The 72,089-nt window shown below is 39.6% G+C and overlaps 1 long non-coding RNA gene and 1 pseudogene across 1 annotated transcript; one reads left to right on the top strand and one right to left on the bottom strand.

The window, feature by feature from the left end:
* Window positions 1-20,565: 20,565 nt before the first annotated feature.
* Window positions 20,566-20,945, bottom strand: LOC100477045 (annotated as a pseudogene).
* A 3,250-nt stretch (window positions 20,946-24,195) lies between these two features.
* On the top strand, window positions 24,196-64,767 carry LOC117803128. The gene is made up of 3 exons (XR_004626806.1): window positions 24,196-38,088; window positions 61,797-62,298; window positions 63,038-64,767. It is a non-coding gene; the product is annotated as an uncharacterized LOC117803128 (long non-coding RNA).
* The last annotated feature ends 7,322 nt before the right edge of the window (window positions 64,768-72,089 follow it).

Here is a 72,089-nt window from a genome sequence, read left to right as displayed (position 1 = left end):
AGACTAAGGAGAATGAGAAAAGAAAGACACAGGTGAAAAACCGATTTGCACAACCTTGGGAGCCATCTGATACTGGCAAAGTCACTCTCTCTGCAGCGCTGCTGCGCGTCCTCGGGGACAAACACCGAGTGTCAAGTGACAGGCTCATGCTTTCACCTGTTTCTCTTCCTCTAATTCCCAGATCGATGCCTAATTGCCTCAAGTTCAGGAATCAGAAAAAGATATTCAGCGCCGGTGACTCAAAAATCTTTGGGACTTAACATATGCCATCGATGTATAATAGTGAATTTCATAACTAGTTATGCAGAAAAGCGATAGTGCAAGTCCACCCAAAATGAAGAAAAATAAGTTAATTTCCTTAAACAGTAAAGAAAAAACAGCATATCCACCGACCTTCCCTTTTCTTCTTTTGCTGTGTTATATACTGATAACACTGGCAAATTACCGAAGGCCCAAAGTGAGACGAACAGATTTGTAACTCTGTTTTTGCAAAATCCGCTGCAGGTTTTAGGCGCTATATTGTCCAGCCCAGGGTCGGATTCTGCAGGGTTATGATGCACCCCTCTGTAGTTGTGATTCTATTCTCCAAGCGTGTCCATTTTTCCCCCAATGAGAAACATTCAGAGTGTTGTGGAGAAATGTACGTCTAAATTCAATCCAATGGAACCATTTCTCATGATTCTATTGTTCCAAGCTGGTGCATGATTCCATCCAAGGGCAGTTTATTTAACACATAATCTGAGAAGTCGTTGGTCACACGAGCCAATTCTGTAGGAGTAGGAAGACACGGGAGAGTGTCCATGAGCTCGTCAGGAGGACGTGGTGAAGAAGTCAGCTACCAATCAAAGCACAGAGTGATTATGTCGCACAGAAAGGCTTCAAATTCAGAGGGAAAAAATCTTTGTGTCCACTGATTCTTAAACATTGACTTCCAGTTACTGTCACGGTGTAGCTACTGTTGACTGAGCACTTAGCATGAACCGGGCTCTTCGCGTGTATTATTCCGTTTGTGGCTTTCTGCAGTTCATCCCCATGCTATCCTCATTTTACAGATGAGAACACTGAGGCCCCGAGAGCTCTGTGACTGTTGGAAGCTGGCCAGCATATCAGTGGCGATCCACGCTGCCCCTCTGGCCTGCCCCCAGGGGGGTCTGTCCTCTCCACCCACCCCAGATCCCTGTAGAGGTGGCTTTGTGGCCAGGGGACTTGGGCAAGCACTTCAGAAGTTCCATGTGATCCTCTGGTTTTCCTTATCCTTCTAAGTTGGTAATATTTTTTTTGGACAATATCCAGTGCTCCAGATCCCTTACAGGAAGATACAGTCACTCTGGTGATTTGCTAGAGCGATGGCACCCCACGTATCGTGGTCTGTCTGGGGCATCTGGGTGTCTGGTAATCACATGCAGGTGGCTGCTTTGCTTTGCGGATTTTTCCATTTTGTTTAATACAGACTTTTGAGAATTGAGGTAATTTTTCCCTAACGGTACAAACCAAATAAATGTTTCTAAAGTACGTAGATAATTTGAATGTTATTCAAGTCTCTAGATAATTTAAATGTTATGAAAATATCTGGACAACAGAACTATTATTAAAAACATCTAGATAATCAAGACAACGTATTTCCGTATAGGACTAAAGTGTCTGTATTTTTACTAAAAGCACTGTTTTCTCAAACAGTCTGGAAGGTTTAGGGCGCCTGAGGTGAGGGATCAGGTACTCATCTCAGCTCCGGCCCTGACTCGCTGGGGTCTCCACGGACGTGTTGCTGGTTCTGACAGATGCACAGGTGAGGGTCACCTTGAGAACTCCTGTGGACGGTTGATAAGATAACGTAGAAGAAAGGGCTTGAGGACGTCCAAGCACCTTGCAAGTATCAGTCCCCAACAACCCACTTCATGGAGCTGTTACGTTTTATGCGCTATGGTATTGTCCCCTCCTAAACCATGTCCACCGGGTGACACGTTCCTGACGGGTGATCCCGACTGCACTGATTACCTCGGACGTCTCATGAATCAGATCCTTGGGTCTGCCAGCCCTTTTGCGCGCGCTACCTTCAGCATCCAGATTTCTGGTAACATGCCAATCTTAATGAAGTTGTCTTGTTGTTTTCTAAATACCTCTGGACACCTAAGGGCATAATGACTGAGCTAGGGTGTATGATAATGATAAAATGTGGCAGGGGCTGAATGGGCTGAGGCTTGAGTGAAGTTGGACATGACCTGCTGAGATCTCTTCACGTAGGATCTGCTCCTTTTAGAAAGGAGGGGGCAAGGGGAGACCGCGGGTCCTTTGGCATTAACTCCTAAGAATTCTAAGTCTACGAGACAACATTAATTTGTATTGCATGACTCACACTGAATCAGAACAAGTTTGTATTCAAGAATCGTGCATTCCCAGTTAATTAATCGCCCTTGTAAATGTTGGGGTGGATTATTGGTTAGTCACACACAGTTTTTGTTTCCAGAATGGAGACAGGTGTGCCCCTCTGGTTTACTGTATAATTTTTCATGCCTGAATCGGCCTGAGCACTTTCTGCTGTTTCCTACACCCTCTTCATTAAGCCGCGTAAACACTTAACTGTCCAAGTGTGTTATTATAAAGCAAGATTATCCACAAGTATTTCAAACCTGATTTAGGTAGTGTCTCTGCATTTCATGGCTTGAAAAGGACCTAATGCAATTTTCTTTGTCTTGCAGACGGGAGAGCAATTGAGAGACTGTGGAAGTCACCTATGGCCGGAGCTTGTGGTAATTCATGAGAAGGCCCTGTGGACAAGAAAGGACAGGTTGATGCCTTTTATCTACATACTATAAGCCCACATTTATAAGAAGCCAAGTTCCAATTCTTGAGGGAAGTAATTTTCATGATATTTGTTGAACAATTAATATAGGTGCAAATGGGTATCTTACCAAATGTTACTCGACTTCATGTCCAAAACGACTCAGAAATTTACCTCCAAGTTTTAGAATTCATTCAGAAATACCCTCTTATTTATCTTTAAAAATAATTGGTACATTAAAGTTATCCAAAGTCACCTAATGCCCCTTCCAACAATAAAATAATTTATCATTATGCCATTTTCAGAACTGGCAATTTTTCTGCTTTACATACATCACTAAAAGAGTTTTTTAAGATAGACAGCTGAAGCAAAGAGCAGAATCAAATCTAGAATTTTTCAGGGTAAAAATATCAAAGGCCTGGATCATTTACTTTCTAATATATAGTCAGATATTTATTCCTACAGAAGGATATTTCTGGCACCCATGAGTCTGAAGCACGGTTTGGGTACCTTCTGGTGTTTCCAATTATTTGAAAGAAAAGGCATCATCAAAACAATTTATTAAATGAAATTCAACTTAATTCTATTTTACCTAAGAGAATGAGTGCCTCGCTCACAGACCCTGTGGAATGACGGGGGGATCGCTAGCAGTAGCCCAGAGGGACTCTCACTTCCAAAGAGGCTAGGAGGTATTTATTATTTAAAAAAATGGTTTTAAAATACATTTTGAGAGTACCTCATTGGTGCCCAAAACATCACTCAACATATGTCAAGCCATCCACTTTCAGGCAATCCACATTAGTTTATGGTACGTTGTTAAAGGAGAGAGCATGTGGAGCCTGCCAATCAGAGGGCAGGCTGTTATGGGCTGAATTGTGTCCCCCCCCAAAAAGCTACAGAGAACTCCTGGCCCCCAGTACCTGTGAAAATAACCTTATTCTGAAATAGGGTCTCTGCAGATATAATCACGGTGAGAGTAAAGTGGGTGCTAATCCAATATGGTAGGTGTCTTTATAAGAAGAGCTGAAGAGACACAGACACACAGGGGGAGAGCCAGGTCATGATGGACGCAGACGCTGGAGTGGTAAAGTTGCCAGTCAAGGAATGTCAGGGCTTCAAGGCCACCACTGCAAGTAAGGAAGAGGCAAACGAAGATCTTACCGAGAGTCTCAGAGGGACCGTGGCTCTGCTGATACCTGATTTTAAACTAGCCTCCAGAGTTGAAAGAGCACATTTCCATTGCTTTAATCCACCCCATTCATGGTAGTTTGTTACAGTAACCCTACGAAACTAGTACAGATGTTGACGGATTGCTTTTAGATACAGAATATGTTGGCCATTTCGGAATGCACAGGAAAAAAGACATAAACTTATAACAATGGCAACATAATTGTAAATCTACTTGAAGCCCTTGCATCTCAGAATTCTTAATACTATGATCAATTTTTACAGCGTTGCTCTTTTTTTTGAAATTATTTGCTTATTTCTCCATCTATAACCTTCAGATTAATTTTAAGCTTCAACGCATCAAGGTTTCTGATTGGAAATGTCTACCTTCACCATGTCACTCCTAAAAGGGGTCATCTGTCTCCATTCATTGTTTTAAGTATTAAACACTCAATACTTCCGGTTTACAGGATAGTTGTCTCTTCTGTAGATATTTGCTAATGTGATGTCCTATTTTTCTCCCTGAACCAATTTAAAGAGAACTGTGACATCACCATTACATATTGTTACGGGTTGAATTTGTGCCTCATAGGGACATATCAAAGTAGTGACCCGTAACACTGCAGAATGTGATCTTGTTAGGAAATAGGGTGTTTGCATATGTAATGAAGATAAAAATGAGATCATTTAGGTGGACCCTAATCCAATATGACTTGTATACTTATACGAAGAGAAGCAGACAGATACAGGAAGGACACCGTGTGACAATGGAGGCAGAGAACACGGTGGTAGAGTTACAGCCAAGGAACCTCAAGGATTGCTGGCAACCACCAGAAGCAAGGAGAAAGGCGTGGAACAGATTCTCCCCTAGAACCTTCCAGAGGACATGGCTCTGCCAACCCCTTGATTTCAGACTTCTGGCCTTTAGATCTGTGAGGAAATATATTTCTGCTAAGACACCCAATTAATGGCACTTTGAATGGTAGCCTTATAAAACTAATACACATTTAAAGTATAAGAAGTCTTTGACTGTAACTATTTTATAAGGAATATGAGAAGTAAATTATGAAAGTCCTTGACCTTTCTATTTCCAAAAGCATAATCTTAAACATTAATTTTCTAAGAGATCCAAAAAATGCCATTTTTGAGTGGTGAGTGCATAGAAAGTTAAACCATAATCATTGACTTATCTGTGCAGTGAAACTGAAGAAATGGAAGTTTGGCAATTCTATGGGGCACAGATGAGAGGCGAGGTTATAGCATTGGTCCTGTATGTGCATGCAAAAAAATCACCAAAATATTCACTAGTTTTCTGCTCATTGTTTTAATAAGACACTTTGAACAATTCATTTAGATACAACAGTTATGAACATGGAAAGCAAAGTCACTTTTTCCAAAATAAGTCAATATTATTCTTAAAGAGAAACATTAAATAACTTGGGCCATTGGCCATGTCCCTGTACTGCTGCAGTGTTTGCTACAGCCCATGTCTCACCGCCAGAGTAAGCTCCCTCCTGCAGACCTCTATCCTGGTACAGTGGCCAGTATCTCCCGGACATGCCTCCCTACACCCTAGAGCCTGCCTTTTTGGTTCAAGGCATAGATAACCTGTCATTTGAATAGTCCATCTGAAGACACCCAAAGAATTCTGAACTTAGGATTTTTTTCCAAGTTACTAGAGTCTTCCCATTCATTAAAAAAAAAAAAAGTAACTATACTTACTGCTTCCTTTAGGTTGTGAGTTCAATTAAGGAGAATGGGACATTTTTGTTTTGCCTCCAGTGCTCAGGACTCCCCTGGACACATGGGTGATAGTGAGATCAGAGATTGATGGAATGAACGTATCCACGGGAATATCTACAGGTAAGTGAGGGGATGCTGGGAGATTTTTTTAAAAGGGTATTTTTTCTTTCTTTCCTTCCTTCCTTCCCCTCCCTCTTTTTTCTTTCTTTCTTTCTTTCTTTCTTTCTTTCTTTCTTTCTTTCTTTCTTTCTTTCTTCTTTCTTTCTTTCTTTCTTCTTCTTTCTTTCTTTTTCTTTCTTTCATTCTCTTTCCTTTTTCTTTCTTTCTTCTTTCTTTTCTTTTCTTTTCTTTTCTTTTCTTTTCTTTTCTTTTCTTTTCTTTGTTTTTCTTTTCTTTTCTTTCAGTCACCATGGCCACAGTATTTACTGAACACCAAGGATTAGCATTATTGACTGAATTTTGGTCTATTGACTTAAAAAAAAAAAAAGAACTTGGTTATGGGTACTTTCTCAAATCTGCACAGAAAATTTGATCATGACTTGTATATTAAAAACTAGCAGCAATTTGCATCAACAAGCTTGGATAGACTTAGAAACATCCCCAAACTTCTCATTCACATGGATTATAGCAAAGTGAAAGCCTCTGCCTGTTTTATAAAATAAATCAGGAAGATGTTGGGTAACACCAAACAATGGTGATATTTTATTATTATTTTCTCAATAAAAATACTTGTTAATTTACTGTTAATTTGTTTTTATTGTTTTTTTTTCCTTCACGAAAAGGTGTGTTGTTTAAAAAATAAGCAATTAGATGACATTTAATGCTCAGAGAATAGGCACAAATTGGCCATTATTTGTCAGAAGAAACAGTAATTGGATCTTTTCCAAGTCTTTCAAAAAATTCTAATATCTTGGTTTTGCTACATGAAGTGTAAGGAAATTACCTTAAGAAGTTGTCCTAAAAAGACAAAATAATGCATCTTTATAAATAGTTAAAAACACATATCCCAAAATGTCAAGAGGAAGATAGTCATTGAAGAATGAATAGTGCTCTGTGAAGAAGATTAAAGATGGGGGTGAAAGAAAATTCTTTCTCTGTTTTTCTTTTAACTTTCTTTTTGAAGTGTGTTAGCATTTTAGGTGCTGACTCGCTCTCTCTCCCCCCTCTCTCACTCTCTGAGATTTTGTTTTCATTCTGTGACCCTTCTAGGTATGCTACCAACATCTGAGTCCTGTGTGCCAAAAACAAAACATCATAAAAACTCCCCCTAAAATTTATATGACTTGAGCATAATAACCTTTGAAAGATCAGAGAGATTAAAAATGACTGTGTTTATATGTACATTTATATAATACGCCAACAGTTGAGTTCAACATGAGGACAAAGGAGAGTAAGAAAAAAAAATGGAAGATGACCCAGAAGCACTTTGGAAAACTAACAAATCAGTAAGTCAACAGGGTGGTTAGAAGTGAGATGAAAAGAGGCTTTACCTGTTTGGAACTTTGATTGCTTGGTGATGATTACGCATCAAGAGAAGGGAGACCGAGGAGCCGGGTGTCCGCTCAGCTCAGAGCAATAAGGTGCAGGGATGCACCAGCGGTTGGCCGTTGAGGAGCATGTTAGAGTTCATACGTTTCCTGACGTTCATGGCCCGACGTTAGCGTGAAATTGACGAACGTGGTACACATTGTGCCCGGGAATATACAGGTGCAGAAGGTCCAGAGAATATGAGCTCAGCTTGAGTTACTAATCCTGACGAGGTCCTGTTCAAAGGGACTCAGTGTGGGCTTAAGCAACCCCACTGCTACTGTAGGTAAACTTGATACCAAGACGAGAGCATAGGATTTATACTTTAAGGAAAGGTAGATGGAGAAAGAAAATCACCTTTATTAAGGGACTTCTGTGTATGGGGCAGACATTTAGGCCAGGCGCTCTAGGTTCCTAAATTACTCACCTTTCAAAACAAAGTGGATATGTTTTCTCTGCAGGTGAAGGTACTGAGGCTCTGTGAGGTCAAGGAATTTCCAGTGTCATACACCAGTCTAACTCGATAAAACTCCTGAGCCATTCTTTCTTCTGGACTATTCTTAACTTTTTTTGTTTTTATTTCCTCTCGCATGGCATTTTGCAGATGACCGTCCGTGTCTGTGCGTGGCTGTCTCGTAGAAGTATCTGGAAGTGAGGTGGAAATTGTACCTGGAGCCCCACCTCTCTCACATCCACTCAAGGAAGCATATTTGAACCTATGTAGGTCCTGCCATTTCAAAGAGGTAATCTTGATTGTGTTTTAACAAAAATGCCAGCTACCTTTTGTTGAGTTTTTTCTCTGGCCCAGGCAAGTAACTGTCTTTAATTTTCACACCAGGACAGTAAGGGAGCAAAACTAGGCTTAGGAGCTAAGAAGAGGCAAAAGTGAATTTTAACTCCATATTTCTAATTCCAGAGTCCCACTATTGCTCAATACTGCAGAATATACTGCATATATATAATATATATTGATATATATATAACAGTGGCCAGGAGATTCCTATATAAGTAATAAATATTTGCTGTATACATGAAAAAACAAGTGAAAAAAATCACACAAAATATAAGCCACTCTCAACCTTTGATACTGTAGCTGTTAATAAAATATTTGCAGGAGTTCTGGTAAGTAACGCCAATGCATGTTTTTGTCCCAAAACTGGAGGTGAGACATTTTCCCTTGGTCGGTTTGCCTTCTTTCTAGGGTAAGTGCCTGTAATTTGCTGGCAGAGAAGAAGAAAGCTGGGGCCCAAGACAGCAGTTGAGATGGTGTCACCGGGAATTACGGTCTTACCCACTCAGGTTATGTTTAAGAACATGTACACTTCTGGCTGGGCTTCAAAGTAATGGCACAAATGGCATGTGGTTCTTTGCTTTGAGAAAACTTATTTTCCAGGATGAAAGAGGAGGACAAATAAGCAAAAGGTTTTATTGTGTTTTGTCAAGGGTTCTTTTTTTAAAATTCAATTTAATTTTATTTAAATGCAATGAATTAACATACAGTGTATTATGAGTTTCAGAGGAAGAGATTAGTGATTCATCAGTTGTATAGAACACCGGCGCTCACTCCATCATGCACCTTCCTAATACCAGCACCCAGTTACCTCATCCCCCATCCCCCTCCCCGCCAACAACCCTGTTTGTTCCTACTGTGTTTTGTCAAGGGTTCTTAACAGAGTGTGCAGGGCCACCATGGAGAGGAGGCACAGTGACACAAAGTGGCAATTAGAACAGGGAGCAAGGTGCAAACTTGACTTATGAAGAGGATTTGCCAGGTTTAGCAAATAAAAATTACATGATGCCGAGTAAAATTTGAATGTCACAAAAACAAAGACTTTTTTTTTTGGTATAAGTATATCCCAAACATTGTATGAGACCTACTTAACCTAAAAAACAACCCGTTGTTTATCTGAAATGCAAATTTAAGTGGCATCCCGTGTTGTATGTGTCAACCCTACTTACGGGTAGACTAGAAGCCAGTTAAATTGATTTATAGGGCTGATAGTGATTTCCATATCCAATTTACATGCTGAGGTCCTCACCTTTATTAAATTTTTTTTTAAATCACTATATGCACTATTTTAGCAAGCGTCTGGTTTAAGTTTCTAGAAATGCGTATCGTCTCAAATGAGAAGTCTTACTTGAGATATTGAAAGTAATCCTAATACTTTTCCTCAGCCGAAAGCGAAAGATCTCATTTACAAAGATACTATTGCATATTGAACCATTGGGGAAAGTTACAACCCAGTGAATTCCAAATCCTTTTCCAGCCCAGAGATTGATACATCGAAACAAAAAAGCAGTTGGAGACACAGTTTCTTACTCACCTTTGAGAACATTGCCCAAATGCTTCTTCGCATAGACGTAGGTTCATAATTTTCTCTTTGAAGTTTTATATTGCCTCGTGTTTCACTAAGCCTTCTTTTATAGATGGAATAATTAAGGAGGTAATAATGGTTAAGTGACTTGTCTGAGATCACACCTTGAGTCACCGGCTGGGAGAAGAACAGAGCTCACAGTTTTGAGTTTGCCGTCCCCTCCACCCCCGGCTCCTAGGGCTCCTGCCATCTGGTTTCCTCCAGTTTAAAAGGCAGGCAACTGACAACCAAAGACACCGGCGTCACCCATCCTTGAAGAGACACAGAAAGCCTGAGCCTTGAATGCTGTAGGTGGGATGTGAATCAGGTCTGAGTTTAAGCATCAGGCCGCACTGAAATGTACCTGCAGCCTCCTTGGGACTCAGTTGCCCTGGAAAGACACAAATTCCCTCGTCCACAGGAGAGGACACCAATACCTAGAGTCAAAATTAAGGAAAAAGTTGCTCCCATTTTGGGCGTTTCAGTAATACTCTACTTGAAGATAAATGTTTACTTGGAAAATTGACCTTTTTAGTATCCACTTGTCTATAAACCCTACTTTAAAGAGAAACTCTAAGTTGGATGGGCTAATAGGGATGAACTTTAAAAGTAAACACACGCTTTTGTGTGGTTTTCAGTTTGCTTGCTAAGCCCGTACGTTTTCCGTCGCCCCACAGCTTGTGCGGGTACCGCACATGATAATACTAAGTGTGTGCAAATCAGGATATCTCTCTTTTAAACGTGTGTGCCCTCATTTTCTTCCCCGGGAAATTGCACAATACTGCCAATAATTGCTTTTATTTATTTATTTTTGTATTTTTTAAAGATTTTATTTATTTATGTGACAGAGACAGCCAGTGAGAGAGGGAACACAAGCAGGGGGAGTGGGAGAGGAAGAAGCAGGCTCATAGCGGAAGAGTCCGATGTGGGACTCGATCCCGGAACACCGGGATCACACCCTGAGCCAAAGGCAGATGCTTAACGACTGCGCTACCCAGGCGCCCCCAATAATTGCTTTTAAATAATTTTTGAAGAACAGTTTCTGGTATCTTGTTCTACATGGCTACCTCCAATGTATAATTTGCTAATCTTTTTTTCCCCCTGTAGTAAGAAGGTTGCCATTGTCCCCAAATGTACTTGTCTCTTTCATAGCTTCGGAAAAGAACCCTCTCCAGGCCATGGAAATAGATCACTTACCTATTTAACTCATCTCTATGTGGGATCACTCATGTTGAGGGAACAAACTGGCCACTGTTTTAAAGGCCTCCCGAGATCACACACAGTAACCTTGTAAGAGTCAGCGTGCAGTGGGCTAGCCATGCAAGGGAACAGGCAGGTGTTAGTGTTAATTAAAAGAAGAAGGAAAATAAAACAGTACAGTACGTTCCTTGCCAAATGTCACCTGGATTTTTCTCTGCAGTTATTGGCTTTTCTAATACACTATGAAAAAAGATGTATAAAAGTTTTAACATAGAAAAAGAAAAAAAAAAAAGGTCTGATGTTTGCTGCGGAAGTGCGAACTGACGTTTGTGAAGTGCATTGAGCAGTGGAGGGTATCTGGAGAGAGTGGAAGCAATGCCCACACAGATGAAAGCCTTCCGGGTCAAATGCTTCTTGAAGATTCCCAGTGACAGCAGGGAACAGAGACCTTGCCTACAGACATGACCTTAAATATTCCGTGCCAGCCAGATTCCCTTAATTCTCTTTCCCTTCCTGGAGCTCATTGGGTTGAGACTCCAGTCCAGCATAGGCGTGGTCCCCACAAGCAGGAGGGAAATGGTAAAAGCAAAACCGTCAGCCAAGGCGAAGTTGGCCATGTCTAGAAGCAGTAGCTTCTGCCCCCAGTCAGGACAACGGAAAGTAATCTAGTGAAGGGAAAAGGGTCTCCTCTCGTCTTTGTGTCCTGTATTCACAGGTAAATCAGTCGGGCTGGTCAGTGATATAAACACAAGCCATCTGGGTCCTCAGGAACTTTTCCACGCCTTTTGGTGCTCATAGTTTATTGTTTTTCTCTAGGAACTCATAAGAAAGCAGGTGATATAGGCACCTGGGGGCACTTTAATCTAAGAGGCAGGTGGAGAAAGATTTCTGAGCCTTCTATGTCATTTTTCCCGACTGTGGAGATTGGATTTACCCCCAGGCTTTGAGAGGACAGCTGCCATGTGGTCACTTCTGCTCAATGCCTGACTGGGGACGTTCTCAAGCCATGTTCTCTCTGGCTTCACAGAACCTCATTGTTTCCACTTGGCACTTTTGACTCAGAGAATGCTGGAGAAGAATTTTGATCTCTTAAAATGTACCCTTTCTTCCATGCACGGTTTTTTTCTTTCTGTCCCTTTATACTCTTTTTATCCTCTATACTATAAAGCTGTGGAGAGTGCTTTGAGACAGAGATGCACCTTGTTGATAAACCTTTTTTTAAGAGAGAGAGAGAGGAGAGAGAGTGGGCAGGTGAGCTTGGGGGGAGGGGCAGTGGGAGAGAATCTCAAGCAGATTCCATGCTGAGCCAGGAGCTGGACCTGGGGCTCAATCCCACAATCCTGAGATCGTGACCTCAGCTGAAATCAAGAGCTTTTCGCTAAACTGACTGAGCCTCCCAGGCGCCCCTTGTTGGTCAACATTTCTAATGGGACATTCCATTGGTGGTTCAAAGGAGCTGTGCCTGGAATTATGTACATATATTATACACACTTTTGATACATATGTAATATATTCGTTTTTGCTCTCTATAAAACAAGTATATACTTTTGCTAATTAATAATTAATATGTTATATATAAAGTATTTCAGAATTTCTTTCTTTTTTTTTTTTAAGATTTTATTTATTTATTCGACAGAGATAGAGACAGCCAGCGAGAGAGGGAACACAAGCAGGGGGAGTGGGAGAGGAAGAAGCAGGCTCATAGCAGAGGAGCCTGATGTGGGGCTCGATCCCACAACGCCGGGATCACGCCCTGAGCCGAAGGCAGACGCTTAACCGCTGTGCCACCCAGGCGCCCCCAGAATTTATTTCTATGTCATGAACAATCTGACTCTTTCTTTCAAACTCAACCTCAATTCAGATATGGGTTAATTTTAGAAAATATGTTTTGTCTGTAATTAGATATTTCTACCTTTACCTTTACATTCACATTAGGAGATTTGGAGGGGAAAAAATAAAAAAATATAAAGCAGTTCCATAATGAAATCTCAGCATTGATATTTTTTTTAACTTTTTTGTTATGAAAGTGATATAAAAATTCTGGAAAAATTTAAAATATGGAAAAGCATAAATAAGAAAATAAAAATGTCATTATCCTACTGCCTAAGGGAAAATGTATATACATATGTGAATATGTACGCACACACACACACACACACACACGCACACACACACACACACACAGAAACACAGAGGTCAAGTTTAGGTCCTTGGCAGACCTTGGTGAACAAGTATACTAAAACTGTTTGACTCTTATATTCCTTTTTTGGATAAATCCAGACTACATGTCCTAGTGAGGCCCAGGATTCAAGTTTGGGCTAACAAAACGAGAGTGGAAATAATAGAAGCCACTTCCAGGACTGGCCCATTACACAGAGCTCTGTGATCCTCTCCTCTCTCTTCCCTCTGTTGCTGGCTGGGTACTGTTGTCCAGAGTGACCATAGAAATGTAGCCTGTTGAAGATGGCAGAATTCCTATCAAAATGGGTCCCTAAATGACTGTATGAGGGAAAGCTTCCTAACAATGTGACTTTACATGTTAAGAAATAATTCTCTATTTTTTGAAAGTCTGGAAACATCAAGACTTATTTATTAGAGCAAGCAAGCTATCTTTAATCTAGGTCATAATTAATCATTGTTCATTTCTCTATGGCTTCTTTCACATAAAAATGTATCATGAATATTCTTCCACGTCACCATTTGTTTCTTGCCTGTTGAAAGTATTCAGTGTCTGCCTGATCTTAGATCCTGCATATTCAGCTGAACTCCTGCTGTTGATACTTTGTATTGTTTCAGCTTTTCGCTGTTGTCCTTGTTTGTTGAAATCTATTTGTACACATCTCTGGTCATTTCTGTAGGAAACAGTCTTAGGTTTGTAATTGTTGCACCCAAGGCTTGAGGCTTTTTGTAGCTTTTATGTATTTTCCCCTTATTAAGCTTCACAAAAGTTATGCCTATTTCACTCTGAGAAACCATACTTGCTAAGGCTAGTTGGTGTTTTTATTCCTTTGGGGGTTTGTCGGCTGAATTCCAAGGGCTGGGGTCACCAAACCACTATCTGATTAATTTCTCCTACAATTGGTAACATTTGTACAGTAACATTTGGACATACATAGAAAAGGGGACCTCAAAGTCGTTTACTGGAAGATTTTTTGGGAATTTAAAGTTCAGTACCTCCTCTGAAGAAAAATAGCCACTAAATAGCTTCAGCTAGAATTTGTTTGCTGTGACTGGATTCAACATAGGTCCTTGTTCCCCTTCCTCTCCTGCTCCCATTAATTCCCCTACCACCCCTAGTCCTCCAGGGAAGTGGTGATAAGACTCTCTTACACTGGAAAGTACCTCATTTTCTCCACTGTGTCCTAGTTATTTTAACATTTTTTTTTTTTTTACTAAGAAAAAATTTTATGTCCTACAATTATCACTACTTGTGTTAAGTATTAAAATATGCTGAATAGCAATAACATCTTTAAGAAACATGATCTCCCAACCCACACGGTACGTCTTAGGTCTCTCTGGGACTCTAACTCTCTCTGCTTTATCACAATAAAGAGGCCTGTATATTAGAGTTTTATAATTTCTAACTTTTAAGCTATGAGTATTAATGGAGAAAAAAATATAAAGTTCTATTTTTTCTACTCAATGAAATAGGTGTCTTATTTTTGTCACTGGGAAACAAAAATAAGACTATATAATAAGAAGAAAATATAGTAAGAAAACAAAAGAATAATAGGAACATAATAATAAAGAATAAGAAGAAAATAAAATAATAGATGCCCACTGAGATATCCTTTATTTCTTTTTCCCTTTTTAAGAGGTGTTGCTCTCAGATTACATAACGATAAAACATATAATGAAGTACTTTAGCTTCTTATATTTTTAATAATTGAGGGCCCAACCAAATTAGGAAGAATTCCCAAAGAATCCATAAGTTCCTAAAGCACTTGATAATCATTGGTGTTAAACTTTTTATATTAATATTTAGAAACATGGTGCTAAATGTTCTGTGTCGTATTAACATTTAAATGAGTCAAGGGGTTCTTTTTTTTGTAAATTTCATCAAGTATCATTTTATCTTAAGTCTCCCAAATAATCCTCTATACTTCCTTAAGAACCAATTCACATATTGTGTTTTTATTCAAAAAGCCTTTACATTGCAGTTAGGACTTTGGATCGATTTTGCCCAGAGCTATATGTCAAAGATCAACCCTTTTATTAGTCTGATGTGAATAACGGTTATAATTATAATCTAATGTGACTGATTTATGTGTATGACTTTTCATAATTTATAATAGTCTTATTATCCCCTTGGATTTCATGTAACATGTTCAGTCTAATTTTGAAATATAAGAGGAGTTTGTTGAAAGATGTCAGATGAAATGATATTCTTTTCTCAAACACATCTATACCTTTTGGGGTTCTGAAAAACAATGAGTCTGTCCAGGACAGTGAATAACAAAAATGTTAAAATTTCGGCATTCACTCCACCAAAGTTGTATACAAAAATCACCCAGTAAAGTCCAGTCTGCTTGCTTCTGTGAAAGACGGGATCTATTTCCAATGTAAAGCTATAATACGTAAAAAATAAAACTAAAAATGAGTACATTAAAGCAATTGCATTTCATTAGCATGCATTACATTAAAATGAAAATAACATGGAGTCAAGTAATAGAGAGTAAGAGAAGAAAATAATCAGAATAAAAAAACTTCAGCTTTGTAAGGCAACTACAATTAATCTCAAGCTTCTCTCAGAGCTCCCTGGCATCCGGGAGAAATATGGAAAATCAGAGTTTTTATGGCTCCCCTCTTCTCGTAAAAGGAAGTATATTAATTAGTCAGGAGAGGCAACGTTGTGTCTAATCTGAGTTTTCCCACATGTCTTTTATAAGGAATACTGAGTGTCATGGTAAAGCCTATCTTCAAAAGCAGTTTTACNTTTAAAAAAAAAAAAAAAAAAAAAAAGCAATGATATTCCACCTATGTCTATATGTTCTGGCTATCTTATATAAAAGCTGCTAGCGTACAGCGTTTGGCTTCATGAAGGAGTGAAGGTACTTTATCTGCCAAACTGTCGGCACTGAAAAGAGTGATTGGCATCCTTAAGCACCTGCCAAGCGCAGCCTCTAAGTTGTAACCAGGAGAGAACACCGTCTCTGAATGTGACCCCTGCATTCAGCCCCAGCTCTGCTCCTTGGTAGCTGTGTGACCAAGAGCTGGGTACTAACCAGCATCTTTGTATGGGAGGGACTGTCTGCAGCGTGTCTCATGCATTCTAAGCGTATTAAGCCAGTTTAGTCATTATTATATTTATATATTAGTATTATTATCAATATGTCTTTCAAAAGCAGCGATTTTCTCTGTCGTCAAATGTACTCTAATAAAGAACGATCCACGGCCAGCTCGACAGCGCTGTCTCGTTTCCCTCTCACGGTTGGCAATCATAACATGTTTTGAAGAATCATATTCTATTGCATCAAAGTCATTGTGAAAGAGATTCTCAATAGGAGAGCAACTTTGGTAATGCTTGTCACATCTTATTCCAATAGAATGTAAAAAATAAATAAAAGGCAAAGAAGCTGCATTTAAATACAGAATGATGTACTTTTTTAAAGTCAAAAATAGCATATTCACAGTTGTAGGCAGTGGTGAGGAATAATGACCTCTTTATAGTGTGCGGCATTGTGTCACAAGCTAAGAGGCCAAATGTCAGCCATAATGAAGTCCGGGGGGTGTAACATGTCACTTCTCTCACTCCTATTTGCCCAGAGGTGTCCACAGGGTTAGGCTCATCATTCAGATCTTGGAAATCCTGGGCCCAGAACAAAATTCTTCTGCCGTCCCCCACCCACATCACTACCATCCATTTGCCCAAGACATACACAACGATCTAAGGCAAAATGTTCTATCCTTGTGGACATCAGATAACTCACCTGCCTCTGAAGTAAAAACCTGTTCTCTGTTTCACAGGTATGCTGTGTTGATCAAGGGAGACCTGCCCCAATGACAGCAGATTGACATCACGGTAGAAGAGGGAATAGTGGGGACATCTCTGCTCACCCACTTCGAATGGCTACTAGCTGGGTCAGGTTATTCATTTAATCCCCTTGAGGTTGAGCTTCATTCTCTTTGTGACATGATGTATTAGTATCCATCCCACTGAGTTATGCCCTCATATTCAACATACGCTGATTCTTTCAACACGTACTTGCCTATTGTGTGCCAAGTACTGATTTATATACTTAAATAATGATATATTAGAAATTGACTTTGAGGAAGACATCGTCATCATCATTGCGACAGCTTACACTTGTTTTCTGCAGTTATAATGTATGTGGCTCTGTTCTTGGATGGATCAGCACATGCTGTCCTCACATATTTCTACCGATACCATAGTGCCAGTAACACCATTGTATGGATGGAGAACTCAAGGCTCAGAGAGCTTAAGTGTCTTGCATATTTTCATACAAAACCTGTTTGCCTTGATTATTATGAAATCTTTCTCATATCCACAGTGTACTCTAAAGGTTTTAGGGTGGGAAGCTCCTAGGGGCCAGGGAGGGTAGACAGGGATATCCAGGCATAGGATATGGACCCCACTCCTGTTTTATATAATTATGTGAACAGATGGGAAAGGCTAATGACTTTTTGTCCCAGTTGCATTAAACAAGATTAAAGATGCTGACAAAGGCTTAAGATCTGTGCTGAGGACTTCAGATCTCATTACCTATATCCCAAGCCACTGTCTTTGTCTTGACATCATTCTTCTGGTCTATATTGTGGATTGCATGTGCCAGCGTGTATGTGTACGTGTGTTCACTGCTGTCTGGTTCTCCCAATGATGTCACAGAGTCCTGAGGCCAGCTCCCAGAAAGTTTTGCTTTCCTCTTTATAGGACCCTAGAATTGACTGCAGAATTTGGGTCTGCAGCTTGCCCTTTTAGGACCTGCTACTTAATTAACTGTTGATAGACCATCTGTGCTGTTCAGAGTTTCACATGGCACTTGCCGCGGCTCACCTTGGAATCTTAACATTTAGAAATATTTGTCTACTCATGAGCAAGGTTCTCAGGTAAACACCAAGATCTGTGCATGAACCATTATAGGATTGTGGGGGGAAAATGGCTGCATTTGATTAGTTTTAGTTTAGAATTGGGAAAGCTAAAAATGTATAGGTTAATATAACTTGGAATTCTTCTGTTTATCCTATAATCTTTCTACACAGAATCTGGGGCACAGCACTGCATTCAGGTTTTCCCCTCACGTTGCTTTGTATTCAGCCTTATTGCTTTAATGCTGTTCAACTTCGAGTTCTGGCAATTGAAGAGAATAAGATATGCGGGCATGTTGGAAATATGTTAACTCCATTTTCAATATTACCAAAAAGATATTTATGGAAAACATATTGTTTTGTATATATTTTTCCAAAATGGGTTGAATGATGTATTCTATTTGCACACCGAGGGTTTTTTGTAACGTAAGTCGTATCCCAAAACCGCTTGCCGTTGCCATCACCGTACAGAGAATATACATCATACATTTCCTTATGAATAAGTCTTCAGTCTATTAATGCAGTGAGCTAGTAACTGAGATTGAACTGTCTCAAACAGGCACATATATAACAAATTAAAAACAAATATATGTATACACACACACAGACATACACAGTGTGCTCCAGATTACCTTAAATCATGCTGTGGGTCACGTCTGTTTGTTTGAGTGGTTTTAAGAAATTGTAAACAAGAAATAATATAAATCTTTAGCTTTCCTGTGGAAAGGCTCTTGGACATACTACTATCTAATCAATTTGTTTCTTAATTTCTTAAAGCCAGTACATTTGAAACATTCTTCCTAATAAAAATAGACCATGACATTTGTCTATTTTCTTTTCGGAGAAAGAAGATATAAACCCCATCTGTAAAATGTAAATAGCTTATTTTAGAATGACTCGAACATGTTTGAATAGCCATTGAAAAAGAATTTTAAAGACTTTTTAAATATTTTAATGACACTAGAAATTGATCATAAAGATGCATAATAATAATATTCAAAGTTCTGTATTGTTTTGTCACTTTCTTCAAAAAAATGGACTTTCACTCTTTGTCTTACTTTCTCTAGTATCACGCTATGAAACTCTGAAAATCGTTGAGAACGTAAGCACTGTTATTGCCGTAACCCACGTGGTAATAGACACGAAGTTACCCAGCCCCATAATGCATCACTCTCGACAAACAACACGTCAACTGAACAGAAGGAGAGTGGGAAGAAGTACGGCAGGACAGCGAGGACGCCAGTGACAAGGACAACAGTGATGTTGATCAAATCAACAACAAAGTAAGCTATCATCCTAAAAGAAATGTGGTGCTTAGGAAATTGCTGTGTGACACAAAGAAAACTAGTTTCTAACAAGTCTGGGTTTTTTAAAGATGAAAGTGGTGGTTTGTGTGTGTGTGTGTGTGTGTGTGTGTGTGTGTGTGTGTTTTGTTTTGTTTTTCTTTTTCCTGAGTCCATTTGGCATACTTCAACTTTGACCTGACAGAACTTTTAGGTTTTTGGAAGTACTTAGCCAATCAGCCACTATTTTGATAAATTATGACAAAAGCTTTTGATCAACATTATTAAAGGGCAAGGTGCTTCTCTTGCTGCTTTGGGGAGGTTTTGGGTCCGGCTAGATGCTGTCTGACCATACACACACACCTCCACCCTCGTCCTTTTATTTACTATTGGAAGTGGTTTTTCTAAACAAATTTTCTTCAATTTTCCCTAAGCTGTCTCTAAACTTCTTATAATTTTAAAAGCAGAATTAAAAGCAGTCTTGGAATTCCGAGCTTTATGTTGCAGAGAAGACTCGTACTGTAATTCTAAGGCGAAAGTATACTTTAACAATGCACTATCTTCTGATAGTGAACACCTGGGGGGATTTCTTTAGTATTGCCAGAGAATTGTTTAGCCTTTTATTCCTACTAGTTTTCAGAAAATAAATTTAAATAGTGAAAACTATTTAAACAGTACAAAGGTTTACTTTTCTTGGTTTTCTTCTTCCTTATTAGACCATTCCTTTTTAAAAACTATTTTTGGTTTTTCATTTACTTGCAGACATTGTTGGGGAAAGAGGCATTGAAAGAACATTATATACACTGGAAAAGAAAATGTAAGAGTTTAAGTTATCTGGGATGGGCACTAAAGGGAAGGACACAGGACAGTAAAATGATCAAGCACTTACTTCCCTTTCAGGGTCCATCAGACCCAGGTTTGAATTCCGGCTCTTCTGCTTATAAGCAGTATTCCCTGGAGTAATTGAATTAACTTGTGTTTGATGAGCCTGAAATGACAGTAAATATGGTTACTTATCCAGCAGAGATGTTACCACATTCTTTGTTTTGCTGGGATTGTTTTGTCTTTTTTTTTTTTTCTTAAGAAAATTTCAAGTTTTGTTTTGTTTTGTATAATATGGAATCGAAACCTCGGAACAAACCAGGACTTGGGCCGTGAGGCGGAGACTTTCTCCTTCACGTTTTTGGGTTACTGAGCAACTTGTCAGTAGATTGAAACAAAACAAACAAAAGACAACCTTTTGGTTACCTAAGTCTTCCCAAGGCAGGCGCTGGAACAACACAACCTTCGGTCAGATGCAAGCAATCCGGGCGTCCTAACCTCGGGCGGGACACCCGGAGTAGCTGCGCCGGTTCCCACGGCTGCCCTGCGCTTTTGTGCTGGTATGCCGAGCATCTGGACACTTGTGAATAGTGTCGGGAAGAGGAGGAGGAGGAAAGAGCAAGAATGGTAGGCTGGGAGGAGGTCAGCCAAAGTTGCACAGGGCAAACTTGAACATGCCGTTGGTGCAAACCCACGCAGCATTGATGTTCTTTAGGGGAACATCTGGTGGAAGCCCATGCTGGGGTCTTCACCACCTTGAGCGGGCCCACGACTCTGCCGATGATGCACCCATCTGGCTGGGCTGATGGTCCCACGCTGTGGTGCTGTGCTGGATTTTCTGCAACAGAAGGCTAGGCAACTTCTCCACAATGGCAGCTTTCCCCTGGGATTGCTCTCCCTCTCATGTAAGGCATGACGCATCAATATAAATTGCACCTATGGGGTTCTGGCGTTATGAAATCACTCGTAGTAATGCTGAATGAAGCTGAATCCAGTCTGCTCCCCAAATGACTTGATTCCCATTATGGATCACCACTGGGCCTCCCCTGAGACACACTGTTGACTCCAGAGTGGGCCAAATGGCCCTGGCCTATCCCCGGATCCTTGGCAAGCCAGTGCAGGATATGGGGGTGGGCGGTGATTAACCCATTGGTAGAACTGGTGGGACGACTAGGGCAGGCTGGGCTAGACCACATGGGGAGGGCCTGGAGATCCCCCATCTGGGTGGTCTGGCACAGGGGAGAAAGGCTGGGCCCCTGCATAGTATGGTGGGATAGGCGCCCGGCTGCCCCTCTTGTTTCCCCCCAATAGACCTGGCTCTGCCTAGCTTTTGGGGGATGGGGCCTAGGAATGCACAGTGGGGGCTCCAGGTGGCCCCCGCATGGCTCCTTCCACCCAACCCATCCCCCGAGCGCTAGCCCCAGCACTCACCCAGGGGCTGACACAGATTGGCTATTTTTTATTATCTGTTATGCATTGCATAAAATATCTAATGGAACTGGTGGTACAATATGATGACTTGAGATGACAGATAAATAGAAGGTAATTTTTTTGTTAGAATGTACAGTTGGGCTGTGGTGCAAATTATCAAAGCAATGACCTGATTCCATTCAGAAACTTCTAGATGTACCCTAAAGGAGAGAATCGGAAGACATTAAGAAACTGAGTTATCTATTGGCTACAGGTTGACACATGGAAGAAATGGCAAAGATGGAGAATTAATGTCCTAATCCTAATGTGTCAATTTCCCTTCAAGTGGAAAAAAGTATCTGGTTAACTGTGAAGCCCCTGTGTTCACAGAAGAAAGTTCCAAGTGTGGGGGACTGATCATGCTCAGAATCTCACCTCTTTGAGGGAAAAACGGCCTAATTCAATCCCTAAAGAGAAGCATTTTAATGAGTTAAGTTTAAAAATGCAAATTGCTATAGCACTAAGAAGTGAGAACTGAAAATTAGGAATGGAGAGAATTCAAAGCTTTTTTATTTCCATAGTAGGTCAACTCTTTTTCTTCTTTTGGGGTCTTATCCTCTTGGGTCTTCCTTTTGGGTTGTATCGTTCTGCTCACCTCTCCCTGGGAAGCCAGTATGTTTGGTGAACAAAAAGGATGAAGGTCTCCTCCCCTTGAGAGTTGCGGCCTAATATTTTTCCCACTTATACCAGAAGGGTAAGTGTGTAACAAAGTAACAGGCACAGAGATGGAGATTTGGGGCTGAAAACTCTTTTTGCACCTACTTTTTAGTCCACTGGGATCTGATCTTTCAACATTATCGAAGTGCTTCTCCAACTTAGCTGGCCATATGTGACAGGTGTGCTGGTATCCTCAAAGCCACGTGATCAACGTGCTACATTTTCCTGAAAGATCAGTAGGTGGGGGAGAACCATTTATATCACAATGAATATGGACACGTTATGACAGAATATTTGAAACTCACATAAATTTTTAAGATAGAAACAAGGCTTCAGGAGAATGTTACATGTTCAGTGTGATACATTAGACTTTGACTAGGGGTGATGGGGATGGTGTTAGGGAGGTCATGGAGGGGAGATGAGGGAAATGCTTGAAAGTCAATGTCCCGTATTAACAAATGGTACGTATTTGTCTATAGTGTACCCTTTAAACTGCATCTATTGGGAACCCAAGTCATTGTCATGGCCAAGACAGAAATATTCATCCTGGTCACCATCATCATGACCAAATATTATGTATGTAGTGATGCTTTGTAAAATATAAATCACAGAACAAATAGAAGGTTTTCTTTTTTAAGATTTATTTATTTATTTGAAAGAGAGAGAGAATGGGAGCATGGGAGTGGGCAGAGGGAGAGGGAGAGAGAAATTTAAGCAGACTCCACAAGGGGCCCGATCCTAGGCTTGATCTCACCACCCTGAGATCATAACCTGAGCTGAAACCGAGTCCAACGCTCGACGCTTGACTGACTCTGCCACCCAGATGCTCTGAAGTTTGTTTTTTTTTTTAATGGCTCATCTTTTGGTGCTTAATTTATAGCATTCTGGATTTGTTGATTTACGTTTGTTAGAGAGAACACCATTTAATTAAATATTTTTTATGGGACCTGTAAAAGTGTATACATATATATGTGTGTTTGTATAATTAGAATTTTTTCCTAAGAAAATTAGTTCTTTCCCTTTTGTAGTGCATTCTCAGATTAAACTATAGCACATGAATGGGCACCTAGGACTCAGAAATAATGGAATTACAGTGAGGATAACAGTTTCCTGTCCACAAGGTAAATCCACAATTGTTTGGATTCGTTTGTTTGTTTTCATCTGCTGATACTTCTCCATGAAGATTTTTATGAAACTTGTGGAAATAGAAAACTGGGAGAACTTCATTTGACAAGCAGATGCCTAAATTGTGTTTCTCTGCTCTTACAACATTTATAATGCCTTAAATGTTTAAGCATGCATAAGGTACAGGAAATTCTCAAAACGGTAAGAATTTGTTTAGGCTGATCTAATTGGTTTATTGGCTTAGTGACAAGAGCTTTTGAAAAGCACATGTGGAACATCTTAAGGATTATTATTCTTTTTAAGTCCCAAGTAAAATGGAGACGGTAGTGTGTTTGACAAGTATCTCTCTGAACTAAACAGGCACCACTGTGCAAATGTTCTTGCCTTCTAAGAATATGGTGCATGTGAGGGATTAACATCCGTCTCTTACAACTCGATATCTCCACGTAGGCTCATCTCACCTCTTTTATCACATTAATTGCCACCTAATGGCTCCTGAGTCTCTTTTGCTCTTCCACCTTCCCTGATCCGGCAGACAAATCTTTTTAAAAATAAATACCATTTGTATCACGTCATGCATGCCTTAGCCTTAGAACCTGCATGAGCCCCTGTTCCCTGCAATTTCAAGGCCAAACAATTCCATCTCTATTTTTCAATGTGTAAAGTGTCTGTTGTTTTTGTATGTTTATTATTTATGCTCCTATTGGTGGATCTATGGTTAAAGACAGTGTTTTTATTTTCTTTTACTATGAATAAGAACATAGTCTCTGCTTAAAATGTTATTAATGCACATAAAATTTACAGGTGTGGGGTCTTCCCTAATACACGTCAGATCTGTGAATTTATATAGAATTTGTATATAGATATGTATATATATGTATATATGTAGACTTGTGTTTAAATTACATATATATACATATATGTGTATATACACACACACACAATTCAATCATAAATTTCTTGTAACTGATGAACAGTCGTGAACTAAAAGAATATGACTTCAAACAGCAAAGAGCAAGATTGCTAATGAAAGTGTAAGGCTGAGCCCAATAAATGGTTTGCTAAAAATGCTTACCTGGTAACAGGTGTGGCCATTAGCTTTCTGTGTATTCACTATAATCATTTTATTGATATACATATAGAATGCCTTATTGGAAACACTTGCTAGAATATTTGACCTCTCAGAGGTTGTAGAACGTTTTTTAGTCATCAATAGTTGCAATGTAAATTAGAAAAGCATAAAATTAAAACATGTAAATGCTTTTAGTTCCTGAAAATTTGAATTTTTTTTTTTTTTTTTTTTTTTTAGTTTTTGAGGTTGATTTCCTGGTACTTATACTGTTTTCTTATCCTTTATTGCTGTGAATGTAAGGGATGGAATAAACATAAGGGAGTTGGATAGATCAGTAAAAACATTAACTTAAATAAAACCATTTATTTCTCACTCACGTAGTAGTGTTTCATGAATTTTATGTGCTAAGTTCTTTCAAAAAAACCCCAATATACTAAAATTTAGGAAATGCGAATTGCAGATGAGGCTGTCATCATCATAATTCCTGCTGTTCAAGAAAAATTACATCGAAGTTGGAAAATAATTATATTTTGTTACATTCAATGATCGCAATCCTAGTAGATTGTGTGGTAGGTATCTGTAGATATCTGTATATAACCCTATATATAATCCTATATAGATATCTACAGAAATATGTATTTGGTCATTTGCAGCTGTGAGATGGGATATTTGCTCTTTAAAATCTTTAAAACACATTAAGTCTATTGGTGATTCGGCTGAGACATCTACAAATGCACATATGTAAATGGGTCTGCAGCATGTATCAGGCATCGCATTATTTAACAGGTTTGAAAATTCATTGTTCACACTAAACTCCGTAGGTGTTAACAGTTTAGTTGATATTTTTAGTTCAATTGGCCAGTATGTATCCTCTTCATGGCTCTTCCACAGGAGAATTTTTTTTTTTTCTAATTTAAACACAAGTACATTTTCGTTGTTTACCGTTTGTGGAGTATATATAGTTTTTTCAAATAGGCACACTAGAGAGTGTACAATGTGGTGTATTTTTGTCAATATTTGGAAATATTTATAGACAGAGCAGAAAGCATAACAAATAAAACCAAAGACACTCCCACTATTATGTAAACTTGATAAGAAAACAGGCTTTTCAATTTCGTTTATATCTAGCAACTTAAAAAGGGGGTTGGCATACAGTAGGTACTTAATAGGTATCTGTTGAAGGGGAAAGAAAGACATGACATCCTCTGCTTTATGAAATAGTTGGGGTCTGATGGGCTGTTCTTAGTGCTGGCACCTGATGATGCCTTATCAAGGGACCCCATGCCGTTTAGCAAAAAAAAATCTGTTTCAGCCCCCTGTGTTCTTTTTCAAGGAAATTATTGAGGATTTAAAAGTCTGACCACATTGGAACAAAGATTTAATGATAAACTTTTAGATATAGTGTCAAGAGAATGAGCAAGATCATTTGAACTAGCAGCATGACCTTCCAAATGACATAATACCACTTGATGTAACTACTTGTGCCCTATATTAACCTGTGATTAGAATAAATACTCTCAAATGTTCTAGGATAAAAAGTTAATTTTTTTTTCTCACTGAAAGCTTGACAATGAACTTGAGACATGTAAATATCTGAGTGAATAAGAAGGTAGACTTATGCAGCCCTGGCAGGTTTCTCTCTCTTTGGAATCTCCGTACATCATGGAGAAAGAGAAAGCAAGGAACAAATGTATGGCCGTGATACCTGCTTTTGGAAAGTTCTAGTTATAGCTTTGAGCACAGCAGGTAGAATATGGCTACTGGTTAAGAAAACCTGGTAATATCCGATCGTGAGTTTCCACTGGATCCATCTCTCGTCATTAAATGCCAGATGCCCTGTGGAACAGGTCAAGGATTTCCAAGAGATGCTAGAACAGATGTGTGAGAACACAGTTGGAAGAGATAAAACCTTATTTTCAAAGATAACATCCATATCAGATCAAAGGTTGTTCCCATACAGAGAATTTGGGAATCTACATGTTGTAAATCTTAGCTAATGACTGACCATGAGTACATAAAAGATATTTTAATAATGACAAAATTAGGATAATAAGACCATCTATTTCACAGAATTACTCTGAGTATCAATTAAGCTAATTAAGTTAAATAACACAGACCACAGAGTCTCCATCCCAGTCTGTCTCAATCTTAAGAGCATTATATGACCCAGTTCCAAGTTCTACTATCTAAGAAGGGATTGATGTCCAGGATCTTAACTTGGGGCACGCAGTTAAAAGAGGCCTTTCCTACATCTTGGCACCTCAGCGAATCTCATATTCCTAGGGAAGATAGATGAAAGTTATGTTTGTAGAGTCGAAATTATCAACAGCTCACCAAAGTCACCAGCGGTTACCATTAGGCAATTAAATGTGTATTCACTTCCCACATCGTCTGAGAGTCTTCAGAAGGCCCTGAGACATTAGGATAAACCAAGAAGGACACATACAAGTTTTGGAAATAATCAGCTATCAAAGAAGCTGTTAAAAGAGCTATACAAAAGAAATACGTAGAATGCTTTCTGAGAACACAGCAGAGAATATTAGCTTCTGCCCAGGGAAAGAAGTAGGGTCAGGAGACGCTTACACGTTTCAAAAACAGTAAGTGTTCTACAAAGACTAAGGAATAACAGTTTCAGGGGTTTGGTCCTTTGGGAAGGTTCGGGTAAGACATTATTGTTATAGCGTAGTAGCATATTTTGGGGGACAATGGCAAAGAACAGAGCTGAAAAGATGAGCACGGTCTGACATCTGAGGGTCTTTTGTGCCAAGCTAGGGGTTAGCCTTATTGTGTTCTAAATCATAAATAGTCTTAAAGAATTTGGAGCAGAGGACGACTAGGATTGGATCTGGATTTTGTAAAGAGCGCTCTCAGTGATGTGAAAAATAATACCTAGGTAGGTGGGATGGGGGGCAGGGAAAATAGTTGGAAGTTTGTTGCATCTGTTTGGTCCGGAAGTGATGGGGTTTGAATCAAAGCAGTGTGAGTTCGTATGGAAGAAGGCTCCTGGGAATTATAGTCTCTTGGGTCAGAAACGATGTGTCCAGCTAAAATTCAGGGTTTCACTTAGGAAGAAGAGGAGAAGTAATAGTGGGGCGAGTAAGTCACGTTCTCTGCCATTGTCAACAAGAATTAGTCAATGACACCAGAAATAATTTTTCCGCCCACCCTTCCCACAGTTGGGGCCTCTCCTAAACTGACGGTCTGGCCCAATGTGACAACATTTACATTGGAGTGCTACATGACCGTAATTCCAATGTTTTTAAACTTGGGGTTTGAAAGTTTGTCTTGGCAGATTTCCCTCGGTTTGGGTTTGGTTTGTTTGGCTAGAAAGTGGCATATTCAGACAGGCTTAAATCCCAACCGTAGCAAACACAATCTTCGGCTTTTCGGATTCTATAGTTCAACACACCAGTGATCCTAGGTAGACAGCTCTGGATTACACTTGGGACGTGCTGGCAAGATGTAGGAGTTAGGTCATGAATATAGCATCGTTGGCTGCCTGGCGGAGGGGTAGAAAGAAAATCGTGTCTGGAGTCTGGAAACGTGGTGCAGGCCTGACTCTGCCACTTGCTTCTTGTTATTCCCTAGAGGAAAATACATCAAATGTAAGTTTTTGGATACACTGCAAAATAGTTCCATTTTAGACAAACTTCCTAACCCATCACCCACCCATTTCTGTCTCATTTCACGTTCACGATCCAGGAGATGTACACAGGTAAAGCATACTTCTGCCTAGTGTCTGTATCCTTTGCTTATCTTCTTGACTAAAGCCGCCTTGTTGATAATTTAAAATATTTTCTGGGGATTTATATGTATATGGTGTTCCTGGCTGAAATAAAACGATTACTGGCATTTGATAATTTAATGAATCTTTATTTTTCCTGGAACTGAGAACATTGATGTTGCAAGGGAAATGATTATCAATGTTTCATTAAAAGAAAATCCGGTAATCAAATAAAATATAGAATGAAGAGAAGTGCATATAGCTCGGTGTACTGGAGGCACATAATGTCTTTCAGCAGAAAGACATCTGTTAAGAAAAAAATAACCAGCAGTTATCACCCTGACGACTCTTTGGTCCAAAGGCGTCTAGGACTGATATATGGACGTTAACAGCAAAGCTACTCTTGTCTTGCAGCTTGTAGAACTCTTCCGGAAGCTGGGAAGATCAGTCATCTCCTTTTCCTGGGTTGTGAGGAGTAAATAAAACAGTGTATATAAAAGCATATTGGATGTTCTAAGTAAAATACAAATGTTTATGATTATTCTTCTCATCCGAGGAGACAGAATTTCCATTAGTTAGAAGGGCTCTAAGTGGCTTCAGGAGGCTGTTTCTTGAAGCAGAGCTGGCCATACGCATAGAATTTGGGGGTTTGACTCATAGATGATACAAATGGGTAACCTTGCTTCAATTGCCCAAGGAAAGACATCCGTCTCACTAAGGGGACTGGGTAATGGGGCTATAAAACACGCTTGTGGACGGGTCTAGTGAGAAATATGAAAGTTGAAATGGACAAGGAAAATTACCTATTGCAGCCCAAGATGCTTGCTTTAAAAATTGCACAGGGGATATTGATCTGATCAAGAATGGCAAGAAAAATACATGGGAGCTACATATATGTGTATATATACATATATATATACACATATATATATGTATATGCATATTATATTTATCTCTGTGGCAGAGTCAAAAAGGAAAAAAAGATTAGAATCTGACATATAAAATAACCCTACAAATGTGATTTACCCACAGAGCACTGTTTGTTTTTGAGTGATTTAATTATGCATTTAATGCTACATGCTATGGTATTCATTTGATAGGCGATCTAACATCCACATATAAACTGTAACTGTTAGGTCATTGTAATCAATCCTCTGAAATGATACTAACTTATTTTTTTCTCTGCAAGTTCTTCACATACTCAGTACATGCAATTCGAGTTTAAAGGTTGCATTTTCCTCTGGCAGTAACTGGTTTTTTTAGAAAAATATCTCAGGAAATATGCCCATTTCTTTATAAACATTATCTCTTTTTGTTCCCCCAAAGGATCAAGTAAAGTGAGTACTGTCTCCACCCTCAGTTTGCAGGGGCAACTGAATCTCAGGCAGTGAACCGAGCATCCTCAGGTCACATGGCTGGCTATGCAGAACCAGAAGTGACCTTGGTCTGCCTGACATCAAACCCCTGCTCTCAGGAAATTTACCATACTGACGCTAAGGGGATGCTATCAGCCTAAAGAGGAATTTCTACACTATCTGTGCGGTTTTGTTTTCATTTTTAAAATTTCCTGCCCATTGAGGACTTTTATTTTTGTAAAATACCATATAATGTTACAGCAAAGTCAAATTGCTATAAAAGTTTTGAAATGCTTCACTTTCTACCCTTAACTCATTATAATTTGATCATAAACTGTTCACAAACTGGTTCCAATCTCCTTCCAGTAGCATGGAATTATATTCCAATTTGGGATTTCTTAGATCTCACTTTCTAGAAGTTTCTGGTGTCATTGAATTCAAGATGTGGAGAGAGTTTCCACAGCAAAGTGATTATTTTCATCTTTCGTCATAAATGACATCAAATGTCTAATATAATTTGAGACCACTAGGAAGTGTTATTATCATAACCCCCAAAACAGCCCTCCCAGAGAAACCCTCTCGGTTTTATGAGCTTTATATATGGTGCATTTTAAAACAGGGAAGTTTATAAAATGTTTCCGTTTTTGCTTAGATATGTTTTTCATCATTATCCAAAATGTTATGGGGTGGCTTTAGGGTTTATGATATTATTTGTAACGGGACTAAGAATCTGGCGTTTTATGCTACAGTTGTGTTTCTTTCTTGATTCTTAGAATTCACTTTTCCTTCCAATAACTTGACCAAAGTCTAAAGATTTGGTAAGATTCCCCTTCATATGAGGTGGACAAGCAAGAGGACTAAGTGTCTCTTTAGACATGCCTACCAGGATTTCTAGCAAGTCTAAAGTGAAACACGTCCAGCCGGCACTCTCTGGGTTTCCATCTTGAATTAGGTAAGTATTGGCAAACAGAAATGGTGCTGTTCTCTTTAACCAAATATATTGGCTAAGAGAGGGTTATCATTTATCTAACTCCATCTGAGATGGGCAATCTTCTATGACCACAGGGGACAGGAGGAAATTTAAGGAGTGCAGACTTCTGGGAGTAAAACAAAAGATCCCGGTGGGACCTCGGCTGAATGGAAAGCACTTACCCCTGTGAAGGCATTACGGTCAATATTGTAAAGCTCTGTATGAAGCCAACAAAACAGTCTCTGGGCTGCCTTTCTACTTCCATCCTCTGTCTACATCAGCAGCGTGAATGTTATAAAGCTTTAAAATACAATAAAAGCTAATTCCAAACCTTTCAGCTTCGTCCAATATAAAAATGGTTTTAACTTTCTGATTTATAAGCTACTTATACGGATCTCCCCCCAGCAACTAACATTCTCCTGGTTTTGAGGACCAGGTGGAGGAGAGGGGAGAAAATGTAAATAAGAAGCAGAAAATGAACGCTGTGGCAGAGCCTCGAATCCACTGAGGCTGGGGTGGTGGTTTGTGTGGGAGGGAGGTAGGGCGGCCTCACTGAGGACTGGCTTCGCAAGGGAGGCATAAACCGAGTTGAAGGAGGGTTCTACTCCTGGCTAAGATTCAGTGAATTCGTACTGTGTGTCAAGCACTGTGCTAGGCGTTTTGCACGGGATGTTCTCATTCATTACTTTCAACAACTTTATTAAGTAGTTACTCTCAGTTTCTCCTGAGGTGAGCTGGGTTTTCACTAGGGGGGTTTAAGCACATTTGGACTCTTTGATACATCGTTACCGTATTTACACACATAATTCATAACTTCTTAGAGCAAATATTGAGGATGGAAGAGAGTTTTTATGCATTTTAAGTGTTCTTATTTACCTAGATAATGACTTGTTTTGTGTTTATTCCTCTAGTTGCTGTGAGATCCTCCAGGGAAGGGCTTGTCTCTGTTCTCGTTGGAACCCATGAGAACGTATGCTTTGTGGGGGCGGAGGTTTTCCTGTCTAGTTCATGGATGTATCCCTGTGAATAGGGCAACATCTGCCTCATACCAGGAGCTCAGTGAACATTTCCAAATGAGCAAGTGGAATTTCCAAATGAATTGTTCCCATTTTACAGGTGAGGATGGAAAGATTTAGTAACCTGATTAGGGTTACATGACTCAGTCTGAATAAAAACCACTGTTCTTACCAATTATGTTAATCTTCATGCAATGAGGAAAAATTCATCAGAATAAATATTCGTGTGAATCTGGACTTGGGTAGATGATCCTGGCCTCAGCAAGGAGAATGGTTGGCCATATGGGGTCTGGGGTATGATGGGCACTGAGCTAGAACTGAGTGACTCTAATAAAAGAGATGGCGGGAGATCAGACAGACACACTTCAGGACACATTGACAGTTGGGGATAAGAGAAAGGTAGTCACAGATGACCTTAAAGTTTCTAGAATTGGAGACTGAATTTTTGCAGAAGCGTTCAGAAATTTCTTCTTCATCCCTGACCGAAGACCAGGCCCCTCCTTGACTGTATGACCTCTACAGCGGGAATGCCATGTAGGAAAGGAACAAAAGAAGGAAATCTCCCCTGCCCGGCTGAGTCAAGCCTGAGAATTGCAGGACTTGCAGGGGCTCGTCATCCTCATGGCCAGTTTGAGGAACGGGCGAGAAAAGAGAATACAGATGAACAGTTCCTCTCTTAGGGTAGCTCAGAGCAGCGGTCCTAACTCACCTTCCCACTCCAGCTCCAAGACAAGTACAGGTCTGCACCTGAGAAGAAGTTGACCCCAGTTACCCATGTTCATTCCACCTCTGAGGGTCAGCCTGTGTGTTCATGGTGCTTTCCCTTCCTGTTGTTGTCGCTTTAAAACATATCATCTTTCGGCTGGTCCAAGTGCGGTGGTGTTTCCAATTAACTGATCACAGCCAGTTACAGATCTCTGTTTCTTCTCCACTCCTCCTGCTTTGCTTGACTAGCCTTAAAAAAACAAAAACAAAGACTATATCATCTTTCACTTTTTAGCAGTTGTCTTAGAGTAACTCTCTTATAATGCATGTTAGGTGTATGTTTTGATTTTTAGTAGGTCATAAGCAATTTAAAAAGACCATATTTTTTTTTATCCTATGTATCTCTATGTTTTGTATCTCTTAGCATTTGTACTACAGTCATCATATGCCCTGCGTGCTCAAATAATGTTGTGACGATACAGCAGTAATAGCTTCTCAATTGAATATTTATTCAGTGATGATAGGTAGGTAGATAGATACATAGATAGGTAGATAGAAAAAGAGAGATGATGGATGGATAAAGGGAGTTTATAGACAGATGACAGATAAATAGTGATAGAGAGAGGAAGAGAGAGAGAGAGGCGATAGAGCTCTCTATGTTTGTGACACAGCTGGATGGGTAGGTAAATGAGATAGCCCAGCATGACCCTTCCCAGTGAGTAATCCCTACCTGGCAGACAATTAGCTACCTTTGAGGAGGTGACCTGTCTATCTTTAAGACAGTAGGGAATCATTGCTGAAAAAAGGTGGACTTATTCTTGTTTCTTAAAGAACAAACTGTTCTCCTAAGTGTGGGCAATTTATTTTCAGGGACTGGATTACTCATTGGAAGTATGAGACACACAGTACACATCTATGAGCTGATGTGGGGACACTAGACAAGATATAGTTTGGACTTTCTCAGAGCCTACATTCTGGAATGCACCTATTTGAAATTCACTGGAGCTTCTAACAAAAAATAATACGTAATTAGGAGATTTAGGGGTCAGATTAATGGTGTAACAGGACTGTCACAGGGTTCTGGGAAATCTTCCTCTCTGCCTCTAACAATTTTGTTTTGCTGAAGTATTACTGATTTAATGTCAGGATTGTCCTCCTCAATCTGTCAGGATCAGAGCTCTATATCACATTGGAATATAATATGTAATGAACCTTAATGCCAGACGTGGCCTTTATCACAAAAGCCTTATGGACATTGAATTGTAGGAGAATTTATTTTAGAGATAATATAAGCTCGAAAGCATGATTGTTTGCTAAAAACATTATAATTCTAAGCTCAGTGATACTTTATGCCACTTAATGGTTTTGGGATTATTTATTAGGGCATTTCAAGTTCACAGAAGTTTTAAGAGCCCAAAAAGTGTTTACTACGCTGTCATCTCAAAAGCAATAGAACTGAAAGCAAAAGGAAATGCTTCAGCCACCTTCATTAAGAAGTTTATTGAACTGCTCATTTCAACAGCAGGGTATAAACAGAGAAAACAGCCTCTAGAAATAAATATTAAAAGCTCATCTCCATAGACTTATAGGAGAGAACAGAGAGCTAACAACCTTTGATACAGCTTAGGAGACTATTCCTCAGCTGGAAATGCACCAAAGAAAACCTTTCTAAGAAAGAATTTTTTTTTTTTTTGAGAACGAAACGGAAATTTTCTGAAAGCCTATTAAAACACTCAGTGTGAAATAATAGAAAAAATTAAAGGATGCGTCATAAAATAATACAGACTACAAAATCAGCAGGTTATAACAGAAAAGGAAAAATACCACCTCAGTCATGTTAATAAAATGGGAAGTGAAATTAAACACTATAAATAAGATTTCCTAAGCCTTTAAAAAGAAAATGTTTCAAAGGGAATCCTTTTTCTGAGGCCCGTTTCAAATAACTCCTCTTTCAATGAAATGCTATCATTCTGCATCTCAGTCTGGCTTGGGGTCGTGACACGTGGGTTCTGGGCAGTGGTGTGGTAGAGAGATCAGGGTTTTGCATGGAAATGAAATCCGGTTCAGCTCCTGGTTCTATTTGGTGTTATACAGCCTTGGACTATTACTTTGTCCCCAGGATCTTGGATTTGCTATCTGCGGGTTGCATGAGGCCCATTTGGGCTGGTGATGAGAGTGTGGGTTGTAAAAGTGGGGAGATCCGAGTTGGAATCTGCCATTACAACATTATGGGCGAGCAAGTTATCCTGTACAGAAGCCTGTCTCCTAATCTGTGAGAAGGATGCTTGCCATTAGCACCTGGTACATAGTGCTCAATAGATCGGGGTCAGTGTGGCATTGGTGATAGTGGCAGGAAAGATTAAGTGAGACACTAATACAAAGCTCTTGAAATCTGGCAAGTTGTAGGTAAACAGGAATTCTCTTTCTCTGTCCTACTATGTTTAAGCAAGACATAAGGTCCTTAATGGCAAAGGCCAGCAGTTCCCATCGTGCCTATTACATAAAAATATTTGGTTAGTATCTGCTAAATTAATGACCAATTGAGTAACCACACACATGCTGTCTTTACGATCGTGTAGTACCTTGGAGTGTCTGATCCTTCTTGTGTCTTCCTTTGAAAAGCAGAGCAACCCCATGAGCTAAGTATCACTGCTATATTTTCCCCATTTTTCAAACATGGGTAGGGTTCAGAAAAGCTACTGTATACTAACTGAGTGACATAGCTGGTTAGTGGATCCAGTAATTCAGTGTGCTTTCTGTGATCACACACAGATTTCGGGGAAGTTCGAAAATTCTGTACAGAGAAATCGCTGCTCACACATAAGAAACAGACCTCGTGTAGGAACACACCAAACTCCTCCAGAAAGATAGTGTTGGGAAGCACATAGCATCGATAGCACCACATCCCTCTTTGGAGGAGCCCCTAGAGCTTCGTGGGCCACAGACAGCTTCCGAGGGCCATCTTTTCCAAAGATGCAGACAAACCCAGCGTGATTCTGCTCACTTGGTACAAAACTGGAAAGAACAAAACACAGGGGATCTGGATGTTCCTTTAATCGATTTCGCACCTGGCCTCTAAAGTCAAACAAACGTTATGAGGCCAAAAAAGTGCAAAAGAATGGAAAGAGGATGCAAAACAGAAATGCTCCTATTCACTGAATTGAGCCACGAAGAGCAGACAAGGATGTTCTCTCTCCTTTCCTCTCTCTCCTCTTCTTATTAACCTTGTTCTTTTCATGTTAAGTCAATTTGCAGAATTCCTGTCTCCTGACTCCCCACTTCCCTTCCTGTCTTAAGCTCTGAGGATTAATGTAGCTGGCGATCAGATCTGGGCAACCAAGGACCACAGGTGGCTTTTGCTTGTAAACAGAAAGCTAAGGTGGTTTTATTGTTTATATGGAAGTCATTGAGCAGATCAGTGGGTGGATTAACTAGAAACTCTTCTTCCTGGGAAAGGTCAGATTTGTGCAAATAGGGAGGGCTCCTTGCAAGCTTGCTCTTGCTGCCTGGAAAAGCCCACACCTGCCCGCCCTCACATCTCCTGGGATACAGGTCATCACCCCCATTTTATTAAAGGTAATTAATAATTATGCTATGGTGACTGCCTCTCTGATACTCTTAAAATGGAAACACCCAAGAGGGGAACACCGGGGCAAAAAGATCTGGGATTTAGAGAATATGTGAGAAAAATCTTTAAATTAATTTCGAATGAGGTAATTATTGCCCTAAATAAATGGTATGGTCTGGAGTATAGGGAACATTTTTTTTCAGGTTGCTTGAGGTCCATTCTTGAATAGGTAATACAATTATCCAGCAAGTGAGATGCCAGGAGTCTGATGAGGGGAACAGGAAAATTGAGAACACCTTTCCAGACTCAAGGAGCAATACGGCTGCCTTTTGAGCGGCAGGTAGTACGGTGGGAAGAAGGTACACTTGACCAAGACTGAGGCTTAGGTCAAATGGACTTTCTTTTGATCAGCTCTGTGGCTTTGGACAGCTTATTCAATCTCTTTTGCTTGCTGCATAGGTGTGCGTGTTTGTGACAACATGTACGCCATAGGTCATACCGCGTGTTCAGTAGAGAAGCTCTCCTTTGACTCCGGGCACACCTCCCAGGTTAGTCATACCTCATAAAAGCATCATTATATCCCGCTGCAGAAGGGGATGTGTCCACATCATTCATTTCATCAGATTTGCCATTCCCAGATTGTGTGACTGTGCGGTTCCCAAGGGATGCGACATGCTCGAACGTTCGTCAGTCTCGGCAGACTAGTCGTGAACTGAGCTGAACGGAACTCAAGGAACTCACTCTTAGCACTCAGATCCACTACTATCAGACACTCTCCACTTGACCAGTGCAGACAGTCAGAGATGTCTTAGGAAACTTCATCAACCATTTGCCTGTGACCCTTGATCCAATGAACGGGCTAATTGCCTAGCATGTGATCCTGAGATGGCACGCAGATAATGACAGTGACGCTAAGGACGGCCCAAGATAGTCGATAAAGGCCCCGTTAGAAATGCAAAGTGCAAAGAGCTAAGTGTTAGGAAACGGCAGAGAGGGCAATGCATTGTGCAATGATGACAGAATCGAGCATGTTTTCATGCCACTAGATCAATCAGGAAGAAAAATTGAAACATTTTTATAAATGAACAAATGATATGTAGGGAGCTTTCTGCTCTCAGACGGGATCCTTCAACCTGGTGGAAGGGGCATTCTGCAGAGCCCATGCCTGGGGGCTCCAGACGGCCCCCCCTGAGGATGGCAGGACACTGCTGAAGCTGACACGCTGAGATCAAAGGACGCCCGGGGGTGAAATAAGGCCTTTTGTTAGTGTCTGCCTTCCTGGGGCTGCGAGTATAAACAAAGATCATGGCCTTCACAAAAGCACACTATCCACCAGGACTCTGCATACCCTGGAGTCAAAGAGTCCCCTGGAATTGAAACTTCTCAGGGGTATTAGATCAAAAAAAACCATCCCTAAAATCCCTTCTCAGGTGTCTTTCTGTCCTAACAGGCTCCTCTGAAAAGGTAATGAGGAATTCTGTGTGCAAATACAGCGTGTGGTTGAGCGCTGAAGAAAACCCAAACTGAGGTCCAGTGGTAATTTATCTGCAAACCTTTGTGCTGCACCCCCCCCCGCCCCTTCCTGCTTCTCTCTCTCCCTCCTTAGGTCCTCAAATTGGAATGAGTTCCTTTTGTTAAGGAGGACGTAATTCCAACATTCCTGCCCATTTCGGGAGAGCATCGGGCCTGATCTTGTCTCTGCACACGTAGGGCACCCACTGACTCCTGAGTGCTGAGCTCCCGTCTCCCGGCGCGGGGGCCGAGCAGGTGCAAGACCGGCTGCCTTTCCTCTAGAACTCTCTGTGGTCTGCTCGTCCGCAACGAGAGCTCTACCCTAGACCTTGGCTGGTAAGTAGCTATAATTTTCCATCTGTGGCAACGGTATACATGTTCTTGACTCCTTGGATTTTTCTGGAAAAGCATTTTGAGTCTTCTCATCTCTGCCACTGTGATTCTCAAACATGAACATACTGTTGAAAATGCCAATTCCTTAAATTTAAGATTTTAGTAATGTGGTTCGGTGAGTCAGTAAGTAGCCACAGAACCTGTATTTTTAGAAACATTCTAAGTGAGGGTAAGCCAGGCTGTCTGCACGCCGCACTGAGAAATAACTCTCCTATACTGTTTGCCAGGGCTTGCTTCTCTAGCCCACATTCTTGCCTATCTGTGCTGATGATATCCGATTTGCCCAGCCTTCTGTGGTCTTCCAGAACCTATGCTCTCAATGACCTGCCTTCTGCCAGGCTTCTCTGACTCAGCTATACTTTTGGTTCTGGTCACGTCTGGCAAAAGAAGCTGATACTCCAGGATAAAGTTTTGTGTTTTCTGCCCTGTCATATAGATAAGACAGAGAACAGAAAAAAATGGAAGGTAACCAGGTTTTTGGGACGGTGGTTTTTCTCCCCTGCCTCCTGTCCTCATTCATAGAAGCAGTCGTACCTGAACATGTCCACCAAAATGCATAGAAGTCGTTCAGGAAGAGAAGGGACATCCAGAGAACACAGGTGAGCTGGGGAGGGCAGGAGGGCAAAAATTAGAATATATATATTTGGAAGTAGTGGATGAAGGCCAATTGCCCTGAGTCGATTCTTTCAGAAATTCACAAATAGGTCAGTGAGCTGGATGTGAGCTTTTCCCTCCTGTAGCCAGCCTTAATTGACTTTTTCTTACCCTCTCTTTCCATGGGTGCTTATCAAAGAGAGGAATGTTCATTCTATGGAGTTCTTTTACTTTCTCTCTTCTCTTGCCTGCATGAGGAAGTGACTCCCGTGTCCCACTCCTGCGATGGACAGGCAGGCAGTCCTTCAGAGAACACTGTGATTCTGTCTAGGGCCTTGACGTCTGTGCTTTGCAAAAGACAGGCACTGTTTAAATATTAGCTAGTGCTCATTTGATATATAGAGAGCAAATCTTTATACCTTTTATTGATTGTGAAGACTAATAAATAATTGTGGGTAATAATCATATCACAGAAATTGTTATACATTTTTTAGGGACTTAAATAATGTTCTCAATCATCAAATAATGTTTAATTCATGTAAGATACATTCACTACACTGGCTGATTTTAAATGAATCATCCGTTTCACCCATACTAATTGCAATGTAGACATTTAGCCTGCAAGACCCTCATTGAGAACTCTTCTCTTTGCCCCTGTTTCTGCAGACCCTGAGTTCTTCCTCCTGGCTTCCTCTTCCCTTCTGGGAACTGGAGTCTCACATTGCATGAGGTTACAAGGCATTATTCTTACATTTTTACCCTTGCTCTACTCCAAATTAAGTTAATTCTTAGGTATTTCTAATTCTTCGCCTAACTACCAACTAACTGTCAGTGAAGGTAGAGCATGAGAATTCTGAATGCTCCTTGCCTTTAAAACTGTAATAGACTGTGTGATATTCCTTAGGTCTGTTTTCATTTTCTCCGAGAACTCATAAGGACCAAGAATGCCTAACACCTTAGTAGTAGTCTTTCAAACAGTGAGATTTCAGAAATTATAGATAGGGTAAATATCGAATTATACCTTGAAGACATCCACATTGCCTGCTTGCATGCAAAGTTCCGTGTACAATATTAGCTATATGCAAATTAGGCTAATATTAGCCTACATTTAAATAATTGTACCCATGTCAATTAAACATGTGTTGGGAGTGAGGCACCTGGGTGGCTCATTTGGTTAAATGTCAAGCTGTTGATTTTGGCTCAGGTCATGATCTCAGGGTTGTGAGCTCGAGCCCTGCGCGGGGGCTCTGTGCTAATGGCAAGACTGCTTGAGATTTTCTCTCTTTCGCTCTCCCTTTGCTTCCCCCACCATCCCCGCACATGTGCTCTTTCTATTAAAAAAAAAAATATATATATATATATATATACACACACACACATATTTATATAAGTATTAGGAGTAGTTTTTGGCTGAAGCACAATCTCTATTTTTCTTTCAGATATTTAAAAAATATCTTTTCTGTTCCTTTTTTAAAATATCACTGTCATCAGTGGGAAAGGTCTAGAATGATCTGTGTGGTCATAGATTAGAGTTGAAGACATCATTAATATGAACTCATATTTAGCTTGATGTAGACCACATGGCTCCATGTGGAAATACTTGTAGATGTGTACACATGCACAGGCTAGTACACGGGCATGTATCTCCTTGCTCTGTGGGCTGACAGGGACTAGAAGCAATGGCATCAGCCCATGAGTGCACCAGCTCCCAGCCTCTCTAATTCCATTCTCTAAAGAAAGGAACCAGGTCTCCTGGGAGCAATGGCTGATTTTAGGACTTAGGAAGGACAATACAAGATGACCCTGGATCATCTCAAAGTGTCAGGACATATGGACGTACTCAAGAGAAGAAACACAAGCCCACATTGATGAGGTACATCAAAGGGCCATAAAAGCAAACTGGAAGAGCCAAATGGCCAAACTGGAATAATTTGAGCAGCAAAGTAACTACAATATTATTAATTATATCCCCCAAAATAAAATAAATATGCATGAGTCCACACTGCTGTAAATAAATGGTTGACTAATTAGTCGGTGGGAAGAAGAAACAAATCGCCGTGCAGAAGAAAATCTAAGTAATTTGTGTAGAGACCCCTCTTCAACGGGGCTGAGCATCACTCCTACAGCGTGGGCTGCTCATAGCGCTTTCTTCTAAAGGGCACATTGTGGAAAGGGGTTTTAAAAAAGAGTAACTTTAGGGGTGTCTCAATGGCTCAGCTGGTTAAGCATCCAATTCTTGGTTTTGGCTCAGGTCATGATCTCAGGGTCCTGAGATCGAATTCCGTGCTGAGCATGGAGTCTGCCTGAGATTCCCTCTCTCCTTCTCCCTCCCCCTCTACAACTCCCCCTGTTCTCTTTCTCTCTCTCTCTCTTCAAATAAATAAATAAATAAAATCCTTAAAAAAGTATATTAAAAAAGAATAACTTTTACTCCAAATTAAGTTAATTCTTAGGTATTTCTAATTCTTCGCCTGATTACCAAGTAACTGTTGGTGAAGGTAGAGCATGAGAATTCTGAATGCTCCTTGCCTTTAAAACTGTAATAGACTGTGTGATATTCCTTAGGTCTGTTTTCATTTTCGCAGAGAGCTCATAAGGACCAAGAATGCCTAACACCTTAGTAGTAGTCTTTCAAACAGTGAGATTTCAGAAATTATAGATAGGGTAAATATCGAATTATACCTTGAAGACGTCCACATTGCCTGCTTGTATGCAAAGTTCCATGTACAATATCTATCTGACAAACACTATCTCAGCCGAGTGATTAAGGCCAATACCAAGTATCCTATGATGTGATAAAAAACACAAATTACCTCCCTCTTTTTTCTCCCCAAAACACATAATCCTAGTCTAATTAGGGAAAAAAATCAGACAAATCCTAATCAAAGGACAAACCACACAATATCCAACGAGCGCTCATCAGAAACAGTTAAGGTCATTAAAAATAAGGTAAGCCTGAGAAACTGTCACAATCAAGAGGTGTCTAAAGAGATGGGGTGACCAATTTTAAGGTGGTAACCTGGATGGGATCCCAAAACAGAAGAAAGGGCATTAGGTAAAAGCTAAGGCAAGCAGAACAAAATTTGGGCTCCATTTAAAAATGTAGCAATATTTGTTCATAATTGTAATAAATGTATCATACTAATATAACGTGTTAATAGAAACTGAGTGTGAAGTATATGGGAACTCTGTTCTAGCTCCTCAATTTCTCTGTAAATCTAAAATTAAAAAAGAAAATTTATTTAAAAATGGCAAAAATATTCTTCAAATTTTCAAAAGGGAAAAAAAGAATAACACGTTAGTCCATTCTTTCTCAACCATTAATAGCAAATTTGAATTCTCATTCATTCGTAATTTTAACTCTTAAAAAACTTTCTAGAGAGTGCTTTAAATGTGGCGTATCTTGTATTCCCCTCCTTGACGTGGTACTACCGTTCCAGGAGAGAGAGATTAGACCACCACAATATTACTATTCCTACAGATTCTTTCCGCCAAATATGTTTTCAATATATATTTTTGACAATTCCCTTTATTTTTGCTCTCTTAATTCTTTTGTTATAAACTTTTGAGTCTCTCAACAGTATACTTAGCAATTTAAGCTTCACCAATTAGATGTGGATTGAAATTTTATCTCCTAGTTTCACAACGATAATTTAAGTGACACAAATTTCATTAGCTCATTTAGGAGGCAAGGCACAATCATCTCCATAAACCAGAAGATTTGAGATATATCCCAACAATGCAAAAGTTTCATCTCGTTATATTAGACTAGTTTACTACAACTCACTTCGCGTAGGCAGTTGAGACATTGCTTTTAAGAGAGACCAATAAAAATGCTTTTAATAAACTAAACTTATTACACATATAGTTAATGATTCTACTCTCCAGTGTACATTTTTATATTATTAATGTTTTTCCATTAAAAAGTACAAAACAAGATCACATTGTTTTTAATGTAGAATTAAGAAAACATTTAGGAATCTATTTTTAGAAAACATGTTTTATTTTGTTATAATGTGGTCACATTATACATACAAAATTAACATGGTTTCTTTTCTTCTTCTTTTTTTTTTTTAATGTGCTAAGAGTTAGGAGATTATGAGTATTTGCTGATTACTCTCAGATTCTAATATCTGGTCTTAAATTCTGATGAAATGGCCTGAAGGCATTTCTACTTAGATATTTCATTATCACTTCTAACAATTCTAGTGTTTTTAGGGAGATTTGTACTCAATCTGGCTTGCCTTCTCACTTCTGTTAAGAGTACCCTTTTTCTCATCTACTTATTCATGGTTTCCTTCTCCCATTTTTTTTTTTTTTTTTTAAGATTTCTTCTGGCCTTCTGGCCGCACCTTCCTCTGATCCTGTGAGTCTGTCCATCCATTTTTTCTCTGGCCTCCATCTGTCTCCTCTGTTCAATGTCTTTGCTCTTTTAATTACTGCCCCCCCTTGTCTTCTGAATCATCTATTTACCCCTTTATGCTAGATTATTTCCTTAGCATAATGAATTTCTGTAGTATCTCCTATTTTATAAAATTGTGTTTCTACGCTATATCCTCCTTACACGACTGTCCCGTGCCTCCACTCACCATTCGCTGCACAATTTCTCAAGGGATTTGTTAAGCCTCACTGTCTCTATTCCTCCCTTCTCATTCCCATTCACAATTCAATTCACTTCAATTGGATTTCCTTCATCTCCGCTTTAGTGAAACTGATCTTGCTAAAGTCATTAGTGACTTCCAAGTTGCTAAGTTCAAGTGAATACTTCTATATCCAATGTTTAAATTACTTAAGCCACATTTAACCAATTGACCAGTTCTCTCGTCTTATATTTTGGCTTGACCTGCATTTAGTCCCCCTTATTTAATTAGTATACCCTAATTTTACTTTAGGGGCTCACCCAACCTGGACCACTCCTAGATACAGGCATGAAGTTCACTACTCAGGGCTCTGTTGCTTAAACGATACGTAATTATCTCTATCACTTGAGATCCAGTGCTCAGCACTGACCCAGGAGGGTCTGTATCTCCAACATCCACTCTAATGCCTAATACAATTCAGGATGCAAGCAAAACCTTTCCATGTCTCTTGCCTGGTATCCTTAAAAGGAGAAGTGTCATGAAGATTTGTGGTTACACCACTGCAGGTGTATAAATAGATACAGTTTTGGACTGAAAGAGGAGCTCTCATTCCCCCTTAGTCCTGGATGCTTATTATCGTGCTTCACTTTGTGGTCCCGTACATGGTTCCGGAGGCTTACTGTAATAGTGTGGCACTATCTATGTGTCAGTGAGTTTTTGCATGGGTAGTTGAGAAACATTTGTAATTTTCAACAATCCCTACTATTCAAATTTTGATGCATGTAGGTCTGTATTTACCAGGTGTGAGGCAAGATACTTAATTCCTATTTTGGCAGATAGATTTTAAATTCTAAAATTGTAAATACTCTTATTTTTATCAACATTACTTAAGATTTAATTCTTTTTTAGATGTAATTATTTTAATGTAGATAAAGTTTAGTTTATGAAATGACAATATTTTGATATTAATTTTGATATTAATTAAAACTTACACTTTACCGTTAATGTTTTGAAGATAATTTTGAATACCTTTGATGTTTAAAACATGAAAAAATTGTCTTAATTCTTCAACTTTTATATATACTCTAATATACAATTTTGATGAAAATCTACTTTAAATTTATATGGTTGAATAGTTACATTTTCTTAAATATTGAATCACAATAAAAATCAAATTTTGTAAAAATAATGATCATAATGATTTAATTAGTATTTTTTTCTGAAATGAAAACAAAAAAATGATTTATGTGATTAACTATATAATAATTTATAAATTGTGTCTTAATGTCATTATTCATCTAAACATACTCAATAATATGGTCTAGTCATCTTCCATGGCCAAATTTCAGCTAATTAAAATTATATCTTTATACACATTTCTGCATAGGAAGGCATATTTATCCAGGTAGGAGCAAATCATATATTTAAATTAATAAATTATTAATGAGATTTGTCATTTTTAATCACTTAATCACATAGTTTGTGGGTCTTCGTTTCTACTCATCCCCTGGAATAACAAATTCTTGCATATGTAACTTTTAAACAGAACAACACAATGACTAAAAATATTTAGACTTTAGCAGATGCCCTGAATAAGTTCCAGTTACGCTAGCCCACCTATGGTTTCAAAGTTTTCTCCAGTTTTTCTTCAATTGTGCGTCCCTCAAAATACTTTCCCCATCAATTTGTTTCCCTTAGGTTAGCCTAATCTGTTTTCTGTTGTTTGAAATCAAGGAACCGGTTTTGCCTTCAGCAATACTAAATGCTTCTGGATTTTGTCCTCATTGGACTCTCTTCCTCATTCTTTTATGCTAACTCTTGCTCAAGAGTTATTTTAGTCTTGATTGTGGGCCCTTTTCTCTAGTGACAGTCTCACACTTTTGAGATTTTTTCTAGTCCTGTAACCTTACGTGCCCTCTCGTGCAGATGACTTCTAAGCTTATAACTACATTCCGGACCTTTCCTCTGATCTTCAGATTCACAGTAGGTTCTTAACCACTATGCGCTGAATGAACGTGGTAGTATTGGTGGATACTGAAGGGAATGCGTGAAATAGTAGCTGAAGTGATTGGCTGTAAGATCTAGATACTAGAAACTAGTACTCAAATCCTACACACTAGACACTGGATGATGGTGTATCAGGTGAAGCTTATGGACAGAGGAATAAGCAGAGGCCTTTGGAATGGTGATATGGTGAATGAAGATAGCATGAGTGTACAGAGTGAACAAAGTAGTGAAATGGGGAGCTGTGGCCCAAAAGAGAATATCAGATTTTAAAATATTCAAACATGTTTAGGTAAAGACAAAGAATTCAACGTGCATATGACGGTGAGTTGCATAAATGAAGTAGCAATAAAGGATGAGAAGGATTTTTGAAGCTCGATGTGTTGGAAGACATCTTCCAACCAGACACTTAGGATGATCGTGAGCTATGTGTCAACAGCCCGGTGCATGCAGCACCATGGATGGAAGTCGGCAAGATGGCAAGAGCCCACTACAGGAAGGACAGAGTCTGACAATGAGGAGTAAGAACAGGATCCCCAGAGCCAGTATCCCCACCTCTTGATCTCAGCATGAGGACTGTAGGAGGGGGAAAGAGCATGATAATTAAATGAAAGGAGAGGAAGAGGGAGTAGGAGAGATAGGAGGGAAAGGACAAGGATGGAAGCCCCCGATGATGCTGAGTTAGAAGTAACACAAGCTGCTGAACAAATCAGCTTCAAAATGCATGATGACTCAAACACAGTTGGAGTTCAGTTTTCTCTCTAGCCCAGCGCCAGATGCATGATGGGGTCTTCGTTCCACATGATTCTCTGAGAAATCAGGCTGAGAGCGACCTCCTATCCTTAACTTCTAAGATGCCAACGGTCATTCCATCCAAATGACCATGACAAAAAACATGAGTGATCATGACTGGAAGGTATTTACAGTCCAGGGAACCAGGCTTGCAGATGTCACCCGTGATTTCTGCTGACATTCCATTGGCTACAACTCAGTCTCCTGGCTTCAGCTAACAGCAAGGGACCCTGAAGCAAAAAGCTTCATTGTGTGTCAAGGAGCAGAAGGAACTCTGAACCTGGGTGAGCAAAGAACAGCCTCCATCAATCTCTTTGCTCTCTGAAGTTCATTAAATTACATAAAAACGTGAATAACACACAGGGCTTTATTTTTCTTTTTCGCTCTCAATCCTTTAAAATATTCAAATGTTTAGTGGTTTCTATTCAGATGAGTCAAAATTTTCTTTCTTCACTAACATGAGGGTGCTGTACAGCTATATTCTGAATTTGCATGTCTCTGTCATTTTCTCCAACTGGAAATATGATTCCCAACTCCATTTGACAAAAATAATTTCCTATAAAAAGATCTAGGAATTCCCACAAGTACAGCTCAGTCAGAACCTTTATTTAGTCTCTTTAAAATGGAAAACCATTTGGAAAATAAAAATTTCAGGATGAAAGAGTGTGCATAGATATCATAATTAAAACAAACATGAGAAAACAACAATGAAAAGCATTGGTCTTGGAAAATCCAGGAGGAGGAAGGTGCATAATTCAATGTCATTGTCAGTATTGCTAATTGCTTCGAAGACACTTGCAAGTTTCTACATTATCCATATAAGTCTAAGAACCAAAAGTGTCCTGGTGAGTCACATTGACTATTCGACTAACTGACTTCTTGACAATCATGAGGGATGATTTACTTGGATTCCTTGGAATCTTGGCATTCTGCCAATTTCCCATCCCTTTACCATCTCTGCTCACTCTTCTCTCTCTTCTTGTTCCCTACACATAGGCAAATTGCTCTTCCTATACTCTTACCCTCCGCAATCCTACCTCCCTCCTATCTTCAACAATCATCTCTCTTAGATGTTTCCCCTATTGATTCATCTCTTACCTGCCATCTTAGATGTCCTTCCACCACGTAAAACTAAAAATGTTAGAGATTATGCTATTAACCATCAGCCAACAGCTCTCCTTCATTAATCCTACTCATGTCCCCTTAGTTTTTGAAATCTGAGTTGTTTTCTGACAACGTACTTTCTCCGTAATTAATCACCAGTCAAATCTAATGCTGCTAATTCCACCTTTGTGATATCCACCTTTCATATTTTACTCTTATTGCCTTATTATCCCCTGCATAGACAAGTGCAATAGCCTCGTGATTACCATTCTCATCTCTCAATCTCACATTCATAGTTCACGTTTTTTACAAAATTAACCTAAATCATAGATATGATTTTGTCACCCCCATATTCAACAACCTACAGTAGCTTCTCATTATTCTAATGGCATCAAAGTCCAATAATTTTAATATGCCATGCAAATTCCATTGAATATTTGCCCAGAGTTTCTCTCTTAAGGTAATTCTTCACTTTTACCTACTTCTTTCTCTTGTGCTTTTTCCTTGAACTACTATGAAACTTTGATTTGTATCCTTAAGGAACTTTATGGCTCACTACCTTATAGTTACTGTTTAGATTGGATATAGGTAGAAAGCACAGTATTTTCACAGGAAAGCCTTGGGTATGCAAGTTTTCGCAAGCTCATCTTTTCAATCTCATCTTTATTTTGAGCTTATCTCCCTCAATGGAAGACATTTTATGGAATTAATTAGGATTTGGCTCAATCTAATCTCCTTTCCTCTGTAGGAATGAATGATCTACAATTCTGGAGTTGTTTTTTGTTTGTTTGTTTTTTGTTCTGTTTTTATAATAACAGTAGAAGCGGGTTGAATGTCTAATCTTGGGTTATGTGGACCACACTGGCATCCCCATAAATGCCATTGTCCTGTCTGGCCCTTGTGAGCACCCACTCAATTTACTTTGATTTCACAAACAATCTGAACCATGGCCCACAGTGTTATTTGCAAGCACAGTCTCACATCCCTACTCTGAGCACTCTGCACGTGTGCTGTCTCACTCTCTGCTAACGTTCATGCCCTTCCTGGGGAGATGGGAAACATTGGCTGCTTTCCAGGAGCACTCTGGGATACTAGTGAATTTTGTGGGGCCATTGCAGGCCTCTGGTGCCTTGACACCACACACAGCACCCTTGAAGTCCATGCATAGTCTATCAGAGAACTCTGCGAGGCTGCTGCTTCTCTTCTTCCACCCCTGAGTAGGAAGTAGGACAGTGTTCTTTTCTGCTTTCACATTCTAAAACCTATCTAGATTCTGATATCTCTCCCCTGGGCAAAATTCCTGTTGATGGGGCAGGTGATGGGAAATCGGAGGCTCCCAGACCAGAGGACAGAAACTGACTCCTATCAACGGCACATGCACGCATATCATGCTGGGAGTCCTTTCACACCAGCAGGCCATGCTTTTGAAACCTTTCTTTGAAATGATGCTTCAAATTGATTTTTTTTCTTGCTGTATCATTCCTTCTCTGAGCTAGTTGCCTTGTAAGGCCTAAATGAGTTGGAGCAGTGGAGGAGAGACAAAAGAGGTATTGTAGATGAAAAAGACCCAGGTTAACTTTTCCAAACAATCCTCTTGAAAGGAAGGGTGTAATAGATACAGAGCCAGATATGTAGATATAAACATATAGTCTCTGTGATCCTCTGACTCTGGCATAAGGCCTTAGGGATTCGAGAAATAGATTGAATTAATGAAAAATACAACATAGATCTTCCTACACATAATGGAATTTTTAGCCAAGTTGCTTCAAAAAATCCTAAAACCAAGTTAATTGAGTAGTTGCTCAGTGTTCTATTTTTATTTGATAAATAAAGCAGCCACTAAAATATTATGTTTCAAACCCTGGTAGGAGTTTGCCATTTAATTTGTTTCATTCACTTGTAAATGTTCACAACCTATCAGTAGGTGCTGAAATTTCTATAGCCTAGGTATAAAATGAAAGCTTTCAAAGTACTATTTTTCTCAGCGCCAGATATTAAAGTCTTAAATGGCCAATTCTAAGGATACTTGAACAGTGCTTACTGTTTTACAAATACTTTATATAACATGTAAAAAAAATGACATTTATTAGCTCCCTGGTTATTTTTCTTCATGATTGTTAACAGTGTAGCTCAGAAAGGGAAGAAAGGGATTACATTTGAAATCTAAAGGCTACAAATAATTAACTGGGAAAAAGCCACTAACAAGAAGGTGAATGGGAGAAACAAAAGAATGAAATGAAACCCTGATAGAGGGAGAAGTTTAAAGTACATTCAGAAAAATCAAAGACCCTCTTTTCCTCTTTGATGAGTTATTTTATCTAGGAGGCCTAAAAATGTCATTTTCAAATTAAATAAGAAAAAAAAAATCAAAACACCGGTAGCTGTAATCTTAGAGAAATTGGAGTTATAAGGATATTTGACTTCATAACGGTCAGCATTAAAAATAACTTAAAATTTTTGTAGGACTAGGCAGCAACAGAGAAGTTGTTTTTCATGCGTTTGTATCCATTCACTGGGTAACTAATTACTGAGCATCTAGTATGATCCTGACTCGGTGGTAAATGCTGACACAATCTTAAAATTACATGGTGGAAACAGCTTAGCACAAGGGTCAAATTACGAAATCCTTCGAATCTCCTGTCTTATCATTTGTAAAAGGGAATGATGAGGAGGACGATAAAATACGTCTCATTCATAAGCTCAATGTCTAAAACACCAACGTAGGGCATACAAAAGTGCTTTGAAAACTGCTAATCAAAATATGATGTGATGTATTTCACATTTCCGTGTAAGATTTTTTCCTTTCCATATCAGATTTTGCCAACTTTGAAAATACCTAGCGTGAGAGGGAACTATGTCGCATGAGTTAATATGAATTATTATTTGATTCAGACTATACTATTTCCACCCACCGAGTTCACTGAAGTCATTTTCGTTTTCTTGACTTCTGAAGTCTCTGATGCTATGTGATATCTATCTACATTGAGCTGAACTGCACTTAGAAAATTATTTCTCTGTGCAACTCCAAGAGAGCAGGGAATCACGTGAGGCAGGTATTACTGTAAGGCGTTGTGACTCAAAAGGGAAAGCTGCTCATTATGTCAATTACATTTATGGGAAGCAGGGGAACCTGGTTTCCCATCCCTCCTGTGAATTCTTTCAGCAAATTAAATTATGGACACACAGACTTGTTTAATTAATGGAGTGCATTGCAACTCAGAATCGTATCATCTGTGCACAGAGAAATCACCATCTCACCGTCTCGGGGGTGTTTTCCGCTTGGCCTTGCATCACGGATAGCTCTCCATGGCACTCAACTTTTGAGAGAAGAGAAGCTCAGGATTGTCACGTTTATACAAAACATCAACAACCTCTGATTCCAGCATTGTGCATTGTGCTTAGATGTTCAATAAATGTTTGATTAGAAGGAAATAGTCTGTAAAGATTATGGAGCATGTTCGTGGTACAAATTCTTTTTGTACCAACCACTAACTGCATTTTTTTTTTTTTAACCAACCAATAACTGCAATGCTTTTGTATGTCAGCAATGCTGGGGTAGCTTGAAGCTTCTCACATGCTCGTGTTATATGGTTGAAGCTGATTGAATTAACAAAAATAATATGAACAACTCTGAGGCATTTCTGTTGCTAAGTGTACAAAAATTGAATTTAGTAAATGTTTATTGAGTTTATGTTTTAGTCAAAGCACGTTCTTAGGCATCCTGGTCTATTAAGCTAAGACGTAACCTTGGCAATTCACAGTTAAGTAAGAGTGACTGAAACGTACACGTAAATTCCTGCAAGTTTACACGATCAGTACCTTAACAGAAAGTTTTGCCATGTGCCATGGAAATACGGATTCAAAAGCAATTATATGTATTTGAGGGAGTGATGGGCTAGCGGCGATAAGGGCCAGGAAAACCTGTATGGTATAAATAATACTTCAGCTAAGAGAACAGCTTAAGCTAAGCCTTAGAAGTATAATTAAAAAAATGAATTCCATTTCTGAAAACATCCAGCAGGCTAGTTCGGGCTGAGATTAGAAATGGAGCCGCAAGGGCGCGGGGGGTGGGGGGGGGTGGCCCCGTCAGTTAAGTGTCCGACTCTTGATTTCGGCTAAGGTCGTGATCTCAGGGGTGTGAGATCGAGCCCCATGTCAGGGTCCGCACTGGGTGTGGAACCTGCTTAAGAGTCTCTCTCTCCCTCACCCTCTGCAACCCCCTCAAAGGGGGGGGCCCGCAAAGGAGCACTGGGAAAGTCTGAAGGCTACACTCAAGAATTCAAATATTTCTGAGTGCCCCAAGCATCCATTTTCTGTCCCCATAGTCTTTTGACAGGTCACCTCCTTCCTCCTCATGGCCAGCTGTGTGGTTTGAGGAAGCGGGCTATTTCATCAACTAGAAGACCAAGTGATCAAATAAACCAATCTGCACATTTTCTTCATCAAGACACTATCAAGGGATCAGAAGTAGATCTGTGCAACCAGAATGAATCTCAGGGCACACCAGGCACTGAGACAAAGATGTTTGCACGAGGATGAATGCAAGACTGGAAAGTGCTAGCTGACGTCTTAAGATCAAAAGCGGCTCTAGCCTCAGAACCAAGGCACAGAACCCAGCCCCCTAGCAAAGTAACCCTGCAGGCAAAGGAATACAATAGGCACTTGAGAGTAAGTGTCCTGAAATCAGAAAGAAGTTGGAATCATTTGCAAATGACTAGTTGACTCTATTGGTTGTGAATGTTGACTGGTAAAAACTGGTCTTTATTGAGAGTTGACAGGGGGCCCTCAAGAAACACTCCTGGGGAACCTCGGCCGTTAGAAATCAGATTCTCTGTAAGGAGTGGATTGCAGAGCGTGGTCATCTTCTAATTTATCCTTTTCTGTAATTATAGATTTTAAAAAATTTAGCACACATTACATTTGCAATGAAAATCAATATTTTTTTCTAGGTCAGTCAAGGGAGAATGGTGGGTAAAAAAGTAGTGTCTTGGTTGTGGAATACAAGAGGGATGAGGGCATAGGGACTTAGAGTGACTACACTTCTCAAGCAAAATTTACTGGTGGGGGGGGTGTGAGGAAAAACTTGAAGGAAGAGAAAACCAGGGAGGGGTCACTTCCAGAGAAAGAATCTTTTGTGAATGGCTCTATTTCAGTTGTCATTTGAAGGATGGATAAAGAGGACTTAGACATTATTAGATGGGGGTAGAGAGAGGCGAAGAGAATTTTTCAGTCCTAAATTTGCCCCCTAATGACCGGACTCTATTCTGACAACCTGATTGGCCATCAGCAGTTCACTTTCTGGTGAGCCTTATCTCATCAAACAGTGCAGAGAGGGGAAAACACTTGGACTCTTGTCTTGTAAACATGTTTATGGTTTATAAAAAATGTTCCTCAGATGGATCCAATTATAAGTCAGCAGCTGTTAACTACAGGATACTCGCTCTGAAGCTTTCCTAGAAAAGGCAGTTATGCTTTGATCCTGTGAGAAACCAAGTCTAAAAATTTATCTTGAGACTGTAACTATACATTTTCTCTAAAGATGTTCATCGCAGGCTTGTTTATCACAGGAAAGACATGTGAGGAGAAGTTCCCGAAAGGCAACAATAGTGGCTGCATTAAATGAATTATGATATAGTAATTTAATGGAATTTATGTGAGTAAATAGAAATAATGTAGAAAAACCGTGGAATGTGAAACATGTTTCAGGTATGTTGTTTTGTATTCTCAAGTTATCCAATTATGTTTTTGTGTGGGATGTGTGTACATTTGCATATACATTTAGATACACACACACAACTACATTTTTATTTTAAAAGTTTTTTTTCAAATCTAGAGATACACAACAAAATGTTGACACTTTGTTATTTCTGGCTGGATGACTTTTGAATTCTATTCTTTCTCTTTGCTTATCTGTTTTCCAATTATTTTATAATGAACACATGAAACTGTGACAATAATAATATAAAGTATGTTTCATCAATCTCTTTTAAACAAAACAGTACAAGTTTAGTCAATAGTGTTCTTTCCTGAGGGGGGAAGTGGCCACAACTGAGAGATCGCAGTTGCCTCTCCACACCACTGTATGGGTGGAGTGAAGAAATGACACGGCATGTATGTGAACACTTTCATTCCTCTGGATGTCCAGCGTCTCAGCTTTCTGAACCTACCTTACAGCAAGAAAGAAGAAAGAACACGAAAGTCAGGAAAGAAGGAAAGATGGAAGGAAGGGCAGATACTTGCTCCCCAAGTCATTGCTAGCTCCAGTAAGGCCAGGGGACCTAACTGTGTCCATGTGAATGCCCTCACTTGGGTCTTTGCATATGTAATTGCAAGCAGGACTTCCAATTGCAAGCAGGTAGCATCCATGGTCCAGAGACAGCACTCATGGTGGTCTGGAGCTTGCCATGACTGCACCCTCCCTCAGTTGTCCCTGTGCATGACCTTAATTTTTGCTATAACTAACCATCTTGCTGGACCTGAGTCCTCAAATCCGATTTTCCAGGCTTCTTGATTCTCGGATTTATCTGTACCCCTATGATCTTTTTTTTTTTTTTTTTTTTTTTTTTTTTCTGTTTCTGTTAACCAAGTTCATTTCTTTTGTTCCAAACAGTAGTCCTGATTGACAAAGGTTGGCCCTATGTGACAACAATGTCAGGCTTGTATATTTAGATTTCTTGGGAATAGCTAGACATGATTTTAGAGCCTTGATAGAACAAGAAACTGCATAGGAATTTTTGTGACACATCTCATGGACTGGAAATGAATGATAGTTAGATTTCTGAAAGATTGGAGTTACAGAGTAACATATTTATTATCATTTTCGATCTGACTGTGCCCAGGGAATCAGCAGCTCTAAAGAAATAGTGTTATGATCTTAGACTAATAAAGTATCTTATAAACAAAGTACAGTTGCAACATTAGTGTTAAACCCATTCCATCTGAAATTATTGAATGTGTATTTTTAAAATCACACATTTTTTAAGCACTATTCTTTGCTTGAATCTGTTTCCCAGGATTTAAAAAAAAAAAACCCTGTTTTTGATTTAGTATCCCTTTCATATTTCTTCAGAAATTTTACTATTTCTGAATCTCAGTGACTTCACATGGACATCTGGATCAAGCCAATTACTGTGCCTTTCTCATTCAGGACATCAGCAAGCATCCGTAAGAAGGGCATCTGCTGTTTGGCTAATTGCGCTAATATCTGGGAGAATATGAAATAATTTTACATTTTGGAACTAGTGTAACTCAAATAGAAATCTGGAATCATCTTTCCCATCATCCTTTTTTGGTTGCCTATTTATAGTCCAAAGTAATTGAAGAACAAACTTTGGTATATTGTTACCGATAGTACTTTCCATAAAAATAATTATCTCACTATTTCACTTTCTGTTTACTTTTTCTTCAAATGCCAACCATCACCATTTGGCAGATAGAATATTCTCACTCAGAAGATGGATTTTTTCCAAGTGCAACAGATTTTTCTGAGAAGAAAAGAATGATGAGTTGGAATTTATGATAAAAATTGTAACAAAACATAAATATAATAAAACGATTATCTGGTGAACATGATTAAACTAGTTTCTCTCAGTGGGTTAGTGTCAGCCACAGACATGTAGTCCTCAAATAAATACTTAAAAATTAGAATTATGTTTTGATGAAAGGCTATTTCATGCCCACAGGAAGGTAAATAGGAAAGTTCTGAGTAAACCTTAGCTTTCACTCTCTAACTGGGACTTGGACTGGAGACAATGTTAATGCTAGTTTCAGTCCCACTGACTCCTCTTACCTGCAAATGATGACAGCACCACTGCATTGTTCAGACATCGTATGGATCTACAAAGGTGCATAGGCCCACAGAAGTCGGTAAGGTGGAGGTGGAAGGGAAAGGTTCCTCTTTAAAGTGGCATGCATAGCCTAGTTTTATAAAAGGTTTCATTTGTTTTCTCCTTTTCAAATACAATTTGAAAGTTAGTATCTTAAAAGTTGGTAGAGAGACACCAGGGTGGCTCAGTCAGTTCAGGGTCAGACTCTTGCTTTCAGCTCAAGTCATGATCTCAGGGTCATGAGATCCAGCCCTGCATTGGGCTTCCCGCCCAGCGGGGAGTCTGCTTGAGATTCTCTCTCTCCCCCTCCCTCTGCCCTCTACCCCTGTTCATGCGCTCTCTCTCTCAAATAAATAAATCCTTCAAAAAAGTTGGTATAAATTCTTAAGAAGAAAACGAAAGGAAATGAAAACTAAATTTAATGCAATTTAATTGTAGAGAAGGGCATATTTGCTGTCATAGGTAGGGAGCACAGTAACTTAGAATCAACCTAGAGGGTGATAGGGTCTTAGGGCAGTAAAGTCGAACCACAAAGCAAGGTTTCTGTAGGATAGCATTTCAGGCAAATACAGCATTTCGCCTGTTCAATTCCCTCTAAATTAGAGCTCATTACTCTTCATGATACATGTGGTTGCTCTCAAATTCTCAGTAAATGTACCATGAGCGAAGCAGTGTTATTACTCTTGATCAGCAGCCAGAGCTTCCTTGGGAATATAACTCTGAAACGTCACTCATCTGTGTGGACTGGGGAAGTCACGAGAGGAGGGCTCTTGGAAGCTGCTGACCTTGAAAGAGCTCACAGAGAGGGCAGGAGAAGCAAATTATCAGAAGCAAGCCAACAACAGAACAGCAGACAAACACACAATCTAATACTTGGAGGCCTCGCTCTGAAGGTTCAGTCCTTTTGCTGGTAGAATACATTCCTTCTTTTGTGGTCACTAAAACAGGGCACAGACCTCCTCCATCCCAGGAACATGAACAATCAACTGCAAAGACATTTGATTATTTTCCAAACTGTAGGCTGCCCGGCCAGATAGCTCTCCTATACATCACTTTCTGCGGCCACAATCCAACAGAAGTTGGGAAAAATACACAAAGGAATATTATGTGGAAGCCATAGACAGATGGCTACTGATATTAAACTATCTCCAATATACGCATATACGAAATATCTAGATCTAGTATGGATATAGGTATTGATATAGAAAGAGGTACAGATAATCAAAAGAACCCTTGGATCTTCCTTTAGCTTTTCCTTTTTAGCAATGGTACCTTGCATCCCCTCAGGCCACCTATGCTGAATTTAGCACAGAAGATATTCAAAGGCATAACTAATTTTTGCTCCTATGAGAAAGTTTGGTGGAAAATTATATTCTTTTGCAAATGTAATTACTGTGTGCCTACTATGGCCATGGGACAGGCTCCTGTTCTTATGAAATCATAGACCTGTTGAATTTACATTTTGTGATCGACTGTTCTAAGCCTTAAAGAGATCGTCTGCCTTTACCTCTCACTCATTAATCAAAGTTACCTTCAAACCCAGGAAAAGTTTCTGAAGACCACAGAGGTTCTTGCCAGAAGTGGGCTGGCACCGACCTGGGCACCAGCCCACCGAAGTTGGCGACCATGACAACTGCTGCCCCCAGGGGTGGCCCCGGATCTTCCTCAGAGACGTCCTGGGCTTTTTTACTGGACCATTTGAATGTGGATCCCCTCATTTCTTTGCCTGGAAAACTAATGTCAAAACAGTATATTCTGGGTTTCCTCTTGGTCTTGCTCTTGAGCTGTCTGATCTTCTGTTGACCATTTCCCGAGCACCACTGAATTGGGCCTTCAAGTTTTTATGACATTCTGTTTTCTTTCTGAATCTACACATTCCCTCCATTCTTTACAGTTCTGCCCCACAGCTATCTGAAACCCCGTCTCCGTCTCCTCGTCGCAGATCATACACATCTTTCCCTCAGGACATGTGTGCATTGTATCAGCACCTTCAGAGAATTCTTTGCAACACTTCTTCTCCTAATTAGGACTCATGATGCCTGGTTGTTTCTACGACTTTGGGGATACACGATTTTTACCATGTTCTCCACTCAGGAAAACAATCCTTCTGTGAACAACAATTTTGTTGTTGTTGTTACTCAAGCTATTAACTTGGACCTCAGGACTGCAGGGAAATTCCTGCCTGAGCCTATCTGATTAGTGAAACAAGCAGACTCGAAACTCTGTTTTCTCAGTTTCATAGCATAGCCACCGCTTCCCAGTATTATATGACGTTGGAACTGTTCTTCCCCGTGAATATCACCTGTAAAGTTGATGAAACCAGTGTTTATAATCAAGAGGGAGGAGGGGAAATAGCTGGGGCATGGTCAGGAGTCTTCTTGTGCCTGTCAGTTTCACAAAGCTGACCATGAACAAGGCTACTGACAAGGTTGATGCATATGTTACAACCTACTTGACAATACCAGTAAATCAAGCATGCCACATGTATTTATGTAAACAGATTTAATTATCCCCACTGCGTACCACAATGTACAGCATATTTTTAAGCATATGTAATGAGGAGATAAGAATCATCAAATATAAAATAATAGAATATTATGATATTCAATATAATATAAATATTTATGAAGTAATGGGAAAGAAACTAAATTACAATCAAGTTCAAGGGACAAGGACATCTTGGAAGGATCCAAGAAAAGCTTTATGGAAAATGTGAGAAATGAAGCTGACTCTTCTTTGCAAATGTTCTTGATTTCCTAAAATTTGGTAGAGAGATTGCTATGATGGGTGCAAATCTTTGTTTTGTGGTTTTCCCAGGGCATTAATCTGCTTACACCACTTCGCTGATGTTATCCCAAGGCAGTAGGGCTTCGTGTTTGGATGATATACAGTTTTACCAAAGTTCTGGGGAAAGTAGGAATATCATAGACAAATGGGCCCTGGGGTTCTCTCCCAGAGATCTCTGTTGATCTTCCAGAGACCTTGGTTCTTTAATAACAAGGCACATGAAAATTAGCTGGGGAATGTTAAAATCAAGATCCACATCACCACCACAAATATTCTGATGTATTGTTGGATGGCCCATGAAGTTAGCGCTTTTTACAAGTATCCCAGGTAATTCTGATGCTGAAGGTCCGTGGGCAGCTTGGAAAAACACCATCCTACTATAGACAAAGTTCTAATCAGCAAGTTTATTTACAGTTTGTCACGTGCTTTGTTATGGCTCTAGACATTCACGTCTGGCACGTAATATTCTTGTCATGGTGATCACCTTGTACCGTGTGTGTCCACGCTACTTGGAACACTTCCGCCAATTCCTTTCCATAGAGAAAAGCAGCAATATTCTCTAAGGGAATGCATATTCTGGCTCTGGTGAGTTTAAAGAGTGCTCTGAGAACAGGAGTTCCTTCCTCAAGTATGATTGACAAGTAATGGGTTCAACAAAGCAAACCTGGCTCCTTGCCCACAGGTCACCTCAGAATAAGAGTAAGTAGGTACGTATAGCTTATTAAGAATCTTCAGGAAGAGGTTATTGTGTATAGTCTTTTCTAAATGTGGTTGGTCACAGAAACACATATTTTTTGAAAATCCTCCTACGTAGGAAAGCAAGAAAATAAGCTCAATGCGCGCTGCAACAGAATGAAGAAACTTTGACATGAAGGCACTTTGATGTCTCTCCTTTTCCCTGTGTCATTTTGCACCCTTTCATTTTATAAAGTCATCAGCACTATCGTAACAAGGTTGCCGTGGGCCCTACTGGAGCCCTGCTGGTGGTGGGAGATATCTAAAAGGTTGGACGGTACATAATTTAGGCTTTAAGGGAAGCCCTAGAGAAAGGTCCATAATTGGGTGTGAATGTGTTCTAATAAAACTTTATTTACAAAACCAGACCACACATTGAGAAAACTTCTTTCTTTTCAGTTCTTCTTTGCAGTGTTTATTTCCGCCCTAGAAAAATGAAAATAAGGAACAGCCTGGCTTTATTCCTCAGGTACTTTTTGCAGCCATGTTTGAAGACAGTTCATTTATTGATTCATTTCCCGACAATTTGTTGAGCAGCTCCTGTGTGGAGCTGACATTTCCTCCTCACTTGATTCTGGCCAGTATTTCTCACTCATTGTAAAAATTCTGTTGCACTTTTGCATCTTTTTTTATTTTTTTTATTTTTTTTAAAGATTTTATTTATTTATTTGACAGAGATAGAGACAGCCAGCGAGAGAGGGAACACAAGCAGGGGGAGTGGACAGGAAGAAGCAGGCTCATAGCAGAGGAGCCTGATGTGGGGCTCAATCCCATAACGCCGGGACCACGCCCTGAGCTGAAGGCAGACGCTTAACCGCTGTGCCACCCAGGCGCCCCAGGCACTTTTGCATCTTGAGTCTCAGTGGGGGATGATGATAGATACTTTCAAGGGAGACTCGTGTTGGGGATTTTAGCAGCTCCTACAGTCTGTAGCCAGTTCTCAGTTCTTTCTAAATGTGAGCATATGAAATGGATTGTTTTTAAACAAAGTGGAGAGCTTTATACTTGTCAATGGTCCCTTTCTTTTGTTCAGTTTGGGTCAATAATTTGGGGCTTTCCACATAGTTATGTATGTGTATTTTCTCGCTCAGATTTTAAGAAAAAACTATCTGATACTTCCTAATATCCTTTGGAACACTCTATTTGAAGCTTAGCCCATAGTAAATCCTGAACAAGTATTTGTTGAATGAGTTAATGTTCTATTGCTTCAATCTTTTGGGAGAATTTTAAATTTAGGATCTTTTAAACACAATGTGATCTATAGCCCACTTGGATAAGCATAATACTTGCTCTCATTTGTAAAGTGGTGTATTTATTCCCATATTTCTTCAGATCTGGCTCATTTTGTAAAGGATATGGGGGCAAGGGAAAACGGTGAAATGTTCTCTTGGCAGTTCAAAGATAAGCATAAGTAATATATTGATTTTTTTCATTGAATCCCTACCAAAGCATATAAAAGTCACTTACTATCATTAACTACTCAGAGAGAAACGAGAAGTGAAAATTTAAAAATGGGACATATAAAGGTAAGAAAAGTGATTATTCGAAAAATATGGAAAAATTGACTCTGTTTCGGGGTAGAGAATTTCTACACTTCTACCTTAAAATCCTTGTCATGGAGGTGTTCTTATATGATAAAGATTGAATTTTGTTTTCTGTAGAGTTGATCATTTGGACAAGGAATTTATTCTCTGAAAATAAAGAGTGAAATCTATTTAAACCCTAATGAAGGTAAGGGTCAGTTTCTGTATTCTGCTTGAGGAAGATGTCTTCCTCATATAGTTTATAGTTTATGTATATGTGTGTATACACACACACATATATATTTGTACACAGTTTAAAATTACTTGTTAAGGAGGAAATGTATAAAAGAACAGACATGATCTTTGTTGTCACAGAAAAATGCTTAGATCGGTGATCACATTCTAGAAAGAGCAAAGTCATAAATACTTCTGTGCTCAGGCTCTCTCGTTCTTGTCTTAGGAGATGGATGTCAGTCAGTCTTTCAGAAATCTCACTTCAGGTAAGGTTTGAGCAGGATTTATTCTGTGTAAAGTGAATGTTTTTGCTGGGTTTTAAAAAGCCTTAATTTCCTTTTTAGATTTCCACCAGTAATTTGGCAGAAATAGCACATTCTTCTCATAATTATATTTATATCTCTGTATTTCCTAAGTGGTGTTTATTATATTTCCTTCTCAGGAGGGAATTTTTTTCCTTAAAATTGTTCAAACGATAGGTCAAAAGCTAGGAACAATGCAAAAGCCACACTCAGTACAATTTCCTACAGCAATGCATGCTTCTCCTGAGTTCTTTATTGCATTTACCAAAGAGTATTTAAGCAGAGCAGAGCAGTTTCCTGTGGCTTCTTCAGTACTGTGTATCTCTACGATGAAGAGTGATTGCACCATAGTCCACAGTGGCACCTTGAATAAAGTTCAAGGTGGACATAAGTGTTTTAAAAGTAATTTTATTTAAAAAGATTTTTTAAAGATTTTATTTATTTATTTAAGAGAGAGAGAGATGGAACAACTGGTGGGGAGAGGCGGAGGGAAAAGCAGGTGCCCTGCTGAGCAAGGAGCCAGATGCAGGACTCGATCCCAGGACCCTGGGATCATGACCTGAGCCGAAGGCAGACACTTAACTGACTGAGCCACCCAGACACCCCAAAATCAATTTTAAAAATAAAGTTTATAATACTTTATTTCTTTCATTGTTCTAAAATGCACACTTTCCCCAAAATGGTTCCAAATTGAGTGTCTACCCATATGTGACTTGACCCATTTGTGGGCACTGGGGAATACATGTTTTTACATGTAATATATTCAATGAAAACTTTGGACGACAATTTGGCCAACTCATCAAAAGACAAAACATGCATACCTCTGTACCCTGTAATTTCTACCTCCACGACTAGATCTTATTGCAACATAAACAGAAGTCGCAAAATATATGTATAAGGACAGTCATTAAAGCATTTCGATAGCAAAAATCAGAAACAGGCTAACTCTTCATCTGTGGTAAGAGGGTTGAATAAAGGATATTGTATCCAAACAATGGACTAGTGGATAGGTATTTAAGAAATGAAGGAAAGATATGGAAAGGTAGTCCCAATAGAATAGTAAGTGGAAAAGATATTTAATGAATAAATATCCGGGTCGCAAACTCGAGGGCTCCCAGGAGCCAACAAGGTAACATCAGGCCAGGTGTGACCTAGGGCAGGTGACTGTGGGCACGTGAGAGGTGAGGGGGCTGTGTGGACTGAGGCACAGCATCCCCTGCAGGAGCCAGCACCCCACTTAGATGTCTAGGTTTCTCAGGACAAGGTAGACTAGATTCAGGTGCTAATGTATGCTTTTGGGTATGTGCTTAATGTTTTCATTTCCTTTAAAGGCTTTAAAAATAGAGTGCTAGCCAAGCAAAACACTTGTGTAGGCAAACCTTGGCCCAGTCATGGTGTACCTCCTATTGTCTAAACATTGAAAAATTTAGAAAATTGTACATTAAATCATGACAGTGGTAAATTCTGCAAAGGGGATTTGGAAACGATGGGTTGGCATTGTACTTTGTATATTTCTGTACTGTTTGATCTTATTTCATTGTGTGTACACTATATATCCTCAGTGATCATGCCAGGGGGCCAAAGAGTCATCCCTTAAAGTCCCATGGCTTAAGGGGTTTTTCATTTATACTCTCTGTTTAGTATATGCAGCATCCCTATCTCTGTGACTTTGGCAATTGACTCAGAACTCAATTTCTTCAACTGTAAACAGGGTAGAAAATGGCTTGCTTTACATGTTGGTGACGTTTATGTAAGGTGACATTTACAAATGCCCCATGTGTGGCCCTTGCTTTGTCAATGTTTATTTCTTACCTATGTCTTTGTAGACCACAACTGAAATGGAGTCACATATGTCAAGGACAAAATGGAGACAGCTAATGCAGGTGATGAAGGAAACCTAACCCAACCTCCAAGGAAGTTACAACCCTTCTCAGAAATTAGCAGAGGACATCAGCCAATTCCCAAATGTCAAGTCTGTTCATGCCATTACTGGACTTCCTTCTTCATCTGACAGCTAATCTGATCTAAAATAAGAAAGAAGATCATTAGGAAACCAATCAGCTGAAAAAACCAAATCACCTCCTTATTTATCCCATAAGAATCCCTTAGTCTGTGAGCAACTTAAAACTCATCGTTCCTATAGCCTTGAGTTTCTTGGTTTACAGATTGAAACCATTACAACAAACTAATCTTTCTGCTTTGTTTTATTTAGTGTCCAAAGTTTGGTTTTTGACAATGTCAAATTCACCATCATTTGGGGATGCCAAGAAACAAGTAAAATTGAAGACCATTCTAAACTGAGATTTCCAGCTGGCAACAAATACTAAAGTGTGTCTACCTTCCAGAAGGTTTTTTTTCTACATTAAGGATTAAATAGTTTGATAACTGGTTTTGTGGTATAATTAGGGATTTTGGGGGGGTATCACTAACTTTTCATTTGTTCTTTCAGTAACTAATTTTGGTGGTCATTTGTGCTTTTAATAAGTCTTCAGACTAAAAGATCACCTTTCGTTTTTAATGTGGTTAAAAAGCAAAGGAGAGTCTACCACTTAAAATGCTTAAAACTTTAGTCATGACTATTTTTTTCTTGCTTTGTTAAAGAATCTGGTTTCCTTAAACATGTCAACATTTAAAGAAGCTATCAAAATAAAAAAAAAAGGATGGAATTCTCTTAGTATAAGGGAGAAAAACTGACTTTGAATATAGACAAATTATGGACTGCATTGAATTCATTTTATAAGCAAAAATAAGTGAATTCCTCACCACCACCATACTGTTTTAATCAAGAAAAATCTCCCTGTGAATGGTACTTCTTAAAATATCACCAATATAATATACACTTCAAGGGAAAAAAAAACAATACAAATATTAATCTTTGCAAAAACCCAGCATAAAGTCGAGAGAGGAAGAACCAAACATACACACACACACACACACACACACACACACACACAATTAAAAACATTAAGCAAAGAAGCTGAATGCAATTAATCAATCAGGTATTTTAAAACCAGTCGGTGAGATTCTAACGATGACATGTGAAATTATTGTATATATTATATTACAGGATGTATCAGTTTACCTGGAGTACATGGTCTCTACTTTTCCGTACACAAAATACCAGCTGTTCATTCACCCTTACCATGGTTTTGTGAAAGTTGTGAAATAGTACAATTTTTTTGAAGTCTCTTCAAGAAGTAACTCAGCCTTCCAGGTAAGCTTTCTGTGAGACTCTGCAGTGTGGTCTGCTCGAGGCCCTTCAGGACTCCCTGCTCATGGCTGGGCCTGAGCTATAGGGGAGAGCCAGCATGTCTGCACCTCACGTCCATGGCTGTTGTAGAAGTTAACTTACGCTGAGCAAGGCCTCCTCGTCTGTGGTCCAGCTTCATGCCATAGTGAGAAGAGCAAGGCTGGAAATCCAGGACATCCTGAGCCTAGATCCCAAGCCCATATCTTGCTGGGTCTGTGGTCTAAGGAGGCAATGTGTTCTTCACTGCTCTGACATCCAGTGTCCTGATCTCAAAACTTGGTGAAAGAATCCCAGCCTTGCAAGATTATTTTAAGCGTTAGAGAAAACACATTAAAAAGGTTCTGGCACACAGTAGTTTCTCAATATAAAGTGAGTATTATTATGATTTTTGTTGCTATATTATTATAAGACTATTTTAAACCACATTCAATTTCCGTATTGGAAGAATATTGTCATTTAAAACACTATATTAATGTATTTTAAAATGCCAGCTGCTAAGTATTTAGGGCCCGGTAGAGCTATTAATATACATAGAATGGCAGAGGTTCATAAGGTCCAGACACCAGTTTGAAAGAGTCCAGAGAGACTGAAATTTAAAAGGAGGAAAACGAGCTGGGGGAAAGGACCGTGAGCTCTTTACATCATCTTCAAAATGACAAGAATAAGAACAACTAACATGCAGTAAGCATGGTGTACCAGGCATAACTTTACCTGCATTGTGACATTATTTCATCATTGCAGACATCCTATATTGTGGCTTCTATTGTTATATCCACTTTACAGATGGAAAAACTGAGGCACTGAAAAGTCAGCTTATTCAGTGTGATGGTGAACAAAAAGAATAAAGTCCTTAATCTCATCACTTACATTATGTTGGAACATAAAGACAACAAATACACAGACAAAAAAATACATAAAATATTTGGAGAAGATAAGTGCAAGAAAGAAGGAAGCAGAATAAGGGCTCGGAGTTGAAGAGGGTTCTAGCAGAACTGGGCTGGCTGCGATGCCTGTCCTTCTGCCAAGATGGTGCTTGAGTGAAAGCAAGGGGCTACGCGAGGGACAAGTTGAGCTCTGGAGGAAGAGCAGTGTGGCCAAGGGAAGGATGAGAGCAAACATCCAGGAGCATCTGGAGAGAGCAAGCAAGAGGCGGTAGCAAAGACAGAGGAGAAACCAGAGGAGACAAGGAGCCCCATCACAGAGATCTGTAAGTTCATGGAAGAACCGGAGTTCCATTTTGAGGGAGATGGTGAGCCATTGAAGTCTTGAGCAGAATGGAGAATGAACCCCACTTTGAAAGACAGCTGGGTCTGTATGATATGACAGTGGTGGATGCATGTCATTGTCCATTTGTTGGAACCCATAGCAGGTACAACACCAAGAGTGAGCCCAAATATAAACTGTGGACTTTGGATGATGATGATGGATCAATGTAGGTTCATCGATTACAACAAATGGACCCCTCTGGTGGGCATATTGACAGTGGGGGCTGTGTTGTGTCAGGTGGTGGGAGGTTTATGGGTAATCTCTGTATTTTCCACTTAATTTTGTTGTGAACCTAAAGCTGCTTCAAAAATAAAGTCTATTAAAAAAAAAAAGGTAAATGGCACCCTGCGGACATTAAACCATAGGGGAAGAAGGTAGAAACAGAAAGGTTAAGCCGGGAAATTATAGCAGTTGTACAGGTGAGAAAGGATGTTGCCTTTTATCACATAGTAGGTGTGGTGATTTTCCTAAGTATTAGATTCTGGACCTATCTTGAAGACAGAGCTGATGATCTATCTTTTTAATAGATTGAATGAGTTGTATAAGACGAAGCTAGGTGTCAAGAATGACTTCAAGGTTTTTGGCCTGAGCATCTGGAAGAATTGAGATCTCATTTACCAATAGGGGAAACTTTGAGGCAAGATCATTATGGGGAGGCAGGAGAAGAGTTTAATTTTGAACATAAGTTTGAGACATGGCACATGTGGAAAGTTAAGGAAATTCCCCAAGGCCACTCAGGTGTGCAAGTAACAGAGCAGGGATTAAGACCTGCTCCTGAGAAGACAGAGCCTGACTCTTCCTGCAACGTGTGTGTCTCAGTGCCCTTCCGGCAGTGCCTGGCACACATTTTCATATGTAATATGCATGCAAAATAAGTATGTAGTGTCTGGAAGGAAAAGACTCATGGGCCAGCAACTTTTCCGTCTCAATTACTGCTCTGTCCCCAACATCAGACGTAATGCTGGCATGCATTAGCAGAAATAAAAAGATATTTAAGGTGACTCTTTCGTTCATAGATTTTTTTAAACTCTGAAATGGAAATCCCTTAGACGTGAAAAAGTTGAACAATTGCTAAAGACAGAGATAGTAAGTTTCCATTAATATTGGAGAATCTAGATAGGTAACTCATGTCTTTAAAAAAATTATTATTATTAACTCAAAAATCTAAGAATACACTTCTTACTAGACAGTATTAAAATTTCAGTCCAGGACAAACTGTGAAGAAAAAAAATGTGCATATTTTGACAAGAAGTTTAAGTTAGGAATGAGTTGTAAGGATTTAATAATTCATTAGAGAAAATCCAGAGTTTATAAGAAAAAAGAATTCTAAGAAAGAAAACCATGCGGCAAGTTATACAATAAATGCTAGAACGGAGAGAAGTGTTTTCAACAAAGGTAATGAAAAGTTACTTTTTTTAATTATAGAGAGCAAATGCAAATAGGTAAACAAAAAATTTTGGTTAAAGCATAGAATGCCAATTGAGAGGCTCAAAATAAATAATTGTCTAATGCTCTGACCTTCCTGGGCCTGTGTAGGCTGGCCCCACCCTCAGAGGCTTCACAGGTGAACTCCAGCTGTCTTGAGTATGGGGAGACCAGAAGTGAGCCCCACACCAACTTTCTACAGACCAGCAAAAGGGACTCTGAATCCCTCTGCTCAGTTTGAACACGCCAAAACTCAACTACCAGAACAGGAGTCAGAGGATTCAATACATGACTCAGAGGAGAAAGAAAAAAGAATTGATAGATCATTATTTTAAAAGCTTAATAGCACTATTAGTCAAAGAAAAGCAAAGTGGAACATTCATTCATTCCTTAAACACTTGTGTTTTGAATGTCCTCTTCTATGGGCCGGCATTGGGAATATAGCAAGAAACAAGCAAGCAACAAATCTCTGCTTTCATGAAGCCCCTATTCTTGTAGAAGATGATGGAAATTGTATAAAACAAATACATATTCTTTGTTAGATATTGTGGGGTACAGAAGAGAGAAAGGACTCAGGGAGACATACAAGGCAGGACCTTGTGAGTGGCAGTAATAGCAATTCTAATTCAGACGCAAGAAGAAGGCTTCCCTAAGGAGGACACCTATGAGCAAAGACTGAAATCCTGTTTTACTGCATTACATTGGTGGAAAATGCAAAAAATGCTGGGTTTTGAGTCTGATTGTATTGGAAGCCATACCCCATCAGGTCCCGTGTTCTCCTTTCCTCATTTGCCAATTAGGGATAGTGGGAATACCAACTCTTGGATTGCTGTGAGGATTGAGATAGTAAGGAAAAGAGATTTATGGTGTCCCACGGGCAGCAAGCACACAACTTAAGTTTTCCTTGATTTTTGTGAGTCCACTATTGCAGATTTTTTCCCCCAATGTGTAGTGCTGATAAAGATAGGACCATATATCTTGGTAAGGGTCGGACACCTGATACAATTAAGGGGAAATCTGTGCTATTTAGGCTGCTTTCAGGTTCATGGAACTGAAATCCTAATGTAAAGAATACAGAACTTGGTTTATTCATTTATTTATTTATATGTTTAATTACTTTTTTCTGATAATATAGAACTTTATAAATACCTGACAGGGAATCTATAGTTAGCGTTAGGGTAGCCATTAGGACTAGTTTACTTAGAGCTACGACGATACACCGAGGACGTGGGTTTTCTCCACTGCTCCTTTTTACCAGTGCAGTGCTGTCTTCTGCAGGCTTGTGGCCATGACTGCGATCCTGTATCCAGAATGATGCTCTTCAGTATGGTAGCCATAAATTAATCTACTTAAATATATTTCAAAGTTCAATCCATTTATTGTTGATAACAGAATTGCAATTATTTTTAAAAAGTCTTTTCTGTTTTCCTCCTATTTTTCCTTCCCCCCCAATTTATGTTATTTTCCCAGAGAAATAACCATTAAAATAGACACACCCACACACATATGTATGTATGGAAATGCTTGTCTTAGATCGAGCTAGCTATAAATACATATATATATATAATTGAAATATGTCTTCTTAGCTAATATAATGCAGAAAAACTGTTCTTAATTACATGTAGAGAAAGAATATTGCATATTTACTATGATTACAGCTGCAAAAATATAGGTATAGAATAAGATTGGAAAAAATAGAAATTTTAACAGTGTTACTCTTGTTAGCAGTAAAGTTATAGGTGGAAAATTGTTTGCCTTTCCATATTTTATACATTATACATATACATTATTTTTATGCCAACAGTTTTAAAAAGTATTTGAAAGGGGACAAGTGAAAATGAGACAAATATGTGTCTTAGGAATACAGAGTTTTACAATTCCAGCTCATATGCGATATTTTCACAGTGGTCTTGTGTCAATTCTTCTAGCATGAAAGGCAAAGCAAGGAAGGGCATTACTCTTTTAAATGTTGAACATACATTGTTAATTCTGTTTTTTTTTCACATATTTTAAAAACACGGCTAGATCATTTCATAAAGACTTTGTGGCTTACAGAACTGAATTATCCTTATTTATAGTTTTACATTTTAGCAAGGTATAAATTTACACATAGATCTGAGTTTTTCAAAGTGAGCTCGATGCATAGAAGGCTCAGCTAGGAAGTACCGCCAGGTCTGCAGAAAGGGGTCGGTCAGGCCAGAGAAAGGGAGGGCTTGGAGCCTCTGACCACTACCTTTACCAACCGCTGTACATTCATCTGCTGTCTTTTGCAGTGAATTTCTGAGTAAATTTTTATTTAGGAGAAAAGCATGTCAAAATAATGCAAGAAATCGCTACTTTAAATGGTGGAAAGATCATCCAATGATGATCGCATTTATGTCTCACAGGAGAGCAGTTGAGAGAAATACTGGGGGAGAACTTTGTATTTCCCTATGGTTACTGGACATACTAGCTACTTGCAGAAGGCGATTTGCCCCTTAGAGACCACTGCTGAAAATGCCAGAAAATCGTTGGATCCTGCTCTGGGTGCTTTTCAATGAATACATACAGTGTAGGGGCTCTGTATTGCAAGCATTGTGCAACATACAAAGGAAGAATAAGGCATGACTCTTCTAATGAAATTGCTTACACTTTAGTCAGAGCAAGGGTGGAGAGTATAGGCTACTATAAAATTAAGGGCTAGTATGTATTAGTTAGGATATTTTAAATTATGCAATAGGTATCCAAACCCAAATGACAAAGAACTCTATAAATACCTAATAAGGAATCAAAATTAGGGTAGCCATTGGGGCTCATTCATTGAGAGGTTCACTGACACACCGAAGATGTGGATTTTTTTCTCTTGCTCCTTTTTTTTTTTTGTTTTTTTATCATCAGTATTGTCTTATTTCACAGGTTTGCCATATGTGGTCTTATATCCAGGCAGGACACCATCTAGAACTGTGCTCTTCAATGCGGTAACCTGTAGACGTATGTGGCTATTTACATTTACTCAAAATCAAATAAAATTCCAAGTCCAATTCTTCAGGGGCACTAGCCACATTTCAAGGCTGAAGAGCCACATATGGCCATTAGCCAACATATTGGACAGCACAGATAGAGAAAATCTCCATCTTTCTAGTGAGTCTATTGGATAGCACTGAATTTAGCAAAAACAAATAAAATAAAAGAAAGGAGGAAATAATTGGAAGAAAAAATAGGAAGAAGTAAATAATAGAAATGAATAAAAAGAAATCTATCTATCTAACCATCTATCTATCATCTATCTTCCTCTGGTTCTTAAGAGCCAGGACATTTTCTTAGAAGCATACAAATAGTCTTACCTATATGGTTCTTTGACCAGAATTTATTCTCATGCCCATTTGAGGTAAAACACCGACAAGGCAATGGGATTACTGATGGACCCACCATCCACCCACAGATGTAGCAGAGAGCCTGTATCCCTCCATTGCTGATTTGGTTCTTCAGGGTAAGGCTAGAGAAACTGGCAGCGATGATCTCCTGGGATGAATTCCAGACAGCTCCAAGCTGACAAGAGGAACAACCGTTCTCAAGGCTGTGCAGTGGGAGGGTGCGTTCTCGTTGCTGGCCTTGGACCCTGGCACCTGGATTGAGTACCTACGCTGTGCCTGGGTCTTCGCCCTTCCGCGAGGCCGCAGGTGGGCTGCCCGCGCATGCGCAGTTCCCTGCCCTGTCTGGCCTGAGCGCTCCCGCCCTTGTACAGCCTTGGCGACAGCGTCCTTTCTCTCGCACCTGTCCGGACCCTGCGGGTGAGAGTGACGCATCCACGAGGACTGGGGTTTGCATGACATGGGTCCGGGGCAGGCTCCTAGCAGATGAGCCTGGGAGGAGGGGCTGCGGCCCCAGGGCAGCAGGTGCTGGTCCTCCTAGGACTCCCTGGCAGCCCCTGCGTGCATCTCCCGAGTTCCCGCGAGATCGAGATCGGGCTCCTTGAAGGGTGTGTGGGCCGCAGCGCCGCACGCCTGGGTTTGCACTTCTGCCGCTGCCACTCAGCACATCCGAGCCCTTCCTCTCTGTGCGCCTCCTTCGGGTCCTGCACGTACCGCCACCGCACACCTGGAGCCCGCGGGGTGCGGCTCGGTGGCTCAGGTGTGCTCTGTTGGCCTTCTGGAAGACTCGACGCCACCAGGCCAGGGCCCCAGCCTCTGGCCCGCGGGCCTCCCGGCTGGCGTTCCGAACACTGGGGTGTCTTGTAGACACGGCTGCAGCCGGGAGAGCTAGGAGCCTGACCCGGGCTGTCAAGAAGATGGGCCACCAGGCGCCAAGCAGAAGTGGATACACAATGTTGACTCCCCGAGCCCACCGAGTCCACAACAGGTAAGATTTCACCAAAAAAGTCTGGTTTGAGATGAATTTCAGGTTAAAAAAAACAAAACAAAACAAACCCCCCCCCAAAAAAAAACAGGACTTGGATCACTTGCGAGTAAATGTAAGGATATTTTAAGCATGTTCCTACTTTTTAACATCTATCATGTGTTTACTATTTTTCATCCGCTCTGGTTTCTTATTAGAACTAAAAATTAGGANTGCATATGAAGAATTCAAANAAAAAAAAACAGGACTTGGATCACTTGCGAGTAAATGTAAGGATATTTTAAGCATGTTCCTACTTTTTAACATCTATCATGTGTTTACTATTTTTCATCCGCTCTGGTTTCTTATTAGAACTAAAAATTAGGACTGCATATGAAGAATTCAAATAGATGAATTCGTAACTGAGGAGACATTAGTGAATTCTTAACTGAGGAGACTAGTCTCTTCAAATGAAAGTTCTGTTGAAGAATAACAGGACTAAAGCATGGGGCGTCTAGAACGATGATCCTACACTCCCCTTACATCTGGGGGAAGAAAACCCCAAAAAACAAAAAACAAACAAAAAAAAACAAGAAAAAACCCACTGATGATCCCAGTCAGTGTTGGACTCATCCTTTTCAGTAATCATTTTCAATCGAGGGTTCCTGTCAGTCTCACTGTAAGAGCTTTTTAAAAATAAACATTCTCAGATAGGTACAGACCAAGTCATGCGTATTTTTATAAAGTTTTACAAGGCGTTTTATTGCTATTCACTATCTCCAAATAGGCCTCTTGTGTAAAAGCAAAAAAAAAATTACTCTTTGCTTCCTGTGGCTTCCAGAGTGCAGGTGAAGTTCCTTGGTGTTGTATCAAGGCCCTCCAGGGTCCACCCTGCCTACCTGTCCAGTGTTCTCTCTTGCTACTTCCCTTTCTGCTCTCTCCACCACACTGTAACACATGAGCTCTGGAACTGAAGTGCCTGCATCCCTTCTTGCCTAACTGGTTACTTAATGTAGACATAACATCCTCTGGGAAGTTGTGGTTGTTGATGGGACTGTGATTCAGTATCCACTTCTTGCAGGACTTCCCTTTATTACATTGTTGAATTCAGGTGCCCCCAGACCATAGGACTTACTCTGATCAAGAATGTGTGAGTGACTTATGTCATTTTCCATCACAAGCTTAAAGGACCAGTGTGTGTTTTTGAGACCCTGTTTCCTGTTTCCTGTGCCAAGTTTACTGGCAGAGTTCCAGATAGCTGTTCCAACCCACCTGCTATCTGAGCCATCCAGGGAGATTGAAGACTGTGTGGAGCAGAGCCCCTGGCCTCCAATGATGGTCATTAATAGGAACAACAGATGAGCTATTTTAACCATGGTCTTTTGGATTTCTTTGTCACTTCAGTATAACCTAGTCCATCCTGACTGATACAAAAGTATTCCAGGACTTTCCTAGTCAGGGGTGGGTTTCACATTATCAAATATTACCCTTATGTTAAACCAGGGGTCAGCAAAGCATTTTCTGAAAAGGGCTTGGCAGTAAATATTTTAGGCTTTGTGGGTAAAGTCTGTGTTGCAACTGTTCAACTTTGTGTAGCACAAAATCTGCTATAGACACAATGGGAAGAAATGAGTGTGGCTGTGTTCCAATAAAACTTTATTTATATAAACAGGCACTGGGCTGGATTATGTCATTAGGCTGTAATTTGTGACTGCTGTTTTAATTCATGAGTCTGAAATCAATACCAAAAGTCCTTTGGTTTATAGTTTAATAATAGTTTTCTTTTTATGTTTCTATCTTGTTGTACATATTCACTATGAATTTTGAGCTCTGGTTTTCAGTAAGAAAATCAGGATAGATTTGA

Source organism: Ailuropoda melanoleuca, chromosome 7, assembly GCF_002007445.2.
Source record: "Ailuropoda melanoleuca isolate Jingjing chromosome 7, ASM200744v2, whole genome shotgun sequence".
Taxonomy (NCBI): domain Eukaryota; kingdom Metazoa; phylum Chordata; class Mammalia; order Carnivora; family Ursidae; genus Ailuropoda; species Ailuropoda melanoleuca.
Note: the sequence above shows the minus strand (reverse complement) of the source record. Positions and strands in the feature narration are given on the sequence as shown.